The sequence below is a fragment of the Mustela putorius genome, unplaced genomic scaffold, assembly GCF_011764305.1.
Source record: "Mustela putorius furo isolate JIRA1106 unplaced genomic scaffold, ASM1176430v1.1 tig00000196_pilon_pilon_pilon, whole genome shotgun sequence".
NCBI lineage: Eukaryota > Metazoa > Chordata > Mammalia > Carnivora > Mustelidae > Mustela > Mustela putorius.
Genome location: NW_025421310.1, coordinates 12,928,424 through 12,997,934, shown reverse-complemented (window position 1 = coordinate 12,997,934; position 69,511 = coordinate 12,928,424). Strand labels below are relative to the sequence as shown.

Below are 69,511 nucleotides of genomic sequence, written 5' to 3'. Positions count from 1 at the left end.
GGAGGCAGGCTCCCTGCTAAGCAGAGAGCCCAATGCGGGGCTTGATCCCAGGACTCTGGGATCATGACCTGAGCCGAAGGCAGAGGCTTAACCCTCTGAGTCACCCAGGCACCCTGAAAGGAAGGTTTTCAAAGCTGGCTGGGGAGTGCCAAGGTTGGGTGTGCCAAGGTTGGGTGACCCCCACATAAATGTTGGCCAAAATTGGGACTGGGGGTGTTTCTGTCTCATGTAGTGCAAAACCCTCCAAGAAAACCAGCCGTTTAGCCACTGGGACCACAGAAAAGTTAAATTCCTTATATAGAAAAAAAAAAGTCCACAAAGTCAAGACAGTGAGTGACATACTGAGGGAAAGTAGACAGAGTCTTCCTTCATGAAAAGCTCATGTAAATGATCCAGAAAAAGAAGAACAGCTTCTGGAATGTCTGGATGGCTTAGTGTCAGTTAAGCATCTGCCTTTGACTCGAGTCATGATCCCAGTATCCTGGGATCGAGTCCCACAACAGGGTTCTTGTTCAGCAGGAGCTGGTTCTCCCTCTGCCTGCCTTTTTCTCTCTGGCAAATAAAATCTTAAAAAAAAAAAAAAACAAGTAAACATCAAAAAACCCTGAGGAACAACTCCTAAGAACAAGAGCAAAGGGACATGAGTAGGAAACTGTCAGAAAAACAGATATCATAAACTCATAAAAAGATGCTCAGCCCCACACTCAAAGCAACACACAGGGGTGCCTGGCTGGCTCAGTCAGAAGACCATGTGAATCTTGATCTTGGGGTGGTGAGTTCGAGCCCCGTGTTGGGTGTAGAGATTACTAGAAATAAATAAACTATTAAAAATGCACAGAGAAAACAGCTGCGAGAGAAGAATGGACGTAGAGAATAATGGAACAGAGCTGAGGGTCTAGACAACACCTGTGAGATACCGTGTGCCATGTGTCTGATGAGCAAAAACTCTGGACTTTGTGTAATGGCCAGTCCTGGCAATTTTCCAATGGAATAATCTCACTTGATCTCATCGGGAGTGCGAACCAGTCTGGGAACAACATAGGGAAAGCTGTTGCACTTTCAAGATGGCCCTTGTTTTGGGGTTTTCTCCAACATTATATACTCTCAAATGCATGCCACAGTACCCACTCAAGAAATATCCAAGGGGACTCTGTGTAAGAGTGAAAAGTGAAAGGAAGCCAGGTGTCCATCAATATGGAAGTGGGAGAATTAATTGTGGGGAGATGGGACACTCCCTAGACCTTAAAAAAAAAAAAAAGGCTCAGATGTCTTCTGCTGATACAGAACAACTTGGAAAGTATTTTACGTGAAAAAACCTGAGACACAGTAGGGATCACGTGGGATCATCATTTCCATATAAATGAAAACCATTGTGTGGCTATACAAGTGGTATTTTTTACACAAGTTGGTTTTTTTCCTGGAGGGAAAAATAACTGTGAAGATGTTACTTCTGAGATGGGGAACTGAGTGGAGGTGGCACGAGGGTTGGTGTCATCATAATAGGGACCCATTATTACTGTCCCTATCTGTAATTCTCACATTTGATAACATAAGTTTTTAGAAGGCTGATGTGTCAAGATCGTTGGACATTTTTCATTTTCTCTATTCTTTGCTTTAAAAAAGCAACACAGTACTTAAAAAAAAAAAAAAAAAGAGGTTAAATCACACCCCCCCCAACCACATTCACAGATATTGCTACGTTAACCAGATTTTTCTACAGTTCCTGGAAATGTCTCCTGCCATTTCTGAACAAATATTTGCACTTCTTATAAAGCATCTTTGTGTTGGAAAGTGTATCCCTGCGGATACTGGTTAAAGTTTAGATTTTGGGTATGGGCATGTCCACACCTGAAAACCTCTAGCAACTATTTCTGCAAAGCACATGCCTCGTCACGCTCAACACCATGACAAGGAAACCTCAGGGACAGCTGCCGTGGAAGAGTTCCAATGCCCGTGTGATCAGTCTGTAAAAGCAAGTGAACGCTTAACAATTGAGTGCGCTCACGTGCCCTGGGTGTCTCCCGGTGACTTTGACATTCAGGCTGAGCTGAGTGAACAGCTGTCCCTGGTCTTAGCAACTTAAATGAAAAAGAAAAAAACTCCCCACTACCTCCTCGTCCGGCTCCCAGAGGTTAACACATGAGTTGCAAGGATAAGCTGCTGAAAAAAATAGTTACGGTTGGAGATGAACAGAGAAATTTTGGAAAGGAAGTGTAATAGTGGGACAGCGGAGGGGTGCCAAGAAAACACCGCCTGACTGCAAATGAATCGTCAGTGTATGACATTCCCAACAGTTTGATGCCCCCAGAGATGAGATTTTCGAGTTTGATGAAGGCCCGATCATGGCAAGTCAGCAGACAAGATTCGACCCACGCGGCCAAACCTTTGGAGAATAGAAAAATAAAAGCTGGATTCCTATGTCCCTTGTACTGAGATAAATTCCACGTGGATCAAAAATTTAAATGCAAGCCATGGGGTCATCAAGAGCTCCAAAACGCGGTGAATTGTGTTAACTATACTAGAATTAACAAATCGTGAGTTCATAGATGCTCTTAAAGTGGAGGAAACGTTTTCCTAAACAGAAAAACAAACCCCAGAAGGTTGTTAGGGGCAAGCTTGATACATTTGAATTCTAAAGCTTGTATGTGACCAAAGAATCAGACAGAAAGTTTTAAAAACTGACAAACTGTGAATGCATGTATTTAAAATCATCCCACTGGGCCACCTGGATGGCTGAGTCCTTAAGCGTCTGTGTCTGCCTTCCGCTCAGGTCATGATCCCAGGGTCCTGGGGTCGAGCCCCAGATTGGGCTCCCTGCTCAGCTGGAAGCCTGCATCTCCCTCTCCCACTCCCCCTGCTTGTGTTCCTTCTCTGGGTGTGTATCTCTCTGTTAAATAAATAAATAAAATCTTAAAAAAATAAAATCAACCCACTAATGCGCTTTCCCCGTCTATTTTCAAAACCTCTTTTATTTTTAAAGAAAAATATTGATTTATGTTTTAAATAATCTCTGCACCCAGCGTGGGGCTTAAACTCACAACCGTCAAATCAAGGTTTGGAAGCTCCATCAACTGAGTCAGCCAGGTGCCTCCAAAACCTCTGTTTATCGTATTTTTTAAAATTGTATTTTCCTTGAACATTTTAATGGCGATTAAATGCACTGGTCTCATTTTCTTTTCAACCATGCCTTGGCTCGCATGACCTGGTCTTAAGCAGCTGCTTATTCTGATCTCCATTACACAGGCCCAGAAGGATTCAGAGTGGTGCTGTGGGTTGGGTTTTGTTTTTCTTTTAGTTTAGTTTAGTTTTGTTTTCTGAAAAGAATTGCAAAACTCTTGTCATGTCTTATCACAAATGAAAAATTTACAAGGGAAATACCCTGATTTCGCTAGAATGGACCCATTCAGACGAACAGCAAACCCTTGTGTTCAGGCTCTCTACACAACCATTTGTTGTTATAAAGTTTTTATGTCACCAAGGCTGAATAAATCCTGGGCAGATGCTTCTGTCATTTCTTGGAGCCCGAGGAATGTGAGCGGTGGCAGCTGCCGACTTGGACAGTCTCACATGTGTGGACGTGTTGGGGCTGGGATATTCGGATCGGGCTATGTGTCGTATTCAGACAACAGATTTATAGGAGCGATAGGACCTGCAGGAAAAGGGAGGGGGGAAAGAAAGGAGAAAAAGAATTCCTGTGACCAATCATGTGGTCTTGCCTTCCAACACATTTTATTTTTAGGTTGTGGTGGCTCGTTTTTTATTTAATAAGCGTCCATATAAAGAACAAACAAGAGATGACCCAAATCCCACAGCCCAAATAGCCCCTGTGAACATTTTAAAACAAAATAGGCACAACGTTAGACATTCCAACAGTGCAAGATTGAAAACAGAAAGCACTCCACCATCCTACCCCTTCTCCGCATCCCCCTCCACGACTGATGGCCATAGTACGTTCTCAATTTTCCTTCCAAAGAGGAGAAATGCTCTGTGTATATGCACAGCTCTCTCTCTATGTGTAGATGCCTGTATTTGTGTGAATGTATATGCGTCTGTATGTACATATGTTTGTGAATATATGTGTGCAAATGTGTGTAAATGTTCATATTTATGTGTATGTGTGTATATGTGCGTATATACGCATGCATTTGCACGTGTATATGGGCGGACATATGCACCCCTATGCAAACATACGTTTTCTATGTGAATAATGTGTGTATATGTGTGTGCATATGCATACACACTTTTGGGTTTATGTGTTATATGATCGTGTGTATGACAAGAGCAGAAGCCAAGGTCCCTCAAGACCTAGCTTGGAGGGGCCCCTGGGTGGCTCAGTTGGTTAAGCGACTGCCTTCGGCTCAGGTCTTGATCCTGGAGTCCTGGAATCGAGTCCCACATCAGGTTCCCAGCTCCATGGGGAGTCAGCTTATCCCTCTGACCTCCCCTCTCATGCTCTCTCACTCTGTCTCTCTCTCTCTCTCTCTCAAAGAAATAAATAAAATCTTAAAAAAAAAAAAAAGGCCTAGCTTGGAAGTCACGGGGCATCACTTCCGCCTCCTGCTATTGGTCAGAGCAGTCACAAGACCCGCCCAGATCCGGGGGCGGGAAGCCGACTCCTCCACTCAATGGCAAAGTCATACCGCAAAGGGGCGTGGCGTAGAGAGACAGGCTTCCCCGAAGACCATTATTTTAACAATCCACCGCAATTCATTATTGTGCTGCACTGTCAGGGCCTTCCAAGTTGGGTAGTAGATTCAAGAGCGTTTATTATAAACAGGACAAACAAATCAGGTGCATACATAAAGCAGAAACTGAAGGGCGCCAGCGACAAGAGGGGGTCACAAAGGGGGCTTGTGAGTAACAGAATTCTCTGCATCGAGGTCCAAAATTAAAAACAAAAGTCTCTAGTCTCCTTTTCTACCTTATATATCCAGATCAAAGATGATTCATCATGGATGTTATAGTTGTTTTGGAGTATTTACCCCAAATTTCAGAATAGCAAATTTGACGTTCTGCTTTTAATTTCTAATCATTTTTCTTTAGTGAGTTGTGGCAATGCAATGAAATAACTAAATACTATTTTTAAAGTTTCATTTATTAAAGTAGTCTCTGCACCCAGTATGGGGCTGGAACTCACGACCGCGAGAGCAAGAAGTACCCGCTCTATTGACTGAGTCAACCAGGCGCCCCTTAAATTCAGTCCTTAATAGTTATTTTATATAATGCTATGAATACTAGTACATAGAATCATTCGAAAAGATTAGAATGGTAATTAATCACAATAAATTCCAATCTTTATTGTTTGTTCCTTTATTGTTTAAAAATCAATTTCAGCTTTGGTATTATGTCCTTCTTAATGTGTATCGCAAAAAAAAAAAAAAAAAAAAAAAAGCGTGTGGCTACCACAGTTTCTAATATTTGCATCTACTTCTCTCTTTAAATATATGTAAGCCCGGGCACCTGGGTGGCTCAGTGGGTTAAAGCCTCTGCTTTTGGCTCAGGTCCTGATCTCAGGATCCAGCCCCGCATCAGGCTGTCTGCTCAGTGGAGAGCCTGCTTCCTCCCTTCTCTCTCTCTACCTGCCTCCTGCCTACTTGTGATCTGTCAAATAAATAAATAAAATCCTTAAAAAAAATAAATATATGTAAGCCTTTCGTAGTTGTTTTTATCACAAAATCAGCAGCTTTTACAATCATCATTTATTATTTTAGCATTTTACTCTTTTTTTTAAGATTTTATTTATTTATTTGTCAGAGAGAGAGAGGGGGAGAGAGAGCGAGCACAGGCAGACAGAATGGCAGGCAGAGGCAGAGGGAGAAGCAGGCTTCCTGCGGAGCAAGGAGCCCGATGTGGGACTTGATCCCAGGACGCTGGGATCATGACCTGAGCCGAAGGCAGCTGCTTAACCAACTGAGCCACCCAGGCGTCCCTACTCTTTTTTTTTTTTTTTAAGATTTTATTTATTTAGCAGAGAGATCACAAGTAGGCAGAGAGGCAGGTAGAGAGAAAGAGAGGGGAAGCAGGCTCCCCGCTGAGCAGAGAGCCCGATGCGGGGCTCTATCCCAGGACCCTGAGATCATGACCTGAACCGAAGACAGAAGCTTTAACCCACTGAGCCACCCAGGCACCCCAGCATCTTACTTTTGAAGTACAAATTATTATTTTATATTTCAACCCAAAACTTTGCACCATATAAAGACCCTGAGGAGATTTTTGCTCCTCATTACATCAAGAATTCAGTTAACATTTGGACAATGTGTGTTCCGGTAATGATAGTAGATAGAAGTCATCTGCCTGGTCCCCACCTCTGATGGGATTAGGGGGATGATCACCTAGGCAACCACAACATCACTGATCTGCTGTGTTCAGGGGGGCAGAGATGGCTTCTTGGCTGGCTCTCCAGAGGCTGAGGCCAAACTTGTACACCTTTGTGAAATAGACCATGTTCATCCTGCCATAAATCTCATTGTTTCCTACCCTTTTCCAGAGGTGTTTTGTCTCTGAGCTCTGTCCCTGTTGCTGTACGGAAATATCATTTATTAATTTCCAATTCTGAAAAGTACTGTAAAAGGGAAGGAAGTGACTCTGTCCCATCCTTTTTCTTGATGACTGGAATTCAGATGTGATGACTGGAACTTGAGCAATAATAATGGGAAGGTGGAAGCTAGCTGACAGAGAATGGCAGAGCCACAAGTTAAAAGGAGCTTAGGTTTCTCATGATTATGGAACCCCACAGCAGCCCTGAGCTGCCAGCCTTCAGATTTCTCTCTCTCTCTCTCATACATTAAATATTCATATCTTTCATTTGAGTGATATACTAAGGCATTTTCTTACCATGCTCAAGGACTGTTAACATTTCCAAAAGAAACATCACAGGCATTGCAGGACTGTGGGAGATTTTGCCAGTTTCTTTTTCTTCTTTATAATTTTCTATATAAGAATGAAACTACTGTTTTAAAAACCTTTTGATTATTTATCTTGGTTTTCCTTCAGTCTATACGAAGGACACAAGATACTAAATTAATAGGATGCTGTGGTTTAAGAGCACAGCTGCCATTTGTACCCCCTGACTTCCAAACGGACTCATCAGAACTCACTGTGTTTTTTCCTTGAATATGGTGACTAAGGATCCAAATTGTTATATTCTATAATTCACAGAGCTACACTAATACAGTCAGTGATTTGAAAAACTGCCCGGGGGGGCTGGGTGGCTCAGTGGATTGAGCCTCTGCCTTCCGGCTCAGGTCATGTTCACAGGGTCCTGGGGTCCAGCCCCTCATCGGGCTCTCTGCTCAGTGGGGAGCCTGTTTCCTCCTCTCTCTCTCTCCGTCTGCCTCTCTGCCTACTTGTGATCTATGTCTGTCAAATAAATAAAATCTTAAAAAGAAAGAAAGGAAGGAAGGAAGGAAGGAAGGAAGGAAGGAAGGAAAACTGCCTGGATTTGAGGAGTGGGAACTATCAAATGCGAGTGTTGAAGAAGCAGGCAGACCTACGGGGTCTCCCACTGTGAGCAGTTCCCTCAAGAATTCTTTGCAGCCTTCCCAACTGCAATGGAAGGAACCAGGTCCATGAACCATCAGGAAGATTCCTCTAGATCAAGGGGCATCTCAAGATCCTTAACGTGATCACATCTGGGCGGTCCCTTTTGCCACACGAGGCAGCTGGGTTCCAAGGATTAGTACCTAGCTGTCTCCAGAAGCCTTTAATCAACCAACCACATTTCTTCAAGTCACATCCCCCAAACGCACCGCAGCACCCAGATTTGAACCCAGGTCCCAGTCACTCCACAACCCCCCAGTCCATCTTCGTTCTCCATTCTCCATGCCAGCGGGAAAGGACCCACCACAGGCCCTGCTTTTTCTGTTGCTCAGGCTCAACTTCCCACACTGCTTCCGAGGCCCTCCCGATGGTGGGCGCCGCCTTCCCTCCAATCCCGCTGCTCCACTCCCCTGCCACAGACTCCTGTTCCTGGGCCGGAACTTGTTTGCTTTGGAACATGGCCTGTGGACACCCTCCTGGGCTTTCCCTCCCCCTTCGCGGGAGGACATGCTCAGTTCCCAGAGTTTGGCTCACGTGGATCCGGGTGGTGGGTTGGAAGGACACCGGCCAGCTAACGCCAAATCGCAAGGGCTTGGGGGCGGCAATGGATGTGCAAATGGACTGTGGACTGAGGAAGAGGTCTCACTCATCTTTCTGCACACCACCCCCCTCCTGCGAAAGCCATTCCCTGCTCCCATGCAGGGGGCGGGGAAGGGGGAAGGGAACCCCAACCTCAAACAGCCAGCCTCCTGATTTCACAGAAAACCCAGTACTGCAGACCTCAAGCGTGAAACCTACTCGTTTTTCTAGTAATCTCCAAGGCGGTGGCTGGTGACTCTCCCCGCTCCTTCAAACTTCAAGTGCCCCCACTGAGGCCCCAAACCCCAGCTGCTTGTCTCCCATATTCGTTTATTAAGAGCAGAGCCCTTGCGGGGGGTGGGGGAGCGTGAGCACAGCATTATGTGGTAGAGTCCAGAGCGTGGATTTGCAGCGAGACTTCAAGCGGCCCCGCCTCTCATCAGCTGTGTGATTTGGGGGAAGGCAGTGCCCCTTTCTGTGCCTCTGTTTTCTCATCTGGAGGATGGGCATGAAATAGTAACAGTCTCTGCCTTGGAGGATTGAAGAGGGGCACACCATCTCAACATGTTCCATTACTGGCCGTGTTCACTCCTATCCCCTGATTAAAGGGGTGTCGGCCAGGCTTCTCTACCACGAGTCACTACTTTTCCCTGTGCGACACCTCTCCTGGCTTTTCTTTAAAGAACAGTGTCCTACACTTTGCTTTATTAGGTAAGAAGTACTTCTTGAGGATTTCAGCACAGGATGTCTTGGAAAGGGAATCTTGCCATATCAGCGTAGAGAGAAATTTCTCCATATAGATTTGTATTTATCTATCTGTCTATCTAGTCCATTCTATGGATGCTTAACTGCCCGCTGTGAATGGATATCTGATCTAACTGCACTCTTCTGCTGTAACTCTTTGCTTTTTCAAATTCACATTCTTGGGGTTCTCCCCACCCCTCCCCCCCATACAATCCCTTTCTGTGATTCCTCCTTTTCTGCCTGACATTGAACCCCAGCGGGGCCCTGGAGTGGATGATCCTGGGCCATTTTCTCTCCCCTCTGAACACTAACACTCTCAGTCTAGATGATCTCATCCAGGCCCGTGGCTTAAAATACCTCCCATGTCCCCATGACTTCTAAATTTATGTCCCTGCCCCATGTCTCCCCTGAACTCCTGGCTCATATGTTTAACTCTGCTTGGATGTCTGTGAGGCATATCAAATTTAAGACCTCTAAAAATGGGATTCCTGTTCTCCCAGCTCATTCTCCCTAAAGCTTCCCCATCGCAGTGAACAGACTCACCATCATTCAAGGCAAAACTGGAGTCATTAAAAAAAATTTTTTTTAATTGAGGTGCAATTCACATAATAAAAATGAACCATTTTCGGGGGGGTGGGGAATGAATCATTTTAAAGTGTGCATAAGCGGCGTTTAGTACATCCACAGTCTTAGGGAACCATCTCTAATTCCAAAAATTGTCATCGCCCCCAAAGGAAATCCTGTAACCATGAAGCAGGGACGGTCCGTTTTCCCCCCACTCAGTCCCTGGCAACCACTAATCTACTTTCTACCTCTGGATTTACCTATGTTTGGTATCTTTTTAAAGATTCATTTATTTGAGAGAAAGAGCACATGAGCACACACAAGTGTTGGGGGAAGGGGCAGAGGGAGAATAAGAAGCAGGCTTCCCGCTGAACAGGGAGCTGGATGCGGATGCGGGGCTCATCCCAGGATCTGAGCCAAAGGCAGCCACTTAACCAACTGAGCCACCCAGGTGCCCTTACTTGTGTTGGATATCTAATCCAGGCGGAATCCTATAATATGTGGCCTTTTGTGTCTGGCTTCTTTGACCTAGCATGACATTGTCAAGGATCATCCATGTTGTAGTGGGACCGGTCATTCATTCATTCCTACACCGGCGATCAGAACACAACTTCATTATAATTACAGGGCTTCTCCATCTGACCACAAGCAGGCTGACCTAGCCTGTCCTAACCAGCCGACCGAGCTCCTAAAAGAAGAGCTTGTCTCACTCATTCAACTATGCCCAGCACGTTGCCCAGAGCCTGGAACAAGGAAACTTCTCAGTCAATATTGAGGGATTGAATAAATGAACCATTCTGTCCCCTGCTTCTTGATTCGGAATGTGCAGAAGCCCAGGGAAATGCAACGGAGCCCCAGGGACTCATTAATCTATGACATAACTTTTTTAACATCTATCACTACACATAGTTGTAAAAAAATTTTTTCCTTACAACGTGAGTTTTTAAGATCTGCTCTTTTAGCAACTTTCAAATATATAATACGGTGTCACTAACTATAGTGACCAGGCTCTATCTTATATCTCCAGGATTTATTTATGCCTGTAACGGGAAGTGTGCACCTTTTGACAACTTTAACTCATCTCCTAGCTCTGGCAATCACTGAACTAGTCTCCTTATGGAGGAGCTCAGTTTGGGTTGTTTGGGGTTTTTTGTTTGTTTGCTTTTGTTTTTGTTTTAAGATTCCACATATAGGGGTGCCTGGGTGGCTCAGCGGGTTAAAGCCTCTGCCTTCAGCTCAGGTCATGTTCCCAGGGTCCTGGAATCGAGCCCCACATCAGACTCTGCTCAGCAGGGAACCTGCTTCCTCCTCTCTCTCTCTCTTTCTCTGCCTGCCTCTCTGCCTACTTGTGACCTCTGTCAAATAAATAAATAAAATCTTTTTAAAATTAAAAAAAAAAAGATTCCACTTATAAGTGAGCTCCTAAGGTATTCATCTTTCTTTGTCTTATTTCACTTAACATGAAGGATCCATCCATGCTGTTTCAAATGACATGATTTCCTTCCTTTTTAAAGATTTTATTTATTTATTAGAGAGAGAGAGAGCATGAGTGGGGGTGGGGGGCAAAGGGAGAAGCAGACTCCCTGCTGAGCAGGGAGCCCCATGTGGGGCTCAATCCCAGGACCCTGGGATCATAACCTGAGCCAAAGGCAACTGCTGCACAGCAATTGTAAATAATACTTCGAGGAACACGGGGGTGCAGACACCTTTTTGAGTGAGTGTTTGTGTTTCCTTTGGATAAATAGCCAGAGGTGGAATTGTTGGATCCCAGGATAATTAAAATTTTTGGAGGAACCTCCATACTGTTTTCCATAGTGGCTAAGCCAATTTACATTCCCCCTGGCAAATATTTTTGATTGCCAATTTCATTTCATATTTTGAGGGGAAACTCATCTTTTTATTATAATGAACAAGGGGTGCCTGGGTGGCTCCACTGATTAAGCGGCTGATTCTTGGTTTTGGCTCAGGCCATGATCTCAGGGTCTTGAGATCGAGTCCCACACCCAGCTATGCAATCAGCAGGGCATCTGCTTAAGATTCTTTCTCTCTCTCTCTCCCTCTGCCCCTCCCCCCTACAGTGCTCCCTCTCTCAAATAAATAAATAAATCTTTAAAAAATTAAAAATAAAATGAACAAAGATATGTTATGGAGTCAAACAAGAATTTTTAATGCCAAAATAAGACTTCAAAGAAATCTCTGTCAAAGAGCCATTTTCTAAAGCCCCTAGATGGGAGATTTTCCTTCTCTCTACAGGAGAACTTGAAAAGCAATGCATTAGGGGTGCCTGGGTGGCTCATTTGGTTAAGTGTCTGTCTTTGGCTCCGGTCATGATCTCAGGGTCCTGGGATCCAGCCCTGCAACAGATTCCCTGTTCAACAAGGAACCTGCTTCTCCCTCTCCCTCTGTCCCACCTCCCCACTGCTCATGCTCATGTTCCCTCTCTCTCGCTCTCTTGTGTGCACTCCTTTAAATAAATAAATAAATAAATAAATAAATAAAGTCTTTAAAAAAATAAAGTCTTTTTTAAAAAAAGTCTTTAAAGTCTTTAAAAAGTCTTCAAAGTCTTTTTTTTTTTTTTTAACTGATCTGGAGTATAATTTTCCGTGTGTAGGCTTGCATTTGGTGCCCTCTGACCTAAATAATTCCCTCCAACTAACCACAGACAGTCCCCAAGACATAGTTGAAGGTCATTCTATCATCACGTGCTGCCCTGCGTTCTCATGGAGGCAACATATCGATCATTCAGTGCAGCCACTCTTAGATGGATGGGGATGCCATGGTGAGGTGCTAAGTGTAGGGTCTCCTGCAGAGGCCAAATTTGGAGTTTCAGTTAAAGGACTTTTCACATCCTGGGTCACCCCCAGGTCCCTGCCAGTACTGCCCTCAAGTTCACACATTCTACTTGTCCCATCAGCCCCCAGGATGATTCAGAGGAGGAAATACTTTGAGAGTTACAGAAGGGTCTTTGAAATTTAGGAGAGAGAGAGAGAGAGAAGGACATTTCATCATAAATGCTAGCCCAACATTGTGTCTATGTAATATAATATAGTCACGGCCATGACAATTATAAGACATGAAAAAAAAAAGTAGCATGTTGTTTGCAGTAAATATCTGAAGCCTTTCCTTGTTAAGGAAGCTGCCTTTTGGATACAAGTTATAGAAAATCCAAGTCAGAGCAGCTTAAAACAATCTAGACAATATGTAGTTTACATTAATTACAGATCAATAAGGAAAAGGTGACAATCTGATTTTTTTTAAGTGAAAAGACTTGAAAAAGTAAAAAATAAAAAACCGAAAGACTTTAACAGACTTCACAAAATATCCAAATGGCCAACTTGCCCTGAAAAAGAATCCTCAATGTCATGGCCAATAGGAACTTCCATATTAAAAACACAAGATTATAGTCAGGAGACAATACAAAGAGATACACAGCCGAATTGTCAACGTGGAAAATTCTGGCAATAGCTAGGGTCAGTGAGGACTGACCTGAGGTCGCGTGAAGGAACTGGAACTCTCAAGCGCGACCAGGGGAGGATAAAATGATAACGACTTCTTCGAGAAACTCGTTGTATCTGCTACAACTTAGCACCTGGCCAGGTTTATAACGAACAGATACGGACGTATATGTCAGCGAGAAACACAGACAACATAATATGTGATTCTATTTATGTAAAATAAAAACTAGAAAAAATGCATCTGTGCCGTTGAAAGTCAGGAATGCGGCTACCCTTGACAGGATAGAGTGACTTGGAGAGAGCAGAGGACACCCTTCCGGGGATGCTGATGGTGTTTGTTTATCGGATTTGGGTGCTGGTTACACGACGTGTTCAGTTTACAGATTTTCCCTTATAACTTGTTCACTTCTCATAATACGTGTTGTATTTCACTTTAAAAATGAAAAAAAGTGGGGGGCACCTGGTTGGCTCAGTGGGTTAAAGCCTCTGCCTTCGGCTCAGATCATGATCCAAAGGTCCTGCGATCGAGCCCAGCATCGGGCTCTCTGCTCAGCAGCAAACCTGCTTCCTCCTCTCTCTCTCTGCCTACTTGTGACACCTCTCTCTCTCTCTGTCAAATAAATAAAAAATATCTTAAAAAAAAAGAAAAGAAAAGAAAAAGAAAGTTGCAGAGGGATAGGTTTCAGGCATGGATGGATCCCAGAAGGGTGTGATGACCTCAGGACAATGGCTTGGTTCCTCTGTGATCGATTGTCTCAGCTCTGCTTTCCTATGGAGGTGGAATTCACCCTCAGAATGCTTTCTCGCGTGGTTTCAAGATGACCTCTTGCAGCTCCCGTATTTATTCTTTCACATCTGGGAGGAAAGAGTATATTCCTCCTAATTTAGCCTCAAATATCCGGAGCTTCTTTCTAATTGGTCTGAGATCAGGTATCCACCCTTCACCAATCTCTGAGCAGGGAGATGAAATACACTGATTGGCTTAGACCTGGGTTACCTAGGTGACCATTTCTGAACCAATCACTGTGATGGGGGGTGGGATTATGCTGATTAGTTCTGGCCATTCTTTGACCCACTCTGAAGCTGGGAGTTCGGAGGATGTCGATCCAAATTTAACTTGATGGCTTTTATTACTGGGGCAGGGAGGGGATAAAAGGACATTGTGAAGGTGATCACATGCGCAGATTATTTTTTTTCTTTTTAAAAAATATATTTGAAAAAAAAAAAAAACACAGACTTACAGGAAAGTTGCAAGTACAGTACAAAGAACTCTTTTCCCTCCTGAAACATTTTCCAAGAAAATTGTCAGCATGGTGCCCTGAATGCTGTTGGGTGTATCCTACAAACAAGGACATTCCAAGGTAAAGAGACTCTTGTTCCCTTTGGTTCATAAGTTTTATGTCAGACAACGTAGAGCCCACATTCTTCCACAGACTCATGGATTTTTATTTTATCAAGAAGTTTATGATCTCAGTTTTAACCCTGAGGCTCAAACTGTCCCAGATTTGGCCAGTGGGAGCCCTTCAAGCTGGCTCTCTGTCCTTCCACCTGTTCTCATTATTCTTTGAGCATTTCCTTACTCTCTGTCCGCCCCCCTCACACCCCCGCCCAAAGATGCTCCAGGCTCTACTTGTATCTCCTCTGTCCCCTCTCCCCTGGAATCAGCCATTTTCTCAAAGGAGAAGGGAGGGTGCTTTTGAAGGCAGGTGGCTGACCCCTCACCTCTGAGTGACCCCCTGGACTCGGATTTCAATGCGGCTGGCCCCGGTCAATGGCAGAGGCGATGCTCCAGCGGTTGCCATGGAGACTTCTGGCCGCAGAGCAGCGGAAGGAGGCGGTGACGTCACTGCTGGAGCAAGTGCAGCGGCCACATCCTTGTCTTCTCCGGGGCCACAGGGCACTGAGGGCAACCCCAGGGCCAGCCGCGAGTGACCAGCCACCCTGCTTTCTGAGCCCCCATCCACGACACCCCGGTAGCAGCAGCCCCAGGGAGACAGACCCGCCATCCCAGATTTGCTGAGGCTGCCAGGACGGGTGAGACCTCTGGAGACCATCACCAAGAAAGGGGAAGTGCATCTTTATACCCTCCTTGGTGCAGCCTTGCCCAGATTCGGGACCCAAGAGCCTGCTGGCAGACGCCACCTCCGTTTCACTGTGCGTAAGTCCCTGGGAATTCCCAAGAGCCTTCTCGGGGGAGGTTACAGAGAGCTGGACACCGCAGCCCTGCGGGCTGAGCCAGGGGCATCCTCTGCTAGAGGGATAAATCGGGCCCTTGAGGCCTCCCTCTTACTGAGCCTTTGGGAAGGGATCGTGGCATCCTGGATAATTTCGTGCATTCCCGAGGCAGCTCCAGTGTGCACAAGCAGGCATACTGCTGCCTCCGGGAGCTGGGCAAGATGCTCTTCGGGGTCAAGGACATCGCTCTGTTGGAGCACGGGTGCAAGGCGCTCGAGGTGGACAGTTACAAGTCCCTGATGATCCTGGGAATACCGGAAGACTGCAACCATGAGGAGTTTGAAGAGATCATACGGGTCCCTCTGAAGCCTCTGGGCAAGTTCGAAGTGGCCGGGAAGGCCTTTCTGGAAGAAGACAGATCCAAGGCAGCCATCATCAGGCTGGAGGAAGACATCAATTATGCCGTGATCCCCAGGGAGTTCAAGGGCAAGGGCGGCATGTGGAGAGTGGTCTACATGCCCCGGAAACAGGACATTGAATTCCTGACCAAGTTGAACCTTTTCCTGCAAAGTGAGGGCAGGACGGTGGAGGACGTGGCCCGGGTCCTGAGGCAGGAGCTATGCCCAACAGTGCCGGGCCCCCGAGAGCTTCCTGCCAGAAAGAGCCAGGCACCCGGGCCCGGGGAGAAGCTGGGGGCTGGGGCCCCGGCGGGCACTGACGGGGCGCCAGCTCTGGACTCCGTGGAGAAGCAGAGTAAGGCTGGAGATGACAAGAGAGGCAAGCGAAAACACAAGAAAACCCGTCGACGGCACCCTGCATCTGACAAGAAGCTGTGAGGTGAGGCAGGGAGGGTGAGAGGGGCCCTCTGAGTGGGTGTGGGTGATGAGGGGAAGGGGCAGAGGTAGGCTTTGAATTGGTCTGGGGAAGTGGACTGAGTGTGGAGAATGTGGGGGAGGTGGGGAGTAGGACTCCAGTGTGTGGGCCACTGTGAATGAGCATGGGCATCATCTGCGTGATCGTGGGCAACATCTGACTAGTGTGAGTAAGGGGGGCATTTGGATCTGAGTTAACTTGTGGGGTACATCTGAGTGATGGGGGTAATGCCTGGTTGAGCATGGGCCATTCATTCATTCATTCATTCACTCTATGGCTATCTATCACACACCTCCTGTCCCCCAGGTGATTCTAGGAGCTGGGAGAAGGAAGCAAATCCAACACAGATCCCTGCCTTCATGGCACTCGTAGAGACTGGGGAACATGTGAGTTACTGGGGCACCTCTGAGTGGGCATAGGGACTGTTTGAGTAGATGTGGGTAATATCTGATTGGGCATGGATCACTAAGTCATTCAACAAACATTTTCTGAGTGCCCACAGTGTACCAGGCATGGTTTCAGGCACTGGGCAAACTGCAGGGTTCAAACAGACCCAAATTTCGCCCTCGTGGCACTCGGATTAATATCTGAGCAGGTGTGAGGAACATCTGAGTTACCCGAGTACATAAGGGAGCACGGTCCCATTTGCATGTGTGGGCAGCATCTGAGTATGAACGTAATATATGAGTTAGAGCGAGTAGCATTGAGTAGTTGTGGGCTACGTGTAGCTGTGGGGGCAACACCTGAGTGTGTGTGTGAGCATTATCTGAGTGGGTGAGGGTAACTTTTGAGTGACCACCAGCAAACAACGCTGAACAACCTGGAGACCCCAAGGGATCAGCTGGGAGGTCGCAGTCCCACAGTCCTAGCCGAGCTCCGCATCATCTGGACTGTTGCCATGGAGACCGCAGGTTGTCGTGTTGTGTGTCCCCCCTTCACCCCCTGCATGAGCAGGTGTTTGCAGGAAACAGAAGAGGAGAAACAGGGTCCGTGACTCCAAGGATTTGGAGAAGGTCTCTTGGCAGAGTTGAGGAAAAGCCAAGCCAGAGGACCACGTCGGGGAGATCCCTGCTCTGGAGAAAAGCCACTATCTCCTCTCCGCAACCCCCTGAGTCCTGCTGTCAGGGACAGCCCCTCTGGTTGAGTATGTGTTGCCAGGAAGAGACACAGACCCTTCTAGCTTTGGACCCTGCTGGAGATCCTGCCATTGCAAAGTCTAGACCCGTTTTTTTGTTTTTTTGGATTTTGTTTTTGTTTTTGTTTTGTTTTGTTTTTTGTCTTTTAAAAGCATGGACCTTGAAGGTAACTCTCATCCAGAGTGGACCACCCTGTTTTGCAGAAACGATGCCTGACCAAGTGAGTTGCCTGCTGGCCACACCTGAGGAGCCCAGCGCTCTGTATTTGACTGTCAAAAGCTGTCGCTGTCCTGTACACACTTGGTCTCCTTTACAAGGGATGGTCACACATGGGACTCTTCTGCTCCGATTGGCCCCAGGGGTTAAGATATGGGTCTCCCCAAATTCCATTCCAGAAGCTCCAACTTAGGCACAGGGGCCACCCCACTCTAAAGAACAAAAGGCAAGACTTTCAGGAAATGGTCCAAAAGGAGGTAAATAATTAGGAGGTCACCCTCAAGAGTTACCCATTAACAACATTAACTTGGAGTCCCCCATGATGGTGAAGAACAACAAAAACAAACAAACAAAAAAAGAATTGGTAAAATCCAAACGTCCATAGGTAGATAGAGCTCTTATTCAGGGACATCCAGTCTGCGAATTTGCAAACTTCCACTAGTTCAGGGATTTGCAAAGGTTTGGGCTGAATTTCTTTGGTTTAAAAAAAAAAATGTAATTTACATGCATGCCACTCTGATTCTCACCTACCAAAGTGTGATAATGGAGACCCCCCCCCAACATATTACTGTGGTGGGCATCAGTCACGTCTGTGAATTCCAGCATCCAACTCCTGTTCTTATTTCTGTGAGGCTACCCCCTGAGCTCCCACACCGAACAGAGCCTATGCACCCCCCCAACCTTGGCAGCCAAGGTGCAGGCAAGAAACCCACACTCAGGCAGTCATAAATCCCTTTTAGGTCATTGCATTCCCAGCAAGCATCAAGACAGAAGGAATTTTTAGAGTTCACAGGCAATGACACCCTAAAAATCTGGAAGACTCTGATTTCTGTAATCTCCCTCAGCTGGCTCTGAATCATCAGCCTCACCATCCTTTTCTTTTGTGCAATGGTCGGGATGAAGCTTTTCCTGCCATCCCTGCATATATATTTACTGTTCTTGCAAGTGCATCTGTGGTCATAGTGCTCTATTGACCTTTCTCTCCCTTGTAAGTTTCCAGCCGGGCAACCTCACTCGCAGTGTATTATGTTACTGTGTTCGCTGTTTCCTCAGAGTCTGGGCTTGAATAAGACCTCAGGCACATTAGCTTGTTGCATGCCATTCTCCCATGAAGGCACAGTCATTGTATCATAACAAGGGACAGTGTGACATTCCTTATTGTCTATTGCAGCATAGAGACTGAATTTGTGCATATTGTGGGTTTGGGGTGTTTCCCGCACAACATCCATATGTGTGATACACAACATGAGTGTGATTCAGTGTTCATTGTTGCCCCTAAAACCCAATCTCCTACCCCTTCTCGAGGTTTTCTGGAAGTTTCCTGACATAGCAACATAGCAACAAGCAGTTGTGTCAATTGGCTACCATTTGAAGCCAGTTATCTGTATGAGTCAAGACCTGGCTGGCACACAGCAAATCCTAAGTGGAAATTCCCAGATAAATTGGATGTGCAGGCTAGGAGACGCCCACAGTTGGCCTGGTGAAGCCCCATTTCTCAAGACAGGGTTCCACTCAAACTCTTCACTGTTCTTTGTGGTTGACACTCTATTGTATAAATAGGAACTTGCAAAATAAATGTATGTGAATGAAATCACAGTATGCTTTTTGATATGTTGGGGGAATCCACACTAGATCTAATCTGGAAAAATAATCTAGGAGTGCCTGGGTAGCTCAGGCTGTTAAACATCTGGTTCATGATTTCACCTCAAGTCATAATCTCAGGGTCACAGGATCAAGCCCCATACTGGACTCTGTGCTCAGTGGGGAGTCTGCTAGAGATTCTATCTCTCCTCCTCTGCAACTTCCCTCACTCGTGCATGCTCTCTTTCTCTCAAATTAATAAATCTTTTTTTTTAAAAAAGGGGAAAATAATCTATGTGGTAAAAAACAAAGAAAGAAAGAAACAAACAAACATTGTAAAAACTGCTTCCATGGTTGCCTGAAGTTTTCTAGGGCTGTATTATTGTTTTAAGGGGTAGCATCAGATCTCATGGCCAATAAAATACAAAACACACTGGGATCTTCTATCCCAGTGGGTCCCAGTGACTGATGGAGATGGCGAAATTGTTTATCTGGAATAAAATAATAAATAACAGCTCTTCTGTGCTCCAAGCACTGTGCACAATCTTTTGTACTCATTAATTTGTGGAATCTTCCCAACCGCCAAGGTTTGGCACTGTGGGTCCACAACACCTTATCCAAAACCTCCAGGTCAGATGCACTTCAGAATTCAGAGTTTGGGGGGCACTTGGCTGGCTCAGTTGGAAGAGCATGTGACTCTTGATCTTAGGGTTGTGTGTTCGAGCCCCACATTGGGTGTAGGGAATACTTAAACTTAAAAAAAAAAAAAAAGAATTCAGGAAGTTTGGGATCTCAGGAAACTGGTACAGTAACTATATCTTATAACGCGTAATTCACCCCATGGACAGGTTTGGGTAATTCCCATAATCAAGTCCATTAGTATTCTGTAGGGAAATATAGGATATTGACATGAAAGGAAATAAATTCAGACTATAAAGAGCCTCATATTAGTCTAGATCTTGCCTCTAAATTTTTTTCCCTCACTTTTCTGGAGAGATGGGGTGATGCAAAGCTTTCTGAGTTAGTTGAATTTCATTAAAGATTAGCGATTATGAGACGTACTACCACGATGATCTTCATTTCACTCTATGGATAAGGAAAAGGAAGCTCAGAAAGGTTAAGTGGCCTGCCTAAAACCACACAGGAAAGCTCAAGAAGGACCGCAGTCCAGGGCTATCTGAGGACAGTCTGCGTTCCTCCAACAGTCCTCGGTGAGGACCAGGGATTCTGAAGGAGGGCTGGGAACCGCTGAGAGGCCAACCTATATGTGATTCCCATAGGGCTGACGCTGGTGTTTCTCCCTGGGTTCCCAGATTGCCTCTCTGTGCTTCTCTACCCTGCTCCGCACCCCGGGAGGCCACGTCCGTGCACTGCATTACCGAAGCGCCTTTGCCAGATGACTTCCGGTCTGGATCAGCCAATGGGAGGCAGCGTCAGGAATCAGAGGGCGGGAGGAGAGAGAGGTCCGGGTATTTCTCCTCTGCGCTTGGGCTGCTGGGCTCCCTCTGCTTTCTGGCGACTGCTGGATCCCTCTACAATGACAAATCGGTCTGTTTAGTCACTCCTCTACTGACTCCATCCCCCTTCAGAAGAAAGTTCAACATCTGTAGAGCCCATCAAACCCTGCCTGCCTCAGCACCCCATCTCACGACACTCTAGCCATCCCAAGACATGCTCCTCTCCACCCCAGAACTTTTGTCCCTGTTGTTGCCTCTGCCTGGGATGCTCTTGCATGACTCCCCCTGATTCTTACCCCTTGGGTCTCTTTTTCTAGGAAGTCTTCCGTGCCACCACAGGATGAATTATCCCCTCCCCCTTTTATCTCCTTATAGCTCCCCTGTATTTTTCTGGCTTGGTATGTCTCTCAATGGTGATTAATTTATTTGTAGAGATCTTTGTTTAATGCCACTCCTCCTTGTAAGACTATGAGCTCCCAGGAAGCAGAGCTGGGTCTGTCTCATAGTATCCCTGCAGCCCAACACTGTGCCCGGCACACAGTAGGTACTCCAAAAATTCACATACATGTGTGATTGTTTTAAGGTAGGTTTTATTTTTATTTAGGGATGGTAAGGCCAAGAGATCAGGGGATGACTGTCATTGAAAAGAGAGTTTGTTATATTCACAGAGCCCAAGAAAATGGAACATGTTACACCATGGGGTGCCACAGGAGAAAACCATCTGCCATTGGTTAGGAGGGAGGAGAGAGGGAACCCTAGGCAAAAGCTTTTATTATGGTTTCTGCAGGAAGTAATGAGTGAGGCAAGGTAAGCAGACTTATGATTGGTTAGTTTGAATAATTTCAGGGGTGCCTGGGTGGCTCAATTGGTTAAGCATCTGCCTTCAGCTCAGATCATGTTTCCAGGGTCCTGGGATGGAGGCCCACTTCTGGCTCCCCGCTCAGCAGGGAGCCTGTTTCTCCCTCTCCCTCTGCTGCTCCCCCTACTTGTACCCTCTCTGTGTGTGTGTAAAATAAATGAATAATTTCAGCAGATGCTGGGGTTTAGGGGCTGTCCCTAGTTGTCTGGGACCTGGCCCTGGGATGCATAGGGCAGGTGGATGGTGCCAGAATGTGAGGGCTGGAGGTGTGGGCTCTGGACTGGTTGGTTTGCATTTGAAGAACATGTTCAAGGGCAGGCAGTGTTTACTTTCTCTTGGAATTGCCTGAACCTGGGAGGGGCAGTCCCTCAAAGGTCAGCCAGGCTACAGATACCCATGCATCAGAATATGGAAAATAAAAGACTCGGTCATTACAGTAATAAACAGAATACAGATGAATATCTATGACATGAACACGGGAACTGAATCTGAAACTCCTCTAATTGACTTGCTCACTAGGCAACCTGCCAAATAAAGCAGCAGAGGCCTCTGTCTGGTGTATGGAGGTTTGGAGGTGAAGAATAGTGTTGGACGTGTGGCCTGGGTTCGAATTCTGACTCCTCCACTTCCCCAAAGCACAATGAGCCTGGGAGAGCCATTGAGCCTGTGTCTCCTTGCTGATTTGTAAAACGGGAATAGCAGTAACCTATTTCACCAGCTGTGGGGAGGAGTATCCCCATTCTGACATATGAATGATGTGGCACAATGGCTAAGAGGAAGGTAGACATTAAGCGTTGGCCACTGGGGTCCTGGGTCTAGCTGACTGTGTTTTTCATGGACAAAGAGCATGTTAGCCTGGTTTTAGATCTCACATTCCTGAACTGAATGTGGGCCCAGCTTCCTCAGAAGACAGTATGTTCTCTGTGTTCTGACAAAAGGCTGTCTTGGAACCTGGGCAAAGGGTGAGTACCCCCCTTGGGAGACAGCATCCAAGCTGGGCCTGAGTATCAACAGGGTACACGATGGAGAGAGCGCCCAAGGACTCAGAGCTTTGCCGACAGACCTGGGTTCAAGTCTTAACTCTGCTACCAGCTGGTGGTGTGCTCTCAGGGAGGTGACTCCACCTTTCTGGCCTGTTTCCCCATCTGTAAAGCTGGACTAACACATCCCATGCCACAGTTTTATTGCAGCAAAGTCAGGGTATACCGTGCATTATAAATATGAGCTCTGGAGGGGCACCCGGGTGGCTCAGTTTGTTAAGCGCATGACTTCAGCTCAGGTCATGATCTCAGGGCCCTTTGATCAAGATCCCCCACACCCTGCATTGGCACTGGGCTTCCGGCTCAGCAGGAAGTTGGCTTCTCCCTCTTCCTCTGCCCCTCCTCCCCACTTGTGCGCACGCAGGCGCTCTCTTTTTCTCTCTCAAATAAATAAAATCTTTATTTATTTGACAGAGAGAGACACAGCAAGAGAGGAGCACATGCAGGGGGAGGTGGGAAAGGGAGAAGTCTTCCTGCAGAGCAGGGAGCCTGATGCGGGCCCCATCCCAGGACCACAGGATCATGACTTGAGCCCAAGGTAAATGCCTAATGCCTAAGTCATCCAGGTGCCCCTCAAATAATAAAATCTTTATCTTTTTTTTAAAGATTTTATTTATTTGACAGAGATTACAAGTAGAGTAGAGAGAGTAGAGAGAGAGAGAGGAGGAAGCAGGCTCCCTGCCTAGCAGAGAGCCCGATGTGGGACTAGATCCCAGGACCCTGAGATCATGACCTGGAGCTGAAGGCAGCGGCTTAACCCACTGAGCCACCCAGGCAGCCCCTAAATAAAATCTTTTAAAATATTATCTAGGGTATTATTCATAAGCACCCCATCGTGGAACAACCCAGATCTCTACCAACAGGTGAAGAGAGAAACTATGGTAGATTCACACTCACAGACCGTCACAAAGCAACAAAAAGAATGAACTACGGATGCGCACAGCCACATAGGCAAGTCTCGAAATCCTTACCTCAAGGGCAAGAAGCCAAACAGGACACATACTCAGTGATTCTTTTTCTAGAAAACTCCAAAGCAGCATCCTCTAAGGGACAGAAAGGAAGTTGGGGTAGGTAAGCATAGCTGGGGGTAGGTAAGCAGAGGGGATGGCCACAAAGGGCACAAGGGAACTTTGGGGGGTGATATAAGCCTTCTCTGTCTTGATTGTGGTGATGATGATGTTAAAGCTTATAAGACGAGGAGTGCCTGGGTGGCTCAGCCACTTGAAGCATCCGACCCTTGGTTTTGGCTCATGTCATGACCTCAGGGTGATGAGATCGAGCCCTGTGTCAGACTTGCACTGGGCCTAGAAGCTGCTTAAGATTCTCTCCCTCCTTCTGTTCCTCCCCACTGTGCATGCTCTCTCTCTCTCTCTCAAATCAATCAATCGGTCAATCAAACTTACCACATGGGACATTAAGAAGAGTACATTGTATAAGACGTAAATTATACTTCCAATAGAAATGATTTTTTTTTTAATGAAAACAAGAGTGGGGTGGTTGGGAGGTGGGCTGCCTGGGGGAATTACTTCATTTCCATGCCTCAATCCCCTCATCTGTGAAATGGGTTGATATTAGCAGGGATTGCTGAGGACAGTCACGAATACATAAAAAGAGGCATCTTTATGGGAAAATTAGGTATATAATGCCAAAGGTTTCATAGACTCCTGAAAACAGAGACATCTAACCTCTGGATCACCCTGGGGTGAGGCTGGGCAGTGGAGAGAAGTTCTGCAGGCAGGGGCTGTGGACCCTTGAAAACCCTTCTAAGGTTCTCATCACCCATACCTGAACCTGGGGGATCAGGAGACAGCACAGTAATTTGTTTTGCAGATAATGATTCTTGCGAGACAAGGTGACCGGCTAAAACTTAGATGTTTTAATTTGGAACTTTCCTCATTGGAGTCCAGGGGGATTAGCAGCCACACTTGGCAGGGGGCGGGGGGTGTCTAGATTTGTTCCATGTGCCTGCTGTCGCAACTCACTAGAAACTAAGCAACTCAGAACAACAGCACTTTATTCCCTCGAGGCTAGAAGTCAGAAATCAAGGGGCTGGCAAGGCTGAGCTCCCTCTGAAGGCTCTAGGGGAGGCCCCTTGCCTCTTCCAGCCTCTCATGGCTCCTGGTGCCCTCTGGCTCATGGCCACATCACCCCAGTCTCTGCCTCAGTGGGCACACTGCCTCCTCTGACTCTTCATGGCTTCTCCTCTGTGTCTGTGTATATCTCTCTCTGCTTCTCTCTTCTGAGGACATTCCTGCTGTCCTGCCAAGATAATCTAGGGCATCCTCATCCCCAAACCCTTCATTACACCTGTAAAGATCCTTTCCCATATAAAGTAATACTTTCAAATTCCAGAGATTTGAACCTGAAATCTGGGGGGAACCACTATCCAAACTCTTACAAGATCTCTGAGAATCTGAGATTCCCACCCCTCCCCCGCTTTAAGGGTCCCTCTATGCTGCTAAAAAGTAGAGAAACCCTAATTCCCAGTCTGGCTGGTTTGCAGGCGCTGTGTGGTATTTCCAGCTGGCCACATTCCTCCCTTACCTCTACCCAGCCCTACCAACCATCACCTCCGTCAGAGTCACTCAAGGAGATTATTTTTGTAATGCTGTACCCCCGCCCCCGCCCCACCACGTCCTAAGATGTTCTGATCCGGTAGGTTGGACTCGGGAAATTGTGATTTCTAGAACTCTCGCCGTGATTCTGATATACAACCAGATTTGCGCCTCACTGCTTTAGAGAAATGTGACACATGAATGAATGAATGAACAAACAATTTTTCAAATATACAATTATTCTGTTGACTTTCCTTCCAGACTCACCAAAAAGCCCCAGATTTTGCGTTGAAGAGGTGGGAGGCAGGGGTGTCCTGACTATGAGGCCAGTTCTGGAGGCCGGCGTCTGCCTTAAGGTCTGGTCAGGAACCCGAAATCCTGGGATCGAGCCCTGCATCAGGCTCCCTGCTCAGCAGGATCCTGCTTCTCCCTCTCCCTCTGCCTGCCGCTCTGCCTACTTGTGCTCTCTCTCTCTGTCAAATAAATAAATAAAATCTTAAACAAACAGACAAACAAACAAGCAAACAAACCAAAGGTCACCTGGGAGAGAAGTGTTCAGAGAAAGCTCACCAACTGGCTCCCCATCTCCAGGCCACCATAGGCAATTGGGAAGATAAAGGAGGCCTGAGTGATTCAAAGCTTGTTTTGGCCTCATTTTTTCTCATCTGGAAAATGGGAATACTTGCTTAAGAAGGGTCGTGAGGAGTGGGGCACTTGGGTGGCTCAGTCAGTTAAGCATCAGACTCTTGCTTTCTGCTCAGGTCATGATCTCAGGGTCATAATCTCAAGGTCATGAAATTGAGCACCCCAAGCTCAGCCAAGAGTCTGCTGGAGATTCTCCATCCCTCTGTCCTTCCCTGCATGCTCTCTCTCTCTCTCCAACTCTCAAATAAATAAATAAATCTTAAAAGAAAAAGAGAGAGAGAGAGAGAGAGGTTGTAAGGAGTAAAAGAAAAATTGCACAGGGACAGGGAGAAGGTAGGAGCTTGATCAAAGTGAATTTCTTTTTACTTTTTAATTTTTTATTAACATATAATGTATTATTTATTAACAAAGTGAATTATTATCAGGATTATCATGCTCTCTGCTTTTGGGCATACCCAAAGAAGGGTGGAAATTGTCACGATAAAAGGAAACCGACACTGATTTGCCTGCACAGATGCGGAAAGGACTTCAAGACTAGCCATTCAGTGTAAAAAGCGAAATTTACAGTAATAGATCTAGTGCAATCCTGGTTCATTCACTCAACAACTATTTTGAGCACCTACCCACACCGTTCTAGGTTCTGAGAATTGGGCAGTGACCAAACCAGACAGATGTCCCTCCCCTCATGGGGCCAGTATTTGAATAGTGAGACAACAAACAAACAAAAAGTAAATAAATAAATAAGAAAATACTAGGAAGTTGTAAGCACCATGATAAAAATGTGAAAAATCCCCTGGGGTAAATTCTAAAATTATACATGTAAGCTTTTTTTTTTTTTCCCTGCAAAAACACAGAATGTATTTCCCTGTGGTTACTTCGCGGGAAAAGGCTGGGGGCTGGGAGAGAGACTTGTTTTTCACTTTATACCTTTCTGGAACTTCATTTTCTTAACTGGTGTGAGTCACTTTTAGTATTTTTTACTTATTTTTTATTTTATTTATTTATTTGACAGAGAGAGCTCAGTGGGGAGCGGCAGGCAGGCAGAGGGAGAGGGAGAAGCAGGCTCCCCGCTGAGCCAGGAGCCCAAGGTGGGGCTGGAGGCCAAGACTCTGGAATCTGGACCCAGGCCACCCAGACGCCCCTTTAGTATTATTTTTTAAAGTGACAAGCAAGTGTAGCTGGGTAGAGCGATCCGGGCCACGTTTTGCTTTCTTCCCCCACTCTTTTTGGATTTTTCATCTCTTTTAAACACGTATAAAAATGGGAACCGTGATTATCATTTGTTCTGGGGCGGCTGGAGAAGGCTTTCTGCTGCCAGGGATCTGAGTAATCTAAAACACTCAGAGCAGAACTGCGCAGGGGTTGGCAATTTTTGTAAGAATGTTGAACGTTTGAGGTTTTCATTTCGAGGATAATCCTCCCCACCCCGCCGCACTCCCAGACACACACACACACACACACACCCCTTTCCCAGTTGCAGAACGCATGTACCTCATCTGCGAGGTCATTCCACTTGGAAGTCTCGAGTTTTTGGACTTGGATCCATAAACCAACTATTCCTCAAACGGGTAGCTTTTCCGGGAAGCTGAGTAGGGGATCAGGCCTAAAGTAGGGAAAAGGAGCCCAGAAGAGGTGCGGCCGGCTCCCCACGCGGGACACTCCCCTCCCAGAGCGGACCCGCGCTAAAGCTTGCCTCTGCGTTGCCGTGGAGACCGCTGGGCGGCTGGAAACTCCGCACAAGGGAGGAGCCGGGCGGTTGGAGGCCAGGCGGGGGCTGAGCGCTTCGGCTGGGTTGGAGCCTTTGAGAAGAAGGAGAAAATCCAGCAAAGCCTACCGACCGGGCTCTGCAAAGGCAAAAACAACCCAAACAAGCCAATAATTGTGCAAAGGCCTCGCTGAGATCTTCACCAGCCTTTCCTTCCCTCTCTCCCGCTCCCTCCCTCTTTCTCTCCACATCTGCCTGGTTCTTTCAAGAGCTACATAAAATCCCAGGTCGTGAGTTAAATAAAATGATGTTTCTTTTTTATACCTTGTAGTAAAGTCATTGTTATTTTACAGGGTTTTTTTGCTGTTAAAATTTTTCTCTTTTAACGGTTGTATGTTTCATTATAATTGGTTTCCTTTGTAATCCGATGGATGTGGTTCTATGCACTGAAAAACTTTATCTTGAATAGGGCCCCATAACACTTAGAAAGGGTTAAGGATTCCTGAGATAGAGGACTCAGGAGAGGGTAGAGGCCACTCCTATTGTTGGGGTGCAGGGAACGGGGTGGGGTGTAGAATGACCACCCCAAAAAAACATTTGGGCAGAGGTAAATTGCCAAGAGAAGGCAGAGCCATAACAACCTGGAGGTTGGGAAAAGCAAGTGCAAAGGCCCTGAGGTGGAAATGAGTGGGACCTCTAATAAACAGTGAAGAGGTGGGGGTGGCTGGAGCACAGTCAGTGAGAAGGAGAGAAAGAGAGAGGGAAATGGAGGAGGTATGCTAGGGCTTTGTGGCCCACAGTGAGGACTTGGATTTTACTCTGAGTAGGATGGAGGATTTTTAAAAGAGTAGACAGAGGGGTGTCTGGGTGGCTCAGTGGATTAAGCCGCTGCCTTCGGCTCAGGTCATGATCTCAGTGTCCTGGGATCGAGCCCCGCATCGGGCTCTTTGCTCAGCGGGAGCCTGCTTCTCTCTCTCTCTCTCTCTGCCTGACTCTCCGCCTACTTGTGATCTCTCTCTCTGTCAAATAAATAAATAAAATCTTTATTAAAAAAAAATAAAAGAGGAGACAGATCTGAGTTAAGTTTTTAAGATTCCCTCCAGCTGCTGGGTTGGGGTCAACAGCAGGCAGTGAGGGGGAAACAGGAGCTTTTCCATGGGTCCGCCTTACCACATAGCTCTGAGAATTCCCAACAACAGTCCCCCCCGCCCCCCCCCCCCCCCCCGCACACAGCAGTGTGCCCAGTCCAAGGAAACTCCCTGCAGTTTCACCGTTATTAGTACTAATGCTGAGCCAGCTGCCTTGGAGTTACCCAGGCACATCCTGGGCCCCCCATCCCAGGGATCCTGACCCCTCTCTGTCCATGGCTAATTCTGAGGACCTCTGCTTGAATTTCACTTTTTTTTTTTTAAAGATTTTATTTATTTATTTGACACAGAGAGAGATCACAAGTAGGCAGAGAGGCAGGCAGAGAGAAAGGGAAGCAGGCTCCCTGCTGAGCAGAGAGCCCCATGCGGGGCTCGATCCCAGGACCCTGAGATCATGACCTGAGCTGAAGGCAGAGGTTCAACCCACTGAGCCACCCAGGCATCCCTGAATTTCACTTATTTAATTAACATTTTTGACTGCTAAAAATCCAAGCAATCCAAGAAGATAGAGAAGGGAAAAGTACTGTCCCCAGTGTCCCTCCCCAGAGACAGCCACTGTTGGCGATGCTGGTACCTGGGATCAGTACATCTGCAGGTCTAGATCCTTTGCCCACCCCACCACCACCACACACACACAGACCTCGGACCGTTTCAGATTCAAATCCATGTTTTTCTCACTTATGGCTGTGGGAACTTGAGCAAGCGGTTTTACATCCTCAGCTATAAAGCGGGAATGATCTGTGCACTTGGGTGGCTCAGTTGGTTAAGCAGCTGCCTACGGCTCAGGTCCTGATCTCGGGGGCCTGGGATTGAGCCCCCACGTTGGGCTCTGTCCAGCGTGGACTCCCTCTGTACTCTCGCTCTTGCTTTATCTCGAGTAAATAAATGGAAAATCTTTTAAATAAATAAAGTAAAATGGGAATGATCCCATTACCTGCATCATAATGTTATATATAGGGAGGATTTCATGGGGTTAATCCACAGAAAGTGCTAGGAAATGCTCCAAAAAACCTGACTATCCTTTATACCAGGTGCTTCTTTTTACATAGCTGCATAGTATTCCAGTGTGAGACTTGTACAATGAGCCAGTTCCTCCTGATGGACAACACTTTGGTTCATTCATTCACCCCCAAAATATTTATTGAGCACCTGCAGTGTGCCAAGGCCCACGCTAGAGCCTGGGGCAGTAAGATCCTGGTACCGTTTCTCCAATGACATATGTGCTTGAACAGGTAGGACCTGCGGGTACCAAAGTCGCATGATGTTGAAGCCTAACAATACTGTGCCAATGGCTTGCCAAAGGCCGGCCTCATTAAGACACCCACCTCCAGGGCTTGGCTGGAACCCGCGTTTAGAAGGGCAGGTTGGGGAACTGCCGCCTTTCCCCGGAAGGTGCTGACGTGGGCCTTGGCGGGGCGGTCTGCTTGGAGGCGGTGGCCCCAGGGAGGCCCGGAGCGCAGCCACACCCCTGTGGGGGGAGGGGAGGGAGGGCGCCCCGAAGGGAGTGGACAGCCCCCCTGTCAGTCTTCCCGAGTCCCGGAGTGTAAAATGAGAAGGGGGAAGGTGGGCCTCACTCTAGGGGACAGCGAGGAGGAACTTCCTGCCCGCGCGATCCTTCGCGCTGAGCGCACGGGCTGGGAGGCTGCTGGCGCGTCAAGGTCAGCCTGGACCGGGGTGGCCGCCAGCCTGGGGGCGGGAGACCCTTTGGGAGGGGGGGGGGGCTGGGCTGTGGCCTCCAAACGCCTCGGCCATATTGAATAGCCCCGGCTGAGCGGTCTTTGTGTGCGCAGGCCTCTCCCAAGGTGCAGGCGCGTCCCCGACGCAGGAAGAGCCACGGGGGCAGCCCGTGCCCTAATTTGGAACCCGGACCCCACGTCTGCAGCTGGCGGTGGGCTTCAAAGCCTCAGGACGGACCACTCCCTGGCTCACGTAAGCATCCTGGGAACGGATTCCCGCCAGTCCTTGGGGCGGGGGAGCCGGACTTGGTCAAGATTAGACTTTGTGGCTGGCGGAGAAGTTGGGAGGGATCGGCTCATCCTCGGCTGGAAAGGAGAGACCCTCCTGGCAGTTCTGCGGGGACGCCCCCCCCCACCAGACTCAGGCCTACAGTGTAGTTTGGGGTCGTTGCCCCCACTCCCGATTTCACCCTGGAGATCTTAAAGACCCTCGAGAAAAGCCACGTGGGGGGCTGGTTCCCCTGGGGTTTCCTCCCCTCCCCCGACTCTCTGATCCTCTGGAGCGTGCCTGATGTCTGCAAAGACGTGGATTTGGACGTCCTCGTGGAAGCCCTGAAGCCCGTGGGGACCTTTAAGAAGATCGGCAAGGTGTTCCGCAGGGAGGAGGACTCCACGGTGGGGATGTTGCAGATCGGGGAGGACGTGGACTATCTGCTCATCCCCCGGGAGGTCAGGCTGGCGGGAGGCGTATGGAGGGTCATCTCCAAGCCCGCCACCAAGGAGGCGGAATTTCGCGAGCGGCTGATCCAGTTTCTGGAGGAAGAAGGCCGCACACTGGAGGACGTGGCCCGCATCATTGAGAAGAGCACCCCACACCCACCCCAGCCCCCCAAAAAGCCCAAGGAGCCCAGAGTGAGGAGGAGAGTCCAGCAGATGGCGACCCCGCCCCCACGGCTGGTGGTGGGCACCTATGACAGCAGCAATGCCAGCGACAGCGAGTTCAGTGACTTCGAGACCTCCAGAGACAAGAGAGACAAGGGGGACAAGGGTCACAAAGGCGCGGGGCGCAGCAGGAAAGTGCGCAAAATGCCAGTCAGTTACCTGGGCAGCAAATTTCTGGGGAGCGACCTGGAGAGCGAGGATGACCAGGAGCTGGTGGAGGCCTTCCTGCAGCGAGGGGAGAAGAAGCCCAGCGCGCCACCTGCCCGCCGCCGTGTGAACCTGCCTGTGCCCATGTTCGAGGACAACCCCAGGCCGCAGCTGTCCAAGGCGGACAGGTGGCGAGAGTATGTCAGCCAGGTGTCCTGGGGGAAGCTGAAGCGGAGGGTGAAGGGTTGGGCGCCCAGGTCCAGCCCTGAGGGGGGTGAAGCCCAGCAGGCACCTACCAGGCCGGAGAGGGTTGGGGCCTCGGGGTCAGGCAGAGCCAGCCTGGGGGACCATGTGGGCAACACAGGAGATGGGTGGGAGCCCGAGATGCCCCCGAGACAATGGAGGCCCAAAATCAAATGGGCCTCTTTTCGCCGTTGCAGGAGGGAAGAAGCGGCATCCACAGATCAGAGGGCCGAGGCTGCAGATGATCAAAGAGTTGAGGCAGCAGATGATCAGAGGGCAGAAGCTGCAGATAATCAGAGAGCTGAGGCTGCAGATGATCGGAGAGCAGGGGCTGCAGATGTGCAGGGGGCTGAGGCGGCAGATAATCAGAGGATACAGGCTGTAGAAAATCAGAGGGCAGAGGTTGAGGATAATCCAGGGGCAGAAGTCATAGCTGTCCAGAGGGCAGAGGCGGCAAATAATCAGAGGGAAGGGGCTGCAGATAATCAAAGGGCAGAGGCCCAAGCTGTCCAGGAGGCCGAGGCTGCATCTGATCGGGCAGAAGCCACAGCTGACCAGAGGGCAGAAGCTGTACAGAACCAAAGGGCTGAAGCCCCAGCTGCTCGGGGGGCCATAGGGACAACTCAGGGAGCTAAGGTCCGGAAACAGGTCAAGACAGTGAGGTTCCAGACTCCTGGCCGTTTTTCATGGTTTCGCAAGCGCCGGAGAGCCTTCTGGCACACTCCCCGGTTGCCAACCCTGCCCAAGAGAGTTCCCAGGGCAGGTGAGGCTAGGAGCCTTAGGGTGTTGAGGGCAGAGGCCAGAGCAGAAGCAGAGCAGGGAGAACGGGAAGAGCAGTTGTGAGGTGAAGATAGGGGTGCCCTGGATCTCATGGCTTCCTGCCGCCACACTTGAAAATGGAGGTGGACAAGGGCCGGGCAGTGGGCCTCCCATCTCCACCCAGCACCCCTCTGTCTTATTAGAAGTTTATCTTTCATGTATTGATTAAAAAAAAAAAAACAGATTCCTTCTAGTCACCCAAGGAAAGTAAAGAAAGACAACCATACAAAGGGGTCGCATCGCTCATGATCTTAACTTCTGCAATGCAATTCTAGGTGCTTGGCTTGAAGCGGGGGAAGCAGCAGAGATACTCCTTCCCCCTCTCTCCTTTTCTCTCCTTTTCTACTGTCCCCTTAACATTGTCAGCATCATTGAACTTAAAAAAAGGGCGCAAGCCCACATGCAAATAAAAATGTTTACCACGGGATTTCCTGGCTTTGGATTGGGCAACTGAAGAATGCTCCGGGGTTGTGTCCTCACTCCCTTGTGTCCCCTATGCTCCCGCCCTCCAGGATGATGCCCTGTGTTTCTGTCACTTTGCTTGTCATCCCCAGGGCCCGGACCTTACATACTTTCCCCAACCTTAGTTACAAGGGACAGAAGAATCATCTGGGAAACGTGGCCAAAATTCAGATTCTGGGGCCCTTCATGCCAGAGCTGTGGATTTGCTCCAGCTGCCTGTGTGGCCCCAGATTCTGTTTCGATCAAGCCCCCAGATCATCTCTTGGGGCAGATCGGTCCCTGGGCACATTGAAAACTCTTTGCAATAGAGACGGGCCAAAAAGCCAGATCGCGGTGTGATATGTAGTGAGCCATGGCTGGCACTTATGATGGGGGACAGATTGGGTGACTAAGTCCCCATGGGCACTGGGGGACCTCTCTTTATTGTCTTTTTTCTCCCAAATCCCAGCCCCACCCACAAAGAGCGGCACATGGCTATATCCCATTTTCACGGAGGGAGGGAGGGAAGGAAGTCACGGAGGAGGGAAGCCTGGAGGCCACAACTGTCTTGGCTTCAGCTGCAGTCCTGGCCTGGGTTTTTTTTTCTTATTTTTGGCCTCTAGAACTAAAGAATCACCTGCCCTCACCTGCTCCTGGTCTGGAAGTAGTAGCTGCTGGTGCTCCTTCCATAGGATGCTAAAAGTTCCTTTCAACTTATATGGTTCACAGTCCCTAGCCCAGCAAGGACAAGTCCCAGTGGGGTTGGAGGAAAGACAGGTTGTGGACCCCACCTGAAGGAATGGACTTGCCAGGGTCCAGGGAATAACCAGGCCGGATGGGGCCATGTCTGGAATGCCCAGTGAATGATCTGGATGCACAGCCTGGGGTAGAAGTGGGGGTACTCCGTGACTGCTGCCCATCTGGGAGAATATCAGCCACATGCCCAGGAGGGCCTAGTCTGTTTGGAATCCTAGTAGGGGAAAGAAGGTGGGAGCGGAGATAGTGAGAGACACCAGGAGAAGACTCCCGAGATTAGAGACAAATCCATCCCAGCGGCCCAGGCGTGAGCATCCAGATTTCATGCAGCCTCCAAAGGGCATCATCCCCAAAGGCAGCCCATGGATGCCTCCAGGCTTGCAGTTTCAAACATGCCAGGATTTTCATGGTGGGGGAGGGGGGAACGGGGAGCACCAGAAAACTGGACGACACCCTAAATGTGGACACCTTTAAATGTCCTCAAAGAGAAAAATAACGGAACACAGCCATCAAGGTGCCACTGCAATACCAGGGACTTTCTGGGCCCCTCATGCTGGTGTGCCTTGGCACCTTAGCACACTTGGCAGGAGGAAACCACTAGGGGGCAGGCAAGGAGGGATTTGGAGCCTGGCTCACGCCTAGCACCGCCCCTTCCAAGCTGTGTGACCCTGGGCTGGTTACCTTGTGCCTCTTTGTGCCTCTACTTACTCATCTTAAAGGGGGATCATTACAGAGCTTTCCTCCCAGGACCGCGGAGAGGATGGAAGAAGACGTAATGTGTTGGAGGTAAATCAACCCACACAGACCTCATCTTTCCTCGTCCTACTCCCATTCATTGTATGTCAGAGGCAGCCAGAACTTCACGGGACATCTCAGCCCTAACGAGGGGCCCCCGGGACAGGGGTTGCCAATCCTGGCTGGTGTGTGGAACGACCCGGGAGCTTTCCAACACCCCTGCCCAGCCCGCAGGCTCAGAGATTCTCATGCAAGTGCTGGAGGGGTGGCTGGGGCTCCCAGAGCCTGGAGGCTTGCAGGGTGATTCCGACGAGCCCCCCCACCCCGGGACTCACAAGTGCTACCCCAGGGCTCCAGGAGATACTCAGACCCCGCAGCAGACCTCTCTCAAGCTGGTCGTGCAGAAGAACCCATTGCAAGGCCTTCTAAAACGCAGACTGCTGGCTCCCAACTCCCAGTGACTCCCTAGGTGTGGGGTGGGCTCGAGAACATGCATTTCTATCAAGCTGATTCCAGGACCCCACACGAAAGACCGCTGCCCTACAGAAATGTCCGTTTTCCACAGCCTGACATTCAGAGGTGGAGCTTTGGGCCCGCAGCATCCTGCGCCCAGGGCTGGAGCCTCTCCGGCGCGCCTTTCACGAGTGGTTCTGGAGCGCCCCCTGGTGGGGACCGCGGGGGCCGCAGTTGGTACGGGCTTTCTCCCCTCTTCCGAGTGGTGGGGTGGAGAGCCAGCGGCGTCAGCGGGCCCTGGAGCCTTCGATCTTCTCCCTAGAAGTTTTGGGACCCAACCCCATTCGCAGGAGTCCCGGGACTCGAGCGGGCTAAGGGGACGGGATGGGACAGATTGGGCCTGGGATTGAGGGGCGAGCTTGGGAAGGGGATGGAGTTGGGGGGCACCGAGGCCACAGGCTCTGGGACGGTTAAGCGCTTATGCGATGGAGCCCCGCAGGAGGACAAAGCCAAGTTCGAGGTCCCTTCCCCGCCTCCCTGAGCCTCACTTTCCTCATCTGGGAAATGGGTGTGAAAACCTGCCTTCCTCATATTCCCCCAACCCTATTTGATGCACCGAATCAAATAAAGACACTCACAACCCAAACGCAATCTCGTCACCCAAAGACCCCACAGGGACGCAAAGAGCATGGGAGGTGGCACTGGAGGGGTCCCTGATCACTCATGAATGTCTCCTAGGATCTCGGGCCCGAGCCATTCCGTGGCCACAGTGCAGCCGTCCGGCTGCCCCGGCCCTCCCCTCTTGGGGTCTCCGCTCAAAGGTCACTTAGTGAGGGCGTCCTCGAGCACCCCCCCCCGAAATGGGCGAGGCTGGCAAACCTGTCCCGCTGACGGCTGGCCCTGCAGCCTCCCCGAGTCGTGCCACCACGCGCCCTGCCCCAGGATCGACTCCTCAGTGCCTCCGCCCGACGGCGCCCCGCGAGGGTCCGCGTAGGTGGGTGTCCCTTGGGCCGCCAGCCAGCGCCGAGCGCCGGGACTGGCTCCGTGTCCCCGCGGCCCGCCCAGTCCGTCCGGCCTCTGCCTGGGCGCTGCCTCCTGCCGCCGCTTGGTATCCTCGGGACTGCGGCGCCCACGGGGCTCCGGGGCACCAGCCTGCGGTCCCGGGGCCTGCGCGGGGCTCGGCGGGGCCTTCCCCGCTCCCGGCAGGCGTAGCCTTCCAGCACCTTCCCCACCAGCAGCATCTGGGCCACGGTTCTCCCGACGCGCGTAGTTCATTCAGTCGGTCGGTCGTGGGGCAGCTAGAGTCTGGGCCGCCACCGTGCGCGGACACCGTGCTGGCGCGGGGGACGCGGCGGGGGACAGGGCGGCCCCAGCCCGGGTCCCGGGGCCGGCCCTGCCCCGAGAGCTTCCGCGGTTCCTCGCCCCACGGTCGGCCATCCCCAGCTCTGGACCCGACCCTCGGACCCGTGCTGCGCTGTGGCGGTCCAGTGGGACAGCGGGAGGCAGGGGGCGCTCTCCCGAAGCTGCTCGGCCTGTGGTGTCAGCAGCAGAACTTGGGCTGGGGGTTCCCTGGTCCCTGCTCGGGGACTGCCGCTGCTTGGTGGAAGCTCTGGGGCGCAGCGGCCCGGGCTCTGGGCGACAGCACTTCCTGGCGCCGGTAGCAGCTTGCGCACTCCTCATCCTGGGGCAATCTGACCCTCCCTTCTGCCCTTGGACCTGCAATACCCCTGTCATCAGCGGGTCATCTGCAAACAAATTAGAGTGGCAGGTGACAATCCAACGGAGCTTGAAAAAGTAGGGGTGTGAGGGAAGGGTCATATTTACATAGGGTGGTCAGGGAAGCCCTCCCCGGGGAGTGGGACAGTTGAACAAAGACTGGGATGAAGTGAAGGGTGGAGCTATGCAGATTCCTGGGGAAAGCACTCCAAGCCAGGAGGAACAGCAAGTGCAAAGGCCCTGAGGCAGGAATGGGCTCCCAGTGTTCCCTGAAAAGCAAGAAAATCTGGGCATCTGAAGGCATGGGAGAGTGTTGGGCGGTGAGGCAGAGAAAACGGGGACAGAGGAACCACAGCAGTGTTGTACCAGAGAACTTTCTGTGAAGGTGGAAATGTCTATACTTGCACTGGAATGGTAGCCAGCCAGCCTATGTGGCTCCGGAATACTTGTAAGATGGCGGGTATGGCTAAGCAAGTGGATATTCCATCTTATTTAATTTTATTTAAATGTGTTGTCCCTTGTGACCAGAGATTACCCTATTGGACAGAGCAGGTCTAGACCGCTATAAGAACTTCAGTTTAACCTGTGGGGGACATGGGTGCCTGGGTGGCTCAGTGGGTTAAGCCTCTGCCTTTGGCTCAGGTCATGATCTCAGGGTCCTGGGATGGAGCCCCGCAATGGGTTCTCTGCTTGGCAGGGAGCCTGCTTCCCCTTCTCTCTCTGCCTCTGCCTGCCTCTCTGCCTACTTGTTATCTCTCTCTCTCTCTCTCTGTGTCAAATAAATAATAATAAAATCTTAAAAAAATAATAACCTGTGGGGACAAAGGAAGCCTGTGAAAGGTTTAGGGAGAGTGAGGTAATCAAAGAGTGGACCACAGGGCAGGAGGCGGGATCCCAGTGGGGGTGGAGGCAGAACCCCCTTAGTCTGGGTCTATGACAGACCTTTGGCGCAGGGGCTCAGGGGTCAGATCTCAGGGTGACACGTGGGAGCGGTTCTTGGCAATAGAGCAGGATGAAGGGTCCACATGGTCACCAGGGTGAAATATAGTTGGGCAGAGACTAACCTGGGCACTAGAGACCAGAGCAGAGACTGGGACCAGAGGTGATGCAGAAGGAGTGGGATGGGAATGGTTTTAGGGGTGATGGCTGGACCCCAGAAATGCAGTTGGATGGACCATGAATGGGCATTCTGGAGATGGTGGAGTATTGAGGCCTGACAAGATACAGCCAAGTACCAGACAGCTGCAGTGGGCGAGAGAAGGAGGCCAGGGGTGGGGGCAGGTAGAAGCTGAAGCAGGCCTGATTTATATGGCTGCGGTTAGGTCCGGGCGGGGGCAGGGGCAGCCGCTGAAGAAGCAAAGGACTCTGGGTATAAATCAGGGACAGGAGGAGCCCAGGTGTTCCAGCTGAACTTCAGTTATGGGAGGTGGGGCACCTGTCCTCTAACCTCAGAAATTCCCCTGCCCCCCACCCCGGGCCAGAGCACAGAGACATCAGACCAGCATGTTCAAATGTTCAACTCACTTTATTGAAGGGTCCCAGGCGACAAGTGCACCAGGAGAGATGCTTACACCTGCTATGGGGCTCTCCCCATCCCTGGCGTCCACAGAGGCTGCTCAGCCCAGGGCCATCCACCGCCCCCCAGGAGGAGGAGGCTTGTTCCCCGGACCTAGCCCCAGGCCCACCCTGACCTGCTCCCTGGTGATCTCAGGAACTGTCCCACGGAGGTCCCTGGAGTTCTGAGGGAGGAAGCTTCTAGAATGGTTGAGGAATGTCCTGAGTCTGCTTCTGCACCTGGGGGTCCCTAGGTGGGGCTTGCACAGTCCATTCGGGCTGTGAGGGCACCCCCAGGCCCCTGCACCTTCCTGGCACAATGGGCCTGTCACTCCCTGGGGACAGGGACTCTGGCACAGACACACACATAGCCCCAGGGCGAGAGGATTAGGAGCAGCACCCAGTACAGAGCACTCCAGAAGGGACACGCTGAGGTGGGCAGTAAGGGCTGATGTCCACTTCACCATGGGACAGGGACACCCCACGGAAGCAGCCACACTTGGGATAGCAGGTGCTGAACCCCACAGCGCTGAGTCACACTCCTGGGGGGACTTGGGGGCTGGGTTACAGCTCCCTCCTGGGGACACTTCCTTCCTTTCCAGCCATTCCCATTCCCAGGACTGCTCCTACACTGGCTGGACCCGCCCTTGCCCTCAGGGTCCCCTCTGATGTTTGAGTCACTCAGAGGGTGAACCCAGGACCTACCTCCTCTTATGCCCCCTGCAAGGCCATTACTGAGGGCCTGGTCAGCTCACGGGACAGCCGGCACAGCTGCTGGAACAACTGGCGTGGGTGGGGTTGGAGTGGTGACCACAGGCCTGAGGGAGGTGAGCTGCCCTGCACAGCCATTGAGGGAAGCCAGATATCCAGAGTTTATGGGATTGCAAATGGTGGCAGATAATCCAGATTCCTGGAAATCACTGGTCAGCCCGAATGACAGACTCAGCCTGTGGACAGTAGCAGCTGCCTAGCCTTGGCCTTGAGGAGCTGGGTCACTTGTCTCAGCTGCACCTGAGGGGGGCAGGGCTGGTGCTTTTCCACTTTTCTTCCTCCTCCTCCTCTTCCTCCCCTACCCCACCCTTCCCCACCTGTCCTCCCTCCTCTCCTAGAGGAACTCCCCCTCCCCCAGGAGCTGCCCCCTCTGCCCTTCGGCTGCCCCTCTTTCTGGAATCTTCTCCTCCCCCAAGCAGGGAGGATCAACCTTCAGGCGTCCACTCCACTCAGACACCCACCGCCCAGCTGGGTGGCCCAGACTCCATCCCAGGCCCCAGGCCCCATGAGACTGAGGCTGGGGGCAGGGGCCCACAGACGCTGGCCAGAAGCAGGTGTCTGGAAGGATGGGCGCCTCGCAGAGAACCTGAAAGAATTTTCTGGCACAGCGAGCCTCCCCACCGCCCCAAGGCCACGCTCAGCCCGGTGCTAAGCCGGCGCCGCCCGAAGCCCAGGCCCCCGGGTAGGCCCCAGACGCCGTCCCATCCCCTGGGGCTGCTGCCTCTGGGGTGCACGCGTGTCTCTCCTTCCCTGGGGACCGCTCCCGCCACCCGCGATGGCGGGACAGTGAGGGGCCGGGGAGGCGGGCGGCCCGCGGCGCGGCGGAACCAGGGGAGGCGCGGTGAAGCCGGGAGGCCGCCTCTGCCGCTGGGGGCGGGTGCAGCGCCCCAGGTGCGGCCGCGCCACTCCGGGTTCTCTTAGCAGCACTTGGGGGGCTGCCTCCCGCCGCGACGAGCCTTCTTCCCGCGGGCTGACTCGGAGCCAGGGGGCGGCTGAGCCCTAACCTCGCCGGCATGCACCTGGGGCTCCGCGCCCGCGCGCCCCTTCTTTTTCCCTTGCGCCGCCGCCCGGTCCCCCGAGCGCGTCTCGGGAGTGACCGCCCGCCCGCCGCGGCCTCCGCCTGCCCCTCGGCGTCTGCGGGAGCGCGACGGGCCCGGGGCCGCCGCCTTCTCGCCCAGGGTCCCGGAGGCAGTGCGCGCCCGCTTGGTCCGCGCCTTCCCGGACGCCCGGCGCTCGGGTCCCGATTCCACGCTCTCCGCCGCCTCCGCCGCCGCGCCCTCCCCGGCAGCTAACAGCGCGAGCACCTCGCCCAGCTGGCCTCCGGCGCGCCCGCCCCGCCCGCCCTCCCGGCCGCTGTCCCCGGCCTCCGGCGTCACCCCCGCCGTGTCCCGCGCGGCCAGCAGCGCCACGAGCTCCAGGAGGCCCCCCTCGCCGTCGCCCCAGCCCGCCAGGAGGCCCCGCGGCGCCCTCCTGCCCCGCGACGGGGGGTCGGGCGAGGCCAGGGCGCACACGCACTCCCGCAGGCTCCCGCCGCCCGTGGCCTTCCGCAGCACCAGGCCGTCCACCCGGCGGCCGGCTTCCTGCACCTGCACGCGGGCTCCCCCAGTGTCCTGGCACAGGACGGACAGGACCTCGCCCAGGGTATCGGTTGGGTCTGTGCGGGGTCTCCAGCCCAGGGACGCGATCACGGAAGCGATCTTCAGCAGCTCCTGGCGGGCCGAGGGGTCCGACGGGTCCGTAGAGGCCACAATGGCCACAAACTCGGGGTGGTCCAGCTCCTCGTCTCCCGGCTCCCCGTTCGGCTGCGACTCGCCTTCAGGAGCATCGCCGTCGACGGGCTCCTCGTCGCCCGCGTCTCGCACAGCAAGCAGGGCCACTAAGTCGGGGACGAGGCTCCGGGCTTCGCCGCTGCCGCCGCTGCCGTCCAGGCTGACGGCCTGGGGCTCCGAGGCCTCTTTCTCCGTCGGCTCCTGCTTGGCCTCGTCCGTCACCGTCACCAGGGCCAAGAACTCGTGGGTCCCCTCTCGTGCGTGGGCGCGGCCCTGCAGGGCCCACTCCTTCGTGCTGAGCTCCCTGGCGGCCTGGTGCAGCGTGGCAGACAGCGCGCTCTGAGCCTCGTCCGCGCTCAGGTCGTCCTGGTCCAGCTCCTCGAGCACGATGCCCAGGCTGCCCCCTGAGGAGGCGTCAGACTCCCGCCTGGCAGATGTGGGCGGCCTCTCCCGTCCCTCCGTGCTCTGGCCCCTCAGGGCCCACCTGTTGCCTCTAGCTCTGTTTCTGCGAGCCCTGCGTCCCCTCCTAGGAGGTGGGCCAGCCCTCTTGGCAGTTGGCTCTGAGCCCTGGGCCTGTGTCTCCTTAGCTGGAGAGGGGAGCGTGTTCTCGGGGGCCCAGGGCCCTGTGGCCTTCCAGGGCCTGTCATCCAGCACCAGGCGTCTCATGTGCCTCAGGACTCCTGGGTCCTCCGCGGGGTCCTGACACACAACCCTCCAGACTCCGTCCTTACCGGGGATCTCCCTGGGGACGGACGCGTGATTTATGTCCTGCACAAACTCCACCAGGGCGGCCTTGGCCTTGTGGTCCCTCGCGGCCCTGGTGTTCCATAGCCTGAATGTGCCCAGGGGCAAGAGGGCCGGCTGCAGGACAGCCTCGATGGCGGCTCGCTCCAGGCCCTCCGGGATGCCGGTGACCAGCAGTGCGCGGTGCGTGTCCACATCCAGTCCCCGGCACCAGTCCCGCAAAAGGCTCACGGCCATGGTGCCACCTGCTGGCTGGTGCCGTTGGCCGCGTGGCAGCAAGCCTGGGGCGGACGTGGACTGTGGTTCGCTGTGCAAATCCCGCCTTGGAACAGTGCCGCAGCCTTGGAGTTCAGGTTCAGGGGAACGTGGCAAGTCTCTGGGGCCTCTGGATCAGGCTCTTGTCGCCTCTAACCAGCTGACGCAGCAGCTTGGCCTGATGCCCCCTCTCTGGGGCCGTTGGAAAATCCGCAGAGGGGTTTAGGAGTCACTTTCAGGGATGTCGCCAGCCTGGCTGCTCCGACCTTTGTCCCTGAGAATGGCCTCAGTGACGCGGCCTCATCCAGCAGGGGAGGGCGCCACCGTGGTCACCTGGCGCGGCAGGGGGAGGGGAGCCGGGATCTGGCCGAGTCTGTGCGCTCACACTCCGCTCTAATCAGAGCAGTTGCGCTGCAACGGGGCTGCTGGGTCCTACGCCTGCGCGCCCGGGCTCGCCCCTCCCCCAGCCGGGCCTGGTCTCCGTGGTAACGCGGCGGGCTGGAGCTGGGGGTCTGTGTCGCTGGGGTCTAAGGAGCCGCTCTTAAAGGGCCTGAGAAAAGGAGGACGTGGGGCTGGGCAGTGCCACCTTCATTGATGAACCCACAAAAGCCAAATTCACGGGGGACAATGAGATATCCGTCAGGGTGACCCGACCTCATTTAAAGGATGGTGGGGGCGCGGGGCGGACTTCAGGAGAGGACAGGCTTCAGCGGGTTGTAATCCCTCTCCCCAGAGGACAGGTGGAGGTCAGGATAGGAGACCTAAGTCCGGGGGTTCTGGCCTCATACAGTGTGGTCCGGGGGACTCACTCTGGGGAGAGAAGCCTTGTTGGGAATTGCGGGGTCACTCAGCCTTCAGCCTAGGTACACAGGCCTCAGGGTACACAGGCCCAGCTCCCGCAGACCAGGCTTCATTCTTGAGCTCATTCCGGTATCAGAAATAGCACCGCAACTAAGCTGGGTTTTGTGCGTGCCTCCTATAGGTGTAGGATCAGTAGGATCAGTCCCGAGACCAGTCGTGAGTTCCAGTTCCCGGAGAAAGCGTTTCCCCCGCTGGCTGGGACATGTGAATATCATAGCTGTTCCGAAACACACATTTGCTTTGCATCCTCTGTCCCTCCCACTCTATGCAAATCAGGCTCTGCGGTCCAGCTGCCCGGTTTCTATGCTATTTCTACCCTTCCTGCCCCCACCGCCCCCCCCTCTGAAAAGATTCCTGTGAGCAGCTCCAGGTCAGGTTTGCTCCTTAGTGAAATGACAATGACCATGAACCCTACCTCACAGGCCCCTGATGGGGGTTAAAGCAGGTGATCCAGGAAAACACTTGGAAGAGACATTCTTTGGCCCAGAGTTGATGCTTCATAGTAGAGGAATTTATTTATTGAGAACTCATCATTATATAAGCATGTGTTAAATAAATAAGAAATCAAAACACCTTGGCTCTTTGCTCCTTTCTTTTTTATGTCAGAAGAGAGTTTACAGCAAAGTTACCATGGCAACAGGGCCTAGGGCAAACCAGACTACTTACTCACTCCCCTACCAACCCCCACTTGTAGCTCTTTTCTCTGCTTTTCTCTTCTTTTACCCTCCTGATCCCCAAATGGCTGTTATCCAAGCAAAGTTGTCAGTAATCTAATTTGAGGCCCACATGCAAGACACACATGTAGAGTTGAATTTGCCACCAGCCACCCTCAGTCAATAAAAAGAAACAGGTGAAAGTCTTTAAAAAAAAAGAGAGAGAGAGGGGCGCCTGGGTGGCTCAGTGGGTTAAGCCGCTGCCTTCGGCTCGGGTCGTGATCTCAGGGTCCTGGGATCGAGCCCCGCATCGGGCTCTCTGCTCAGCAGGGAGCCTGCTTCCTCCTCTCTCTCTCTCTGCCTACTTGTGATCTCTCTCTGTCAAATAAATAAATAAAATCTTTAAAAAAAAAAAAAAAAAAAAAGAGAGAGAGAGAGAGAATAGATTTCATGTATCCGAAAGTATACATGATATGCATATACAAATATGCTCATTTGCATATGCCATCAATATGAAACAATTGATAATGAGATATTACTCTATTTTTTTTTTTACTTTTTTAAAGATTTTATTTATTTATTTGGTAGAGAGACAGAACACAAGCAGGAGGAGCAGCAGGCAGAGGGAAGGGGAGAAGCAGGTTCCCCACTGAGCAAGGAAGAACCCCTTCGAACATGACCAGAGCCAAAGGCAGATGCCCAATGACTGAGCCACCCAGGCATCCCAACCATGCGTCTTTTTAAACATGGTTTTAATCACTGGTGACTATGTGTGCTTTCATTCTAGGGCCCCCCCTCCCAGCATACTTCTTCATAATTCCATCTGGCTTGCCTCCCTCTTAGCTCTAAATCCACATTTAGTTACGAATGGTAGGTGTGAGGATCTGTCTTCTTCATTCCCCTTTCTAGTTGCTCTGTCCCACAGAGGAAGTCCTGCTCATTCCTCTCCTGATAGGGCAGGGAACAGGACTGAGTGGGTGGGGACATGGTCCCAGAAGTCAAGTAGAGAATTAGCGATGCTCAGAAACTTCCAGAAGCAGAAGCTGAAGGTCCCTACAGCTTTGCAGGAGCTCCAGGGCCCAGAATCAGAGTGGGCCTTGAACACTAAACCCCATGAGCAGATTGAATGGGCACCAGCCAGGCAGGTCAATGGGAAACCCAAATGTCCTGCCTAGCCCTGGCTGCCACCTTCCAATCCCGTAGAAACAGCTGGAAGAGGAAGGCATAGCAAATGTTTTGCACAATTCTTCTCCCACCTCCCCGTGTTTGGGCGGGGGCGGTGGGGAAGCCTGAGCCTGCTTGTTAAGTGCTAACAGCACCATTGGGGCAAGGGTTCTCAAAGTGTGGTCCAGGAACCCCTAGGGAGTCCCAGAGGCAATTCAAGGGGTCCATGAGAGCAACCTTGTTTTCATGAGAGCACTAACACATTATTTGCCTTTTCCACTCTCATTCTCTCAAAAGTGTGCAGGGGAATCATCCAAAGGCTACCCTGAAAGCAATATTGCAACTGATCGGATGCAGAAGCAGGTACAAGATTCCAGCATCTTCCATCAAGTCAGGCATGAAGAGGATTTGGAAGAACATAATAATCTTTTGGGGGAAAAATACAGCTATTTAAATAAAATGTGTTCTTTACACAAACCTGTAACACATACGCATTGCTATTCTAAAAAGAGTTTGTTAGTGAGTATTCTTTTGATTTCTCAGCAGAAATTCCTCATACGGGAAATATCCATAAGTAGAATGCCCATAAACAAAATCTCTCTGGGAAGTCTTTTATCATTCAGTAATGTAAGAGGTCCTGAGACCAAAGAGTTTGAGAACCCTGTGTTAGAGATACAACACAATGACCCTAGGGAGCTCTCCAGATAAAATGGGGGGGGGGGTCGTGCTGTTTCTTTCTAGCAAGTTCCAATTGAATCATGGGAATGAAGTGCATTCCCGGGTTTGTCCTCACTCCTCTGTCTTTCTGCTCCCCTCTCTCCATCCTCGTTGCCAAGGAAACCATATCAGCACATCCTACACACACACACACACACACACACACACACACACCACAATTAACTCCCTGGTGCCTGAATCTTGGTGGCTGGCTTGCCTTTCAGAACGTTTACACCCAAGGAGCTGTGGACTCCTCCTGCCTCCGGCTCCTTAAAATGCCTTTAGATCTTCAGCCCATTGCCCGATTCTTCCCCTAACCTGGGCAACTCTTTTCACTTTCTATTGTTCCCATGTCCTTTTATTCTCACATGTTCTTCCAAACCATGCTTTGCTGTTTGAGGGCATCAAAGCTATATCTGGGGGTGCCTGGGTGGCTCAGTGGGTTAAGTGCATTAGCCGCAGGTCATGATCCTGGGGTCCTGGGATGGAGCCCCACCTCAGGCTCCCTGCTCAGTGGTGAGTCTGCTTCTCCCTCTCTCTCTGCCAGTGCTCATGTTCTCCGTCTCTCTCTCTCTCTCTCAATCTCAAATAAATACACAAAATCTTTAAAATAAAACAAAGCAAAACATGGCTGCAAGTGTGTCCCCTCTAGAGGTGGGGCCCACATTATTTTCTTGAACCTGAACTTGGGCAAGTTCGTGACTGCCCCCATTGATAAAGTGTGGTGGGAGTGATGCTCTGGGTCTTCCCAGGCCAGGGATAAAAGGGTTTTCCTTGAAACCCCATTGCCCTGCTGTGAGGAAGCCCAGTTCCCATGGACAGCCCACACGAGGGCACGAAAGTCTGCAGCTCCTGCTAGGTCTAGTCGTCAAGTCACCCCAAACCAGGCACTGAACACATGAGAGGTCAAGCTTCTGGGTGATTCCAGACCTTTGACCTTGGAGTCACCATGGCTAAGGCCCTAGACATTGGAGAGCGGAGAGACCCTGTTCCCACTGTCCACTTTCATCATTGAACCCATGTGCATAAACAGATGTTGTTTTTATGCCACTAAATTGTGGATGACTTGGTACGCGGCAGAAGTAACTGGCCGAGGGGCCCCTGGGTGGTTCGGTCATTTAAGTGTCTGACTCTTGATTTCATGACCTCAGAGTCCGGGGATCCAGCCCCCTTCCCTAATCAGGCTCCCGCTCTGCTCTGCACATGCGCAGAGTCGCAGAGTCGGTTTGGCTCCCTCTCCCTCTGCTCCTCCTCCTCCCCCTGCTCCACGGACTCTCAGTCTCTCTCAAATAAATCAATAAATCTTAAAAAAAAAAAAAAAAGAAAGAAAGAAAAAAGAAAAAGAAAAAGTAACTGGCACACACCTGTCTCCATCTCTTCCTCCACACACCGCAAAACATCCTCACACCATCCTTCAATGCTGAATGAGAGGGTATTGGTATGTGTCCCACAAGCAGGACTTCCGAGAGGGAGGGTCCATGTCTTGCTAACTCTCCCCAGCCCTGCAAGTCGCCCTGTGCGATGACTGTCCCCGTCCACGTGCCCACCATCAGCGCTTGAGAATTCCTGAGCCGCCCAAGCCCTCTCCCCAAACTGGACATTATCCAGACTTCAAAGATTTCGTCTGTTTCTCAAGTGCAAAGTGATGGTTCATGGTTCTCTGACTCCGAAGGAGTTTGCACAACTCTTTGTTAGGCTCCGCTACGTCTCACTCCGCTGTGGGAGCTCGGAGGTCTTTCTCCCCATACAGGGACAGAGCCTACCCCCGTCCTGTCCCCCCCCCCCCAATCCCCAGCCAAGCGGCCTGCCAGACTCTCCCTCAGGCCCACCAGCGCCTACCGGAACCCGCCCTGGGGAAGCAGGGAGCGCAGACCCTCTGGCTGAAGGGGGCGCCACCACCAGCCGGAACTCTGCTTGGGGATCAGAGACCTGGGCCAGGTCTGGAGGTGTGTGTTGGAGAGCGCCATCAGACTGACTACCAGACTGGGGATGAGGGGGGCTCCTCTCTCAAACTGGGATGGGGAGGGGCTCTGGCGCCTCCCTCCCCCTCCCCTTACCGGTGCGTCACCCCACCCCCAACCTCCTCCCCGGGTCCACTCCTGCCTTCAGAGATTCATCCATCCACCACTCATCCTCCCCAAGACATCATAAACTTGACCTTGCCTCTTCCCTTCTCTGAACCACAAACTCCTCACCATGGCACTGCGGTCCCAGCCTCCTTTCGGGGCATCTTTCCAGCCTGGGACACCGGCTCCCGCGGTAAGGGGAGGAGGACTCAGGAGGGCTTCCTGAGTGGGTCCCCCACTTCCCACCCACCATCGGACTGTGAACCCCAGAAGGGCGGGGCCTGGGCTGTCTCAGTCAGCGCTGGACCTCCAGCTAGGCGGGAGCAGGTCCTGTGGGAGTGTGTGGGGGAGGGAGATAGGAAAGAAAGCAGAGAAGAAGGGAGAGAAGAGAGGGAGGAAGGTGATCTCAAACTCAAAGCTCCACCTTTCTTCCCACAACTGTCTCCCTCTACCCACCAGAGGGCGCCCTGCTCCAACAAATCCCTCATCCGGCGCCTCAGCCTCCCCTACAGACAAAACCAATTAGAGGAGGAGGATTATGGCCAGTTTAGGCTACCTAAGGCTACCTGAAGTCCTACTGAACCCCAGCACTGTGCTAAGGCTTCCAAGTGCCTCAGTCCAAACAGCCACTCTGAGTAGCTTATAATGGAGGAAAGTGATGCTCAGAGACGTTGTTCAACTTTCCCAAGGTCACACAGCACCTAAACTGTAGCGAAGCTTCCAGCTCTGGGGACCCAACAAAGACTTCTGTTCCTTGGTCACATCCACAAGTCTCCATGGGCCTGGCCCTGACAGTGCCTCCACTCGGGCACATTCCCCTCCCCTGAAAATCCAGGCCTTTCCCTGCAAGTGCTCACGTCCCTGTGCGATCACAGCTATGAGCTTCAGGAGTTAAAGCCTGGCTCAGTCAACACCGTCCCTAGCGACTTGCACAGGTGGGTCCCAGAACAGATACTAGACACTACAGAGACAATGAATGAATGAATTTCCGGCTGGGGGTGACTTCAATGAGTACCTAAGGAGGCAAATGCTCTTCCTCCAACCAGGGATCTAGAGACTCTCCCTCCAAAACATCCCCGGACAAGGAAAGGTCCCATCCTTCCTCTCAGGCTCTCCCCAGTCCAGGTACAGTGAACCTCACCACTGCCCCTCATCCCCTCAGGAGAGAGTCTCCTGCTTTCCAGCCCAGTGGCCACTGCCCGCCAGCTCCTACCTGGTTCACCTCATTTCTCTTTGGGGAGTCCCCTCCCCCACCTCTAACCAGGTAGAGGTCCTCACACACCCAAGCCTAGCCAGTCAGAGCACTCACTCCCTCTCCTATCACTCTAGTCACTGTAATCACAGGCATGACCTCTGGCTCCAAGGCTGGGCCAGGACTCGAGGGGACAGGGAAAGGGTCTTCCTGGTTTCTCAGACCCGGCACCCACCACTTGTCTTAGGTTCACTCTTTTTTTTTTTTTAAAGATTTTATTTATTTGACAGAAAGAGATCACAAGTAGGCAGAGAGGCAGGCAGAGAGAGAGGAGGAAGCAGGCTCCCTGCCGAGCAGAGAGCCTGATGCAGGGCTCGATCCCAGGACCCTGGGATCACGAGCCGAGCCGAAGGCAGAGGCTTTAACCCACTGAGCCACCCAGGCACCCCATTTTAGGTTCACTCTTCCTTCCTTCCCTCCCTCCTTCCTTCCTTTCTTTTTTAAAGATTTATTTTTTTATTGGAGGAGGGAGAGGAAGAGGGAGACAAAGAGAGGCAGACTCCGCCGCTGAGCATGAGCCTGACTACTCAGGGCTCGATCTCGACCCTGAGATCATGACTTGAGCCAAAATCAAGACTCCGACGCTCAACTGACTGAGCCACCCAGGCGTCCCTTGCCATAAGTTCTCAAGGCTTCTCCAAGGATACTAGGTCTCATACCAACAGGTGGACAGTAAAGGCAGGCTCCCTGCCCCTCCCCTGCACCACCCCCAGCACCCCCATCAGTAGGCAAGTTGTCAGTCCCAGTGTGTGCAGGACAGTCTGCATGCTTGGGCAGCCCGGCAGCCCAGCCACCAGGTAAGCTGGGTGGCTTAGTTGGTTAAGCATATGCCTTTGGCTCAGGTCCTGACCCCAGGGTCCTGGGATCGAGCCCCGCATCAGGCTCCCTGGTCAGAACGGAGTCTGTTTCTGCCTCTCCCTCTGCCCGCGGCTCTCTCTGCTTCACAAGAGTATCCCCCCTTAAAGCCTGGTTCCCTGAGATGTGTCCCGAGGTTAGTGACACCTAGTTCTCGGGGTGAGACCTGTGTCCCTGAATCATGAAAGGTCCCAGTGAGCTCCTTCAAACAATTGCCCAGGTCCTGGCAACCGCCTCAAGACGGTTGTCATGGAAATCGAATAGCAATGGGGGAAGAGGGATGCCAGCCAGCATCAGTAGCCCAAGCGTGCTGCCTACACTAGGGTTGGGAAAGAGAGAACCCCTTCTGGAAGAAGAGGAAGGAGGTGCGCATTCACATTTGGCTGGAGCCTGAGACCATCTATCCTCAGTCAGGAGCTCCCTGTGGCTGGAGGCAGCAGCGGTGGAGGGGGGAGCTGTGGCTCCCAGAGAGCTTCATCCTGGCTGAGCTCTCAGCCAGGCCCACAACAAGACAGGCCAAACCAGCAAGCAGACACCTAAGCCCCTGTGGATTCTCCAACAACCCAGGAGAGGGGGCATCAGGACAGGCACGGAGAACCACAGCCCAAGTCCACCCCAGGCTTGCCCCCACCCCAGTGGCCATTGGCACCAGACAGCGAGCATCACCATGGCCATGAACCTTTTGCAGAACTGGTGCCAGGAACTGGATGTGGACACGCACCAGGCCCTGCTGGAACTCAGCATCTAGGAGGGCCTGGAGCAGGCACCATCAAGGCTCTCTTGCAGCTGGCCCTCCTGCCCCTGGGCACGTTCAGGCTGTGAAACAACAGGGCCAAGAGGGACCAGGAGGCCAAGGCTTCCCTGGTGGAGTTTGTGCAGGACATAAATGATAAATCCGTCCACAGGGAGATCCCAGGCAAGGACCCCGCGGAGGACCCAGGAGTCCTAAGGCCCATGAGACGCCTGGTGTTGGATGACAGACCCTCATTGGCCACAGGGTCCTGGGCCCCTGGGGACACACTCCCCTCTCCAGCCTCCAAGACACAGGCCCAGGGCTCAGAGCCAACTGCCAAGAGGGCTGGCCCACCTCCTAGGAGGGGACGCAGGGCTCGCAGAAACAGAGCTAGAGGCAACAGGTGGACCCCGAGGGGCCAGAGCACCGATGGATGGGAGCAGCCGCCCACCTCAGCCAGGTGAGAGTCGGACGCCTCCTCAGGGGGCAGCCTGGGCATCGTGCTCGAGGAGCTGGACCAGGACGACCTGAGCGCGGACGAGGCTCAGAGCGCGCTGTCTGCCACGCTGCACCAGGCCGCCAGGGAGCTCAGCACGAAGGAGTGGGCCCTGCAGGGCCGCGCCCACGCACGAGAGGGGACCCACGAGTTCTTGGCCCTGGTGACGGTGACGGACGAGGCCAAGCAGGAGCCGACGGAGAAAGAGGCCTCGGAGCCCCAGGCCGTCAGCCTGGACGGCAGCGGCGGCAGCGGCGAAGCCCGGAGCCTCGTCCCCGACTTAGTGGCCCTGCTTGCTGTGCGAGACGCGGGCGACGAGGAGCCCGTCGACGGCGATGCTCCTGAAGGCGAGTCGCAGCCGAACGGGGAGCCGGGAGACGAGGAGCTGGACCACCCCGAGTTTGTGGCCATTGTGGCCTCTACGGACCCGTCGGACCCCTCGGCCCGCCAGGAGCTGCTGAAGATCGCTTCCGTGATCGCGTCCCTGGGCTGGAGACCCCGCACAGACCCAACCGATACCCTGGGCGAGGTCCTGTCCGTCCTGTGCCAGGACACTGGGGGAGCCCGCGAGCAGGTGCAGGTGGCCGGCCGCCGGCGGGAGCCAGCGGGAGTGCGTGTGCGCTCTGGCCGCGCCCGACCCCCCGTCGCGGGGCAGGAGGGCGCCGCGGGGCCTCCTGGCGGGCTGGGGCGACGGCGAGGGGGGCCTCCTGGAGCTCGTGGCGCTGCTGGCCGCGCGGGACACGGCGGGGGTGACGCCGGAGGCCGGGGACAGCGGCCGGGAGGGCGGGCGGGGCGGGCGCGCCGGAGGCCAGCTGGGCGAGGTGCTCGCGCTGTTAGCTGCCGGGGAGGGCTCGGCGGCGGAGGCGGCGGAGGCGGCGGAGAGCGTGGAGTCGGGACCCGAGCGCCGGGCGTCCCGGAAGGCGCGGACCAAGCGGGCGCGCACTGCCTCCGGGACCCTGGGCGAGAAGGCGGCGGCCCCGGGCCCGTCGCGCTCCCGCAGACGCCGAGGGGCAGGCGGAGGCCGCGGCGGGCGGGCGGTCACTCCCGAGACGCGCTCGGGGGACCGGGCGGCGGCGCAAGGGAAAAAGAAGGGGCGCGCGGGCGCGGAGCCCCAGGTGCATGCCGGCGAGGTTAGGGCTCAGCCGCCCCCTGGCTCCGAGTCAGCCCGCGGGAAGAAGGCTCGTCGCGGCGGGAGGCAGCCCCCCAAGTGCCGCTAGGGGAGCCCGGAGTGGCGCGGCCGCACCTGGGGCGCTGCCCCCGCTCCCAGCGGCAGAGGCGGCCTCCCGGCTTCACCGCGCCTCCCCGGTTCCGCCGCGCCGCGGGCCGCCCGCCTCCCCGGCCCCTCACTGTCCCGCCATCGCGGGTGGCGGGAGCGGTCCCCAGGGAAGGAGAGACACGCGTGCACCCCAGAGGCAGCAGCCCCAGGGGATGGGACGGCGTCTGGGGCCTACTCGGGGGCCTGGGCTTCGGGCGGCGCCGGCTTAGCACGGGGCTGAGCGTGGCCTTGGGGCGGTGGGGAGGCTCGCTGTGCCAGAAAATTCTTTCAGGTTCTCTGCGAGGCGCCCATCCTTCCAGACACCTGCTTCTGGCCAGCGTCTGTGGGCCCCTGCCCCCAGCCTCAGTCTCATGGGGCCTGGGGCCTGGGATGGAGTCTGGGCCACCCAGCTGGGCGGTGGGTGTCTGAGTGGAGTGGACGCCTGAAGGTTGATCCTCCCTGCTTGGGGGAGGAGAAGATTCCAGAAAGAGGGGCAGCCGAAGGGCAGAGGGGGCAGCTCCTGGGGGAGGGGGAGTTCCTCTAGGAGAGGAGGGAGGTCAGGTGGGGAAGGGTGGGGTAGGGGAGGAAGAGGAAGAGGAGGAAGAAAAGTGGAAAAGCACCAGCCCTGTCCCCCTCAGGTGCAGCTGAGACAAGTGACCCAGCTCCTCAAGGCCAAGGCTAGGCAGCTGCTACTGTCCACAGGCTGAATCTGTCATTCGGGCTGACCAGTGATTTCCAGGAATCTGGATTATCTGCCATCATTTGCAATCCCATAAACTCCGGATATCTGGCTTCCCTCAATGGCTGTGCAGGGCAGCTCACCTCCCTCAGGCCTGTGGTCACCACTCCAACCCCACCCACGCCAGTTGTTCCAGCAGCTGTGCCGGCTGTCCCGTGAGCTGACCAGGCCCTCAGTAATGGCCTTGCAGGGGGCATAAGAGGAGGTAGGTCCTGGGTTCACCCTCTGAGTGACTCAAACATCAGAGGGGACCCTGAGGGCAAGGGCGGGTCCAGCCAGTGTAGGAGCAGTCCTGGGAATGGGAATGGCTGGAAAGGAAGGAAGTGTCCCCAGGAGGGAGCTGTAACCCAGCCCCCAAGTCCCCCCAGGAGTGTGACTCAGCGCTGTGGGGTTCAGCACCTGCTATCCCAAGTGTGGCTGCTTCCGTGGGGTGTCCCTGTCCCATGGTGAAGTGGACATCAGCCCTTACTGCCCACCTCAGCGTGTCCCTTCTGGAGTGCTCTGTACTGGGTGCTGCTCCTAATCCTCTCGCCCTGGGGCTATGTGTGTGTCTGTGCCAGAGTCCCTGTCCCCAGGGAGTGACAGGCCCATTGTGCCAGGAGGGCCCTCCCTACAGGTCTCCAGGAAGGTGCAGGGGCCTGGGGGTGCCCTCACAGCCCGAATGGACTGTGCAAGCCCCACCTAGGGACCCCCAGGTACAGAAGCAGACTCAGGACATTCCTCAACCATTCTAGAAGCTTCCTCCCTCAGAACTCCAGGGACCTCCGTGGGACAGTTCCTGAGATCACCAGGGAGCAGGTCAGGGTGGGCCTGGGGCTGGGTCAGGGGCACAAGCCCCCTCCTCCTTGGGGTGGTGGATGGCCCTGGGCTGAACAGCCTCTGTGGACACCAGGGGTGGGGAGAGCCCCATAGCAGGTGTAAGTGCCTCTCCTGGTGCACTTGTCACCTGGGACCCTTCAATAAAGTGAGTTGAACATTTGAACATGCTGGTCTGGTGTCTCTGTGCTCTGGATGGCAGGCGGGGGTGGGGGGGGTGGGAGGCAGGGGATTGTCTGAGGTTGGAGAACAGATGCCCCACCCCCTATAACTGTAGTTCAGGCAGAGCACCTGGGCCAACCCTATCACTGATCTGCAACCCCTTTTCCACCCTGTGTTAGTGCCTATGCCCCTCACCGGGCTCCCTGCCCCAGCATCACCTCCCCCAGCACAAACCTGTCCCCACCAGGTTTCTCAGACCCAGAGCAGGGATGTATTTATCACTGGAGCCTGGGAAGCCCCACAATCAAGGCTGAGATCCACTTGAATCCCTGATCCTTGGTATGTGCTCTAGCAGGGATCTGAACCAGTCCCACTCCGGGATTGATTTAACAGCTCAACAACGTTCATTTCAGAACCTGCAATTTTCCCTGTCCGCTCCTCATTATCACAAGATGGCTGCTGCCACTCCAGACATCATGTTCAAAGACAGGAAGCAGGGGAAAGCAGAAAGCAAAAAATTTCTCCTCATTAGGATGGGAACACCTTCTCCCAGAATTTGCCAGCAGACCTCCTTTCATATCTCTTTGGCCAGGACTGAGCCTCATGGATACCCCCTCACCAGGGTGGGGTTGATTAAGGTCAAGGAAGCTCTGTCTTCCATCTGAACAAAATCTAGGTTCTGCTTGTGGGTAGGCACTAGACATTATTTCATTCGTGTCTGGTTATCTATCACTGCACCAGAAAGTGCCCCAGAACTTCGTGCTTAGATCTTCATATACGGGGACTACTAGAATCTCCATCTTACTGAGGCACTGAGAAGTTTGGAGGCTCCCCCAACACCACACAATGGGCACGTGTCAGAGTCAGAGCGGGCTTTGAACCTGAATCTCCAGGATTGCAAATCCCTCCTCATCCAGGAAGCTCTGTAATCCCCAGCCCTCCAGAAGCACCTGCCCCTCCAGAGCACATGACAAGGAACGTGGGCGAGAGCATGGTTGCCTAGGAAACAGCTCCGAGAATCCGAATCTGCTCTCCGGTTTATAAAATCGAGGGCATTCGTCGCTGACTTGCATGCACAGTTAGCTACAAGTTACTTGCCACCTGCCAGAGATTATGGGGTGCGGGGCAGCCTTGGTTTCCCAACTCCCTGACAGCTTAGAGAGCCCTGACCGCGGGCATTGTCGGTGGGACAATCACCCCGACATCTTGGTGGTTTATTTTTCACACCTATTATTACACATCAGGACAGTGGCTGTGGGTCTTTTGGATTCTAGAAGCCATAGGGGCAGCTCCGGTTGGGGTATGGTCTTCTCCTGGTTTGCGGGACTAAGTGGCCAGACCGCTCAGTGGCTGTTGTCGCTTCCGCTCCGCGAAGCACTCACTACATTCCCCTCGCATGACGTGGGCTGAGGCAAGTCACCAATCGCCTTGATGTTTTGGGGGTGGCGGCGCCTACTTCCCCTGCAGGAGCCATACCAAGCAGCTGCCTGGCCACACTCCGGAGTGGAACCCTCCTTAGAACAGCAGGGAACGCGACGACAGAGTGATCTTAACACACGACCGCCTTGCAACAAAGGCAAAACCTCTTTCCATGTGGCTTTCCAGGTCTTGTCTCCCCCACCAGACTGTGTTTTCATGAAGGCTGCGGATCAGATGGTCCTCAAATGAGGACGTTACCTCAACTGCCTCTTTAAACACCCTCTTTCCAATTACAGTCACACCCTGAGCTCCTGGGGGTTAGGACATCAGCATGTGAATTTGAGGAGAGATACACTTCAGCCCATAACCGTGGGAAAGTCTGAACTGGAGACAGTGTGAGCACAGGGTCCCCCCCCCATCCCCCTCAGGTGGGGGAAGGTCCTGGTTATAAGAATGAAGGATCTGTATAAACAGTGACCAGTGTCTGATGTGTTCGCTGTGTGGACCCCTGCTGCCTAGAACTGTGCCTGGCACAGAGGGGAAAATCCATGTTAGCTGAAGGAACACATTCGTATGGGGGGCTCGTCTACAAGACGCCATTTTGACCTTACTGGTTTCCGCACTGATCCCTTCTGGAGTGTTAGCTCTCCATCCTGAGGCCACAGTTCCTACGAATCCTGTTTCAGGGGCACCTGGGTAGCTCAGTGGGTTAAGCCTCTGCCTTTGGCTCAGGTCATGATCTCAGGGTCCTGAGATTGAGCCCCGCATCGGGCTCTCTGCTTAGCAGGGAGCCTGCTTCCCTTCCTCTCTCTCTGCCTGCCTCTCTGCCTAATTGTGATCTCTATCTGTCAAATAAGTAAATAAAATCCTGTTTCAAATTGTTTGTGATAAGAAATTGTATTTAATCATTGCACATTTTTAAAAAGATTTTGTTTATTTGTTTTGTTTATTTATTTGACAGACAGAGATCACAAGTAGGCAGAGAGGCAGGCAGAGAGGAGGAAGCAGACTTCCCACAGAGCAGAGAGCCTGATGCGGGGCTCCATCCCAGGACCCTGAGATCATGACCTGAGCCCGAAAGCAGAGGCTTTAACCCACTGAGCCACCCAGGTGCCCCACATTGCACATTTTTTTTTTAAGATTTTATTTATTTATTTGACAGAGAGAAATCACAAGTAAGCAGAGAGGCAGGCAGAGAGAGAGAGAGAGGAGGAAGCAGGCTCCCTGCTGAGCAGAGAGCCCGATGCGGGACTCGATCCCAGGACCCTGAGATCATGACCTGAGCCGAAGGCAGCGGCTTAACCCACTGAGCCACCCAGGCGCCCCCACATTGCACATTTTTTTAAGATTTAATTTTTTGAGTAATCTCTGCACCCAACCTGAGACTCGAACTCACAATCCCAAGATTGAGTGTCCCGAGCTCTCCTGCCGGAGCCAGCCAGTGCCCCTATCATTGCACATTTTTTATAGGAAGCAGAACATTGCTGAGGCTGGAAATATTTAACTAACAAAGCATTGCTAGTCTTGTCAGAATTAACTCACCTTAACCGGAGGTGGGAAGAGTCTTCTAGAGTGAGAAACGAATCTGTGTGCTTTTACTGCGTTCACACATTTTCACGAATAGAAGTGAACTAAGGCGGGACACCTGGGTGGCTCAGTGGGTTAAAGCCTCTGCCTTCAGCTCAGGTCATGATCTCAGGGTCCTGGGATCCAGCCCTGTCTGGCAAATAAATAAATAAAATCTTTCAAAAAAATAAAGAAAGAAAGAAGTGAACTAAGGCTATAGCAGCTTATGGAGGAAGAGCCTGGCACTTAGGGCGTTCTGCAGAAGCCATACTGCTGTTCCTAAGATAGTTCTCTGAACGATGAGCAGAGGGGTCTCTCCAGGGCCCAAGGACACCTGCATTTGCCAAAGGTGGGAAAAAGACTTCCCAGCGTGGGTGTTTCCTTCTCAAACCGAATCAGGCCTAAGGAGGCTTATAGAGACCCCCACACAAGTCTTCGTTGCCGTATCATGTTCTGAAATTTTTAACTCACAACATTTGGGAATCAAGAGATGCCTCACCCCACGATGGCATTTCTGCTGAGCTGAGTCCTGGCTCACCCTTGGTGGGGGGGGGGGCACAAAGTCTCTACTTGCCGGAGTCCCTGTCCCACGCACTTCTCCCCCTCACGACCACTGCCTGGTCTCTGCAGATACTTGAGTTTGGGAGTCCTGCTCTAGTGTCATTTGGAAAGCAGCATGGGTCAGCCAGAAATGTTTTGGCTACAAGTTACAGAAAGCCAAACCAACAGCAGACATAAACAATATGGATATTTCTTAGTTTCTTAATTAGAATTTTGGAGGAAAGGGGCTTCTGGGTTTAATTAGCAGGTCAAGTACGTTATCTTTCTATTCCTCCACTTGTTGCCTTTTGCTTTCCAGTTTATTGCCTCATGGTCACAGTATGGCTGCCAAGCCCCGGGCATCATATTTTCACACAACAGGCAAAGAGTGGGCAAGTTGGGTGGTGACAGTCCTCTCCTCTCTTGCTTCTCCTCTTTTATCCAGTAGCAAACGCATTTCCCAAAAGCGGCCAACAAGCTCAGTGGCCAGAACTGGCTCACTGCCTACCTGTGGCTGCAGGGGAGTCTGGGAAAGAGGGGAGCAGGCTTTCTTCACCTCTTTTATATGAGGTAGTAAATGGGAGAGGAGTTGGAAGTGACTGTTAGATCAGCCAATCAACAATACCAGTGCTGAGGTGAATTCATGCCCACTGAAAAAATAATTTTTGAACACTGAGAGACAGAGACAGCAAGATGGATATTTCCTTCTCTCCTGCAGCTGTAGTGGGAGAGATAGATACTATTTTGCATCATAAAATCCATTTAGAGAAACAACTTCTGGGGGGTGGGGGAGGAGGAGGGAAAAAAGAACCAGCTTCAAGAAAGTGATTAATTGAGACCATTCCCAAAGCATCCGTCTTGTTCCCTGTGCAGACAAGGGTCTCCATTACCAACATCCTCTGTTCCCTGTTCATTTAAGCCTGTCCTTGGGAAGAATTTGAGCAAGAGTCTGGAGATTCTCTTAGAAATTGTTGCAATATTTGAAGAAAAATGACCCCCCCCCCAGGCCTACATTTCTGATTGGCTGTTTTCCTTGATTATTTGTTGCCATGGTGATAATGAGGTCAAAGAGACTCTTTTTTTAAAGAATAAATGACAGTAGGTCTTTATTAAATCAGGCAAAGATCACTTCTCTTCCACGAACATGTTGAAATAAAAGTGCAAGGCTCTTCTAGATTTTTTTAAAAGATTTTATTTATTCACCTTTGAGAGAGAGAGAGAGAAAGCACAAGCAGGGAGAGGGGCAGAAAGAAAAGCAGGCTGCCCGCTGTGCAGAGTCAGTTGAAGGGCTCGATCCGGGACCCCGAGATCATGACCTGAACCAAATGCAGACACTTAACTGACTGAGCCACTCAGGAATCTCTAGATGGGTTTTTTAACGAAGTATAATTGAAAGTATCCTCTCGGGGGCTCCTCTCCGCTCAGCAGGGTTCCTGCTTCCTCCTCTGTCTCTGCCTGCCTCTCTGCCTGCTTGTGATCTCTGTCTGTCAAATAAATAAATAAAATCTTAAAAAAAAAAAAAAAGAAGGTCTCCTCTCAACTAGGGCAACAAAAGCACTTAACACAACGTGGGGTCCGCGCACCTGTGGATGGTAATTATTAATATTACGTCCAGCGCGCCCTCTGGCGGTCAATTGGAGAACAACAAGACTAAGTCTGCGCGGGGTGGAGGCGAGGGGGGTGTTCCCAGTTTGCTGTGTTGACGGTTATACCGCGCAGCCCTAACAAATACCACGGGTTTCGTTCCTGGTGCACTTAGACTGAGCCAGAACACCTGACTACTTTGACCAACAGGATATGACAGAAGTGACACGATGCTGGTCCTGGACCCAGCTTTTAAGAGGACAACCATCTTCCATCTTAGTCTCTTAAAGCCGTAAGAGCATCATCGCGCTCTAAGAAGGCGCCCAGGGGAACCGAAGCTCGCCCGCTGAGTGAAGAAGCCATCTGGAAAATGGATCCTCCAACCCCAGCCGCCTCAGCTCATGGCATCCGGAGCGGAGATGACCCCCAACCCAACCCTTTTCAAATTCTTCCCCCACAAAATCATGAACGACCTTAGGAAGAGAAACTATTAGATGCTCATTTTACAGAGGAGGAGACCGAGGTTCCAAGAGGCCCACACAAGTGGGAAGCACTGGAACCAGACTTGTGAACTGGGGAATGCCTGGCCCCAAAGCCTCTGGTCTTTCTCACTGCCCTATAAATAGGAAGAGAGATGGGCTTTGGGCCTGCAGGGGCCTGACAGAAGGCAGAAGGGGCCTTCTGGGCCCTGTAGCAGCTGCTCCTCCTCGGACTGCTCCCTCCCTTAGAAGTAGAGTTTCTACAGAACAAAGTTGCTCCCACTCAGCCCGATTTGTCCATGCCAAGGGAGTTTTTTTTTTTTTTCTTAGATTTTATTTATTTATTTGACAGACAGAGATCACAAGTAGACAGAGAGGCAGGCAGAGAGAGAGGAGGAAGCAGGCTCCCTGCTGAGCAGAGAGCCTGATGCAGGGCTCGATCCCAGAACCCTGGGATCATGACCTGAGCCGAAGGCAGAGGCTTAACCCACTGAGCCACCCAGGCGCCCTGCCAAGGGAGTTTATGTGGGAGAGAGAAGGCTGAAGACCTGGCATCATTTTGGCCTTGAGTTCTAGGGCCCCTTAAAGACAGGTGATGTGAGGGAAGTTGATGTGTCACTCTTTTTTTTTTTTTTTTTAAGATTTTATTTATTTATTTGACAGACAAATCACAAGTAGGCAAGTGAGGCAGACGGCAGAGAGAGAGGAGGAAGCAAGCTCCCCGCTGAGCAGGGAGCCAGATGCGGGGCTTGATCCCAGGACCCTGGGATCATGACCTGAGCCGAAGGCAGAGGCTTAACCCACTGAGCCACCCAGGTGCCCCAAGGGTGTCACTCGTTGAATGGTCCTTATGTATCCAGGAGCTGGCCTTGCCCATTCTTCCTCCTTCTTCTTCTTTAAGATTTTATTTATTTGAGAGAGAGAAAGCATGAGCAGTGGAAAAGGGCAGAGAGAGAGGCAGAAGCAGACTCCCCGATGAGCAGGGAGCCCAATGCAGGGCTCAATCCCAGGACTCATGAGATCATGACCTGAGCCCACAGCAGATGCTTAACCAACTGAGCCACCCAAGTGCCCCCAGAATGGAGGATTCTGAACACCCAGCAGAAGCACACCCTTGCTAGGCTGTGTCCCAGGCCATGGAGGTGACATTACTGACCTGTCCTTGCTCTCACAGATGTCACAGTCCAGTGTAGGGGGAAGGGGTCACTAAACAGGCATACTGGTTATCTACTGTTGCATAACAAATTACCCCATAGCTTAGAGGTTGCCTACCAAGCAGACAAGGTGAACATCAGTGTGACCAGGGCTCCATCTGGTGGGAAGGAATGGCAAACAACAGGGTCTGTGACAAGATAGGAAGTTTTACTGTTGACTCCCACAGTTGTACTGGCAGAATAAAACACAAGGTGACCCGTTAAATTTGAATTTCGAGAAAAAACAAAAGAAGATTTAGTATAAGTATGTCCCATGCAACATTTGGGATATACTTATACCAAAAACAACTCCTTGAACATCCTGGGAGATGTATCCAGGAGGCCTTTGGCAACCTAAGGTGGGAGCTCAGAGAGAGGGCTGTGTGGTACACAGAATCCAGACCCCCAAGAAACCCACACCCTTGTCCCTGGAACCCATAAATGTTACATTCCATGTTACACTCCATGCCAAAAAAGAATGTGCAGCTATGTTTAAATTAAGGTTCCTGGTGATGGAGAGATTATTCGGGATTATCTGGGTGGGCGGGCCACACAATGGAGGCAGAGAGCACAGTTAGGCAGCCAAGAGCCAGGGACAGCCAAGGCCACTGCTGGAAGCCAGAAGAGGCGAGGAACAACCCTGCCCACACTTTGACTTTGAACTTCTAACCTCCAGAACCATGAGACGCTGCACTTCTGTTGTCTCAAGCCACCTGGTTTGTGACTCTTTGTTTCAGAAGCCCTAGGAAACCAATCAGATGAGGAAAGAGGGGTGCGGGGTGGGGGTCCCAAGGGGAGCAGAGGTCAGAGGGGAGAGGAAGATGCTTTGCAGGTAGAGAGGCCCTGGTTGAGGAGGAAGGCAGGCACCTCTGGAAGCTGGAAAATATTACCAGGTGTGTTCTCCCCCAGGGCTTCCAGAAGCAACACAGCTCTGCCAACAGCTAAAATAAGCTCCTTGCGACCCGTGTCCGATGGCTATGTTCCAGAGCTGCTAAGATCTTTCCTATGCGTTGGTTTAACCCACCAGATGTGTGGCGATGTGTCCCAGCAGCAGCAGGAAATGAACGCAGCAGGCTGATGTGCAGGAGGGGAGGGGAGGTATGAGAGAGTGAAGTGTAGGGGTGAGTGTTATGGGGTTGAAGGGTGAAGAGGCATTAGGGCTTCGCCATGCATGAACCACGGAAGAGAAGGCGCAAGATGTGAAGGACGAAAGCCAGCGGCTGACACCTGTCACTTGTTAGACAGCGCGGAGCTCCCACTTCTCAGGGAAGATCCCAGTGTCACCCCTGTGCTGATGGCTTTCTGTGTGGCCCTCCTGCCCTGACACCGGAGCCCCAAGTTCCAGTCGGCCCTGGTTGCACTTACACGGGACCCATGGGTGGCAGGTTCACCAGGAGACGTGAATGGAGAGACTAGGAACAGAGCGTCAACTAGTGCAACAGGACCCATGTGCTGGTTCGACTGTGCAAAGGGAAAATCCATGAAAGTGAGCCCTTGTCTGCCTTCCTCACCTCTGGGTTTGCAGAATCTAGAAGTGTGGGTCTCAAACTGGACAGTGATGCTAGGAGACATTCGGCAATGGGAGTGTTCTGGTCATCACAGCTGGGGTCAAGGGCAGGGCTACGGTCATCTAGCTGGGGTCAAGGGCAGGGCTACAGTCATCTAGCCGGGGGAGGCCAGGGATGATGCTTGGCGTACACACACACACACACACACTGAAGAATAATCCCGCCCTATGGCAGGCAGACCAACAGCCCCCACAGAAGTCAAGTCCTCATCCCCGGAACCTATGAATGTGTTAGGTGACATGGCCGAGGGGTACTGAGGTTGCTGACCAAATGAAGTCCTGCCAAATCAACTGACCTTGAGATACAGCGGTTACCCTAGATCCCCCAGTGTGCCCAGTGTGATCTCAATGAGAGAACCAGATGGGAAGCATGGGTAGGGCGGGGGCGCACTGCTCTTGCCTTGTGCATGCCGGAAGGGATGACAGGCCAAGGAAAACATGTGGGCGTCTAGAAACTGGGAAAGACAAGGAGACATACCAGATTCTCCACTAGAGATCCCCCTGGAAAGAATACAGCCCTGCCGACACCTTGACCTTAGTTCATGAAGGCCCAAGCTTTAAAACTGGAAGGGAATTGGGGTTCCTGGGGGTTCACTCAGTTAAACATCTTGCTCTGCCTTTGGCTCAAGGCATGATCCCAGGGTCCTGGGATCGAGCCCCGCATCGGGCTCTCTGCTCAGCGGGGGGGTCTGTTCTCCTTCTACCCCTCCCTCTGCCCTCACTTTCTCTCTCAAATAAATATGTAAAATCTTTAAAAATAAATAAATAATGAAAGTGGAAGAGAACAGATAAAATCTTTTTAAAAAATAAAAATAAACAAAATAAAACTGGAAGAGAATACAGTCATCCCACCCCTTCTCTGTGGGGGACACATTCCAAGATCCACCCCCCCCACCAGTGGATGTCAGACAACATGGATAGTATCAAACCCCAGATATACTGTTCTTCCTATCCATACATACCTGTGATCAAGTTTAACTTATAAATTAGACAGTAAGAGATGAACCACAATAACTAAAAATAAAGTAGGAAAATCCTAACAATATACTGTAATAAACATTGTGGGAATGTGGACTCTCTCTCAAAAGGTTTTATTGTACTGGATTCATTCTTCTGCTTTTGTGCATGGGTGTCCCAATAAAAACATTTATGAACACTGAAGTGTGAATTTCATATAATTTTCACATCACAGGAGTGCCGGAGTGGCTCAGTCGGTTAAGCGTCTGCCTTTGGTTCAGGTCATAAACCCAGGGTCCTGGGACCAAGCCCCGCATTGGGCTCCCTGCTCAACAGGGAGTCTGCTTCTCCCTCTCCTACTCCTCCTGCTCATGCTCTCTCTCTCTCTGTCTGAAATAAATAAGTAAATAAGATATTTTAAAAAATTTTTTTTCAGGCACCTGGATGGCTCAGTGGTTTAAAGCCTCTGCCTTCGGCTCAGGTCATGATCCCGGGGTTCTGGGATCGAGCCCTGCATCAGGCTCTCTGCTCAGCCTCAGGCTCTCTCTCTCTCTGCCTGCCTCTCTGCCTACTTGTGATCTCTATCTGTCAAATAAATAAACAAAATCTTTAAAAAAATTTTTTTTCACGTCACTAATATTCTTCTGCTTTTTTCCAACCACTTAAAAACAGATCATTCTTAGTTCGTGGGCAGTGTGAAAGCAGGCAGTAAGCCAGACTTGGCCTGTGAGCTGTGGCTTTCTGACCCCTGACCTGACCTAGGATATTGAGTATCAGGAAGGCAGAGATCTTGTTTGTTATATCTTTTTTTTTTAATTGTTTTTTTGAGTGGGGTAAGGGCAGAAAGAGAGAATCTCAAGCAGGCTCCCTGCCAAGCACGGAGCCCGATGTGGGGCTCAATCTCATGACCCTGAGACCACGACCTGAGTCAGACACTTAACCGACTGAGCTACCCAGGCACTGTGCCCACCCCCACATCGTCTAATTAAGTTTTTAATTTTCATGTGGGTAGAGTCAACGCACAGGGTTATATTAGTTTCGGGTCCAGTGCCCTTCCTTCTCTTGCAATGATGCGAGTTGATAAAATGCCCCTGTGATGAGAGGAAGCGAAGGACGATGATGTAGGCGCTGTGATGTCACCGTATGCTGCTATTGACCTCTGACGGTACCGAGGAGGAGGACCGTCTGTTTCCCAGTAAGAGGGCACTGCTGTAAATGGGTGTGGCTTCCAGCCAGCGAGTTTGTGGTCATTGTCACAGCAGCCCATGGGAAACTAATGTGGGCCCCAGATGTCAACAAAGTCAGGAGTGAGAAAGCATGTCCTAGAGTAGCACGTGGCGCATAGGAGCCACTCAGAAATATGAGGAATGAATGAATGGAGGAATGACTGAAGGAATAAATGAGTGAAGAAATGAATGAAGGAATGAATGAAGGAAGGAAGGAAGGAATGAGTGAAGAAATGAAGGAATGACTGAATGAAGAATGAATGAAGGAAGGAATGAGTGAATAAATGAGTGAAAGAATGAATGAGTGGAGAAATGAAGGAATGACTGAATGAAGAAAGGAGAATGAAGGAAGGAAGGAATGAGTGAAGAAATGGATGAATGAAGGAATGAATGAGTGAAGGAACGACTGAAGGAATGAATAAGTGAAAGCTGGACCTGTACAAATGATTTCACTTTTGTGACAGAAGAGTGTTTCCTAGCTGGTTCTTTAGCCAATGGCTTGCCGGGAAGAGGTGCCCTCCACCAACATCATTTGTGTGCCTTCCAGCTAGCATTTCATCTTTGACCTTGAGACTGAGGACACCACAAAGCTTGCCTTACGTGCTTGCTACAGGGAGATGTGTTTAATTATTGTGACAGGAACTTGACAGGAACTTGAACTTATTCCTCAGGCTCATAAGATTTAACGCCTGATGACATCATCATTAATCCAGTTATAATAATTAACTTGCCATGAGCAGAAATGGCGGAGAAGCTCCTGGAGTTGCATAAAGAACCGGTGTGCTGTTCGCCAACCCTCCCCCGCCTCCACGACTCCCGGACTGCAACTGTCAGTTTGTGTAAGGAAATGTGAACTTATGTTAAACCGGTTTCAGGTTCATTGTCAGGCTTTACTGAGATACGACTCCCATCCCAGAAAACCCACCCTTTGAACACGTACAACTCAATGGTTTGAGATAGAGTCACCAAGTTACACAACCATCGCCATCCCTCTGAGAACATTTTTTATCGCCCAAAGCAGAAATGCCAAAGTCTTCCATCAAAAAGTTGAATGCCCTTGTTCATAGCAGTATTACGCATGACGGCTGAAAGGCAGACACAACCCAGATGTCCATCACTGGTACACATATATGTACAGTGTGGCACATTCACACAATGGAATATTATTTGGCCTTAAAAAGGAACAAGACACTGCTCCACACTACAAATAGATGAATCTTGAAAACATTACACTAAGTCAAATACGACAGACACACAGGAGCGCCTGGGTGACTCAGTCAGGCAAGCATCTGCCTTCAGTTTGGGTCATGATCTCGGGGTCCTGGGATCGAGCCCTGCATCGGGCTTCATGCTCAATGGAGAATCTTCTTCTCCTTCTCTCTCTGCCTTTCCCCGGGCTTGTGCTCCCTTTCTCTCTCTCCCTCTCAAATAAATAAAGTCTTTTTTTTTTTTTTAAGAAAGGAGACAAGACACCAAAGACCACATCGTGCCCTATTCCACCTACATGAAATATCCAGACGAAGCAAATCCATAGAGACAGAGAGTAAATTAGTGCTTGCCAAGGGCTGTGGGAGGTGGGATGGGATGTAACAACCTCGTGGGCATAGACATTTTCGCTGGGAGTGAAGAGAATGTTCTAGAACAAGATAGCGGTGAAGGTTGTCCAACACTGTCCTGAAGGACACTGACCTGTATGCTTTAAAATGGTTAAAATGGTATGTTTTGTGTCCTGTGTACTCTATAACAAAGAAAACACTGTAGTAATTAGCAGCCACTCACCAATCACCCCCGTGCGGTCCCGCAATCCCAGCCAACCACTAAACTACTTCCTATCTTAACAGCAACTTCATTTTTAACCACAGGGCAGAGCCAGGCCCTTGGTAAGTTCTACCTAAGCTGGGGCTGCTGTTCTTGCTACGATTAGCCTTTGTCTTCTAACTAAAGGCACGCACGCCTTCCAGAAGCTTTCAGCACGCATGGTGGTTGGAGATGGAGGGACGCTTCCCAGCATGGGAATTTAATGCAGGGGGTTTTGGAAGGGCTGGCGGAGCAAGAGCAAGAAAAGGATGTGGTAGGGAGCATAAAAAGGGGAAGTGATTTCCAGAGGCCAGGAGCCACTGAAACAGTTTTGCAAAAGGTGAAACCACATCCCATTTACCGCTGTCCCAGCTACTCGGCTGCTGTCGGGAGGTTACAGGGCTTCCTGCTTTAGGGATATCTCCCCATCTTGAAATGAAAAAATAAAATAAAATAATGGGCAAAGGAAACTCATCTGTGAGTCATCTCTGGTACACGAGGCTGCAGCGTGTGGCTCTTTGTTGGAAGGGGAGGGCTCTGGAAGGGGCTGCACTGGGGTTTCCTCGAACTGGTAAAGGCAGGGAACCATTTGAAGTACCTGGAGCAGCTCCTCTTCAGACACGATGGCTCTGCAGAGCTCAACTTCTACGTGAGAAGCTCTGTTCTGGGCAGAGCCCAGCTGGAAAGGGAGCGAGATGAACGGTGGTTGTTCTGACTGCCACAACCAAGGAAAAATTCTGGAAACACAGAACTTTTTCACTCAGGCTGATCAGGGCCATGACCTTGCTCCAGGGTGTGTAAGGGATGGCGGTGGAGTTCCTGGAGAGCTTAGACAACACACATTTATTTTCTCACCATTCTCGAGGCTGGGAAGTCCAAGATCAAGGTGCTAACACATTCGGTTCCTGGTGAGGTCCTGCTTCCTGGTTTGTAGACGGCTCCTTTCTCACAGTGTGCTCAGGCAGAGGGAGAGAGAGAGGGGGGAAACCCTGGTGTTTCTCTTCTTATAAGGACACCAGTCCCATCTGGGGGTCCCTGCCCTCATGACCTCATCTAAACCAAATTACCCGCCAAAGACCCCACCTCCAAATACCGTCACACTGGGGGCTAGGGCTTCAAAATATGAATTTGTTGTGGGAGTGGAAGGTGGGACACAAACCTTCAACCCGTAACACTCAAGCAGGTAAAAAGTGCTAATAACGATTATTATCATTTTCAGTGTGACATTTTCTATGCAGCAGACATTTCGTGTATACGACCTCACTGATGACGATCCTAAGTCTGTGTCTGCAATCCCTTGCTGGGTTACACATCAGCCCAAGATCTGGTGGCTCCGAATGACAGCAGCAAGCATTAGTTATACTTCTCGGGGCCTGCGGGCAGGCGGTGCTGAGACTGCCTTGAAGCTTTCTTTATCCCCCGTCTGGTGCCAGAAGCTCCCTGGTCTCACTTCTGTCCCCATGAGGTCTCTCCATCATGGTGACTTAGGGTGCCCAAGGCACAAGTTGAGAGAGAGAGAGACCCAGGCATGGCTGTGTCACCTTTTCTAACCTAGCCTCAGAAATAGAAGTCACTCAGCAATTCCTTCCACTGCATTCTTTTTTTTTTTTTTAAGATTTTATTTAAATGAGAGGGAGAGAGAGAAAGAGAGAGCGCGTGCACAGACGCACATGCGCACACACACACAAGTGGAGGGGCAGAGGGAGAGCCTGAAGCGGGACACGATCCCAGAACCCTAGCATCACAACCCGAGCTGAAGGCAGGCAGATGCTTAATTGACTGAGGCGCCCAGCTGCCCGCCTCCCACCTCATTCTATTCATGATAAACAAGTCAGTGTGGCCAGCCCATATTCAAGACTGTGGGGATAGTAGAATCTGCTTTTTTTTTTTTTTTTAAGATTTTACTTATTCATTTGACAGAGAGAAATCACAAGTAGGCAGAGAGGCAGGCAGAGAGAGAGGAGGGGAGCAGGCCCCCACTGAGCAGAGAGCCCGATGTGGGGTTCCATCCCAGGACCCTAGGATCACGACCTGAGCTGAAGGCAGAGGCTTAACCCACTGAGCCACCCAGGTGCCCCATAGAATCTGCTTTCTTACACGAGGGCTCTAAAGAACCTGTGAGCATGTTTTAAATTGTCACAGGGAGGAAGGACTTTTACGACCACTTTACAGATGAGCAAACTGAGGCACAGAGTGGTGAAGTAACTTGCCGGACGTCACACAGCCTGGGATTCACATCCCAAGCAGTGTGGCTCCAGGACCCACATCCTCTGGCATCTCCCACGCTGCTCACCCCTGCCCGGGGCCAGTTCTTCTAAGGACCGGTGTGGACAGAGAGGAATGACTGCTGGGACGTCTATATATGGTTGAAAGAAAATGCTCAAAAGGCTGCGGAGTGGGGGGTGGAGATTGAGCTCCCCTGGCCTGCCTTTTGCTTGTGATGTTAACCAGGAAATTCAGACCGAGTCCTTTAAAATGCAAGACTTCCGACTGTTAACAAAGGGAGTGTTACAAAGTGACGAAAAGGTCTTTTTAACAAAAATCATTTTTAAAACGTAAAAAAGAGGTGACGACGTTCTTTTCCCCTGCAGCTCCACGCAGACATACTATTTTGCATAATCAAGCCCATCTTTTTAAAGAAGCTGCCTTGTAAGGTAAACAGACGGAGGACATTCCCGGGAATGGGCATCTTGTTTTCCCATGCGGTCCGTAGGCTTGAGTCCCCGGCCTCAACCTGGTCTGTTTCTTTAAGGCTGTCCTTGAAAGGACCATTTTGAACAAGAGAGTCTTGTGAGAGTCTCCTAGAAATTGTTGCTATCTCTTGAGAAAAATAACCTCCCAGAGAAGCCCATAATTCTGATTGGTTGTCTTCTTTGATCATTTGTTGCCATGGTGATAACATCATCTTTCTATTATTAAAAGGAATAAATGCTTGTAGGGGTTTTTCCTCCCCCTTTCTCTCTCTCAGTCAGAAGAGAATCGTTGCATATTTCTCCCACAAACATAATGGAAATAAAAGCCTATGGTTCTGCTCAATTTCTTATTTTTGAGAGTCCGGAGTCATTTAAATAAACCGAAGCCTTCAGTCCCTAGCACCGTCAGATCTGCGCAGAAGGTGCGGCGAGCGGCGATCATCCCTTCACCAGAGCGCCCACTGGTGGGAGATGAGAGAACAACAGGGCTGGCTCTCCTAGGACATCCCTTCCCTCCCTCCCTCTCTGGGCCGCTCACCACCACCACCCACCTGGCCGGGCTTGCGGTGGAAGGCGGGGGATGGCGGGTGGGGCGGGGACAGAAATCCCTGGGGATTCTGCAGAGAGTAGGGGAATATTCCCTCCTGCCTTCAGCACCCACTACGGACATTTCCTGTATGCCAGGGACTGTGCTTTGTCCCCTAGGCCACCTTCCGGCCCCTCACCACCTTCCGGCAGGTGAGGACACCTAAAAACAGAGAGGTAAAGTCTCTGGCCCAAGGTCACACAGCCAGAAACTGAGGAGGAGCCATGAGTTATTTAAAGCCAGGTCTCAGGGCGTCTGGGTGGCTCAGTGGGTTAAGCCTCTCCCTTCCCCTCAGGTCATGATCTCAGGGTGCTGGGATCCAGCCCCGCATCGGGCTCTCTGCTCAGCGGGGAGCCTGCTTCCCCCTCTCTCTCTGCCTGTCTCTCTGCCTACTTGTGATCTCTCTGTGTCAAATAAATAAATAAAATATTTTTAAAAATAATAATAAAGCCAGGTCTTTTGGACTCTGGGCAGTTCTCTCAGCATAAACCAAGTATGCTGGGACCCAGAAGGCTTCTAATGTTCTCTTTAGAGAGACTATCCAGTACTGACTGGGTTGGGCAGCAAGAGGCTCTCAACTATACATAATAGTCATGGTAAATCCTGGTGCGGAGTTACTGAACTCTTGCCCGGTGCTATGTTCTTGGCCCAGCGCTTCAGATGTGTAATCTCACTAAATCCTCCCGACAAATTTAGGGAGAATTATTATCAGTGTGTTGACTTTACAGGGGAGGAGCCAGAGGGTCAGAGAGGCCCAGTGATTTTTCCCATTTATCTTCTTTGGGGACTTTCTTCCAGTTATCTGCTGCAGCATTACAAAGGTCCCCCAGAACCTGGTGGCTT

General features: G+C 51.7%; 4 protein-coding genes and 1 long non-coding RNA gene across 8 annotated transcripts; 3 read left to right on the top strand and 2 right to left on the bottom strand.

Moving 5' to 3' along the window:
- Positions 1-15,277: 15,277 nt before the first annotated feature.
- Positions 15,278-19,395, top strand: PNMA8C (PNMA family member 8C). 2 transcript variants are annotated; one of them, XM_004767525.3, is made up of 2 exons: positions 15,278-15,893; positions 17,269-19,395. In XM_004767525.3, exon 1 carries the CDS (start codon positions 15,278-15,280, stop codon positions 15,890-15,892), a length of 615 nt encoding a protein of 204 aa, XP_004767582.1. In that variant the 3' UTR covers position 15,893; positions 17,269-19,395. The 2 variants fall into 2 exon arrangements, with proteins under 2 accessions (XP_004767582.1, XP_004767581.1); XM_004767524.3 differs by having other exon boundaries at positions 16,884-19,395.
- LOC106007332 lies at positions 15,324-27,274 on the bottom strand. Of its 3 annotated transcripts, XR_006605821.1 has the most exons (5): positions 26,910-27,274; positions 25,041-25,246; positions 23,190-23,261; positions 20,242-20,394; positions 15,324-15,460 (listed from the first exon to the last, which is right to left on the bottom strand). It is a non-coding gene; the product is annotated as an uncharacterized LOC106007332 (long non-coding RNA). The 3 variants fall into 3 exon arrangements; XR_001182041.2 differs by lacking the exon at positions 25,041-25,246 and having other exon boundaries at positions 26,910-27,260; XR_001182042.2 differs by lacking the exons at positions 23,190-23,261; positions 25,041-25,246 and having other exon boundaries at positions 26,910-27,252.
- Positions 27,275-29,795: 2,521 nt separating this feature from the next.
- On the top strand, positions 29,796-32,525 carry CCDC8 (coiled-coil domain containing 8). Its single transcript, XM_004767523.3, has 2 exons — positions 29,796-29,929; positions 30,062-32,525. The coding sequence occupies exon 2, from the start codon at positions 30,629-30,631 to the stop codon at positions 32,120-32,122; it is 1,494 nt and encodes a 497-aa protein (XP_004767580.1). The 5' UTR covers positions 29,796-29,929; positions 30,062-30,628; the 3' UTR covers positions 32,123-32,525.
- A 6,314-nt stretch (positions 32,526-38,839) lies between these two features.
- PNMA8B (PNMA family member 8B) lies at positions 38,840-41,719 on the bottom strand. Its single transcript, XM_045077142.1, has one exon. The coding sequence runs from the start codon at positions 41,272-41,274 to the stop codon at positions 39,442-39,444; it is 1,833 nt and encodes a 610-aa protein (XP_044933077.1). The 5' UTR covers positions 41,275-41,719; the 3' UTR covers positions 38,840-39,441.
- A 7,808-nt stretch (positions 41,720-49,527) lies between these two features.
- LOC123391223 (paraneoplastic antigen-like protein 8B) lies at positions 49,528-51,894 on the top strand. Its single transcript, XM_045077284.1, is given in 3 exon segments — positions 49,528-49,584; positions 50,061-50,683; positions 50,685-51,894. Coding segments are annotated over 3 exon segments (1,302 nt in total). The 3' UTR covers positions 51,307-51,894.
- Positions 51,895-69,511: the final 17,617 nt, after the last annotated feature.

Bases quoted from the DNA above. Each gene is read 5' to 3' on its own strand.
- PNMA8B (XM_045077142.1), bottom strand. From the start codon at position 41,274: ATGGCCGTGAGCCTTTTGCGGGACTGGTGCCGGGGACTGGATGTGGAC.
- PNMA8C (XM_004767525.3), top strand. From the start codon at position 15,278: ATGCTCTTCGGGGTCAAGGACATCGCTCTGTTGGAGCACGGGTGCAAG.
- CCDC8 (XM_004767523.3), top strand. From the start codon at position 30,629: ATGTTGCAGATCGGGGAGGACGTGGACTATCTGCTCATCCCCCGGGAG.